The sequence below is a fragment of the Euleptes europaea genome, chromosome 4, assembly GCF_029931775.1.
Source record: "Euleptes europaea isolate rEulEur1 chromosome 4, rEulEur1.hap1, whole genome shotgun sequence".
Classification (NCBI taxonomy): Eukaryota; Metazoa; Chordata; class Lepidosauria; order Squamata; family Sphaerodactylidae; genus Euleptes; species Euleptes europaea.
Genome location: NC_079315.1, coordinates 9,569,542 through 9,641,630, shown reverse-complemented (window position 1 = coordinate 9,641,630; position 72,089 = coordinate 9,569,542). Strand labels below are relative to the sequence as shown.

Genomic DNA, 72,089 nt, shown 5'->3' with positions numbered 1-72,089 from the left:
CCTTCGCAATGCTTGGTTTAACTATGTCCTTATGGGGTGGGAAGGATTACCTAGGTGTGAAGGAGATTCCCGACTCCCCTGACGCTCCCCACTCCTTGTCTTTCAAAGAAAGTCAGACCGCTGGCTGCAGGTTTGGCGCGTCTCACGTTTTGCGAAGGCGTTCGCCGAGATAGTTGGAAGCTGGAAAAGGGCACCAGAATAACAAACTTTGGTTTGAAGGTTTTTGATATTGTTGATATTGTTCAAGTGCTGATTTAGAGAGGTCAGATTCGTGAGCTGGGAGCTGTCCTTCTCAGATCTCACCTTAGTCTTGAACTCACTAGATGCCTCCCTTGGGGCTAGGTTGCTGGTCTCGCTGTCAAACAAAAGGATTGCTGGCATCTCTATGGCTAGGGTTGCTAGGTCCCTCTTTGCCACTGGCAGGAGGTTTTTGGGCATGGTTTGGGGAGGGGAGGGACTCCAATGCCATACAGTACAATTTTCTCCAGGTGAACTGATCTCTATTGACTGGAGATCAGTTGTAATAGCAGGAGATCTCCAGCCTGGAGGTTGGCAACCCTATCTATGGCCAAAGCATATTTGGTGTACAAGTTAGCTCAGGCTAGCCTGATCTTGTCAGATCTTGGAAGCTAAGCAGGGTCAGTATTTGGATGGGAGACCACCAAAGAAGACCAGGGTGGCGACACAGAAGCCGGCAATGGCAAAGCATCTCTGAACGTTTCTCCCCTTGAAAACCCTATGGGGTCGCCGTAAGTCACCTGGGGATCTGATGTGAGGTAGCAGAGTTGCTGCCCCACAGGAGAGCTGCAGTGCCTCTGTCTGCGCACTGTCTGCACTTCTGTAAATAAAGTAAATACCGAAGTCGCGGGTGCTCTCTCTCCACCAAAGGGAACCACTCGGGATAAGAGCTATCCTTGGAACCTCTCCAAATGGGCTGTGCATAGCGGTATAGAGAGAGAGGAGTATGGTACCTGAAAGATGAGCTTGGTTTTGCTCACAGCCACTTGCAAAGCAGCACGTCCAGAGGCGGGGATTCAAATACTTCCTGCTCCCTGGGAGCTCTTTCTGAGCAGAAGGCTTTTTAAAACCAAAGGCTTGGATTTCTCCCCCCACCTCTTTTCAGATTGCTCTGGTTTTTTTTTTTATGTTGTTGTTCTTAAAATGCTCTTTTATGTGGCAATTGGGTTTGGGGGGGGTTCTCTCACAATAAGCTCTACAAAGTAGGCCAATTACAAAGCAGCATTTAAAAGGGTGGGACTTGATTTGAGCTTGGAGACTGCTGGTGCAGAGAGTCCCAACAGGAAGGTGTGGGTCCAGCGAGCAACAAACCTCAGGTGAAACTCCCAGTCATCAATGACCTAAGTTATCAATGAACTCTGTGTTTGTTTGTTTTTAAAAAAATCTTGCTCACATTATTTGCACACAGCCTTAAAGGAATTATATGTTTGCTGGCTGAAAACATTCCTGGAGAAGTTCAAAGCATCCCTAGTTCCCCCTCCCCCCCCAAAAAAAGTTACTTGGCAAACTGGGAAGCGGGCAAGAGTGCGAGGATGTTATAAAATCCAGCTCAAACCCACAGGCCTTTCTGTTCCTGACCAGCTCCCTACTTACCTCCAGGTATTCAAAAGGGACATCCCTGTTTCCTCTGGGAACCGATCTGACTTTCTTAATAATGGAACTAATGAAAATTGGATTATACTAGAGGTGGGTCCAGGTATTAATTGAGAGGAGACTTTGTACACTCATGTATTGAATTGAAGAGGGACTGAGGAAGAATCGGAAACGGCCGTCTCCCCTTCTTTTCTTGACATTTGGAACCAGCTTTTTCTCCTGTACCTGGCTGAAGGACTTCTGAAAATAAGAAGATTCATGATTACATATACTTTTACAGGCTGTTGTACCAATATTGGACTATTATAACACATGCAAGCCCATTTGGGGATAGTATTCCTGTGTTATTTACTTAGCTATGTATATCTATTAGGACAGATATATTGTTGCTCAACAGATATATTGTTGTCAACCCAGTATGCTGCTGCTGTAAAAAAGGCAAATTCCATGCTGGCCATAATTAGACGAGGAATTGAGAATAAAACTGCTGATATCATACTGCTCTTGTACAAATCTAAGGTGAGACCACACTTGGAATACTGTGTACAGTTTTGGTCACCACACCTAAAACAGGATATTGCAGAGCTTGAGAAGGTGCAGAAAAGAGCAACCAAAATGATTAGGGGACTAGAGCAACTGTCCTATGGGGAGCGGTTAAGATGCTTAGGGTTGTTTAGCTTGGAAAGAAGGCGGCTGAGGGGAGACATGATAGAGGTCTATAAAATTATGCATGGTTTGGAGAGAGTGGACAGGGAGAAGTTGTTCTCCCTCTCCCATAATACTAGAACACGGGGTCATCTGCTGAAGCTGGAGGGTGAGAGATTCAAAACAGATAAAAGGAAGTATTTTTTCACACAACTCATAGTTAAATAGTGGAACTCCCTGCCCCAAAATGTGGTGATGGCTGCCAACTTGGAAGGCTTGAAGAGGGGGGTGGACATATTCATGGAGGAAAGGGGTATTCATGGCTACTAGTTAAAATGGATACTGGTCATGATGCATACCTATTCTCTCCAGGATCAGAGGAGCATGCCTGTTGTACTAGGTGCTGTGGAACACAGGCAGGACAATGCTGCTGCATTCGTCTTGTTTGTGGGCTTCCTAGAGGCACCTGGTTGGCCACTGTGTGAACAGACTGCTGGACTTGATGGGCCTTGGTCTGATCCAGCAGGGCTTTTCTTATGTTCTTATGCTCTGTCATTGGTCCTGTTTTTCATGTTATGTAGCTTGTATCACATTATATTTTGCACTTTGTGATACACTTTCGCTCCTGTGTTTGCTTCCTTGCAACCTCCAGGCACTAGCTGGAGTTCCCCTGCTATTACAACTGATCTCCAGCCGATAGAGATCAGTTCGCCTGGAGAAAATGGCCGCTTTGGCCATTGGACTCTATGGCATTGAAGTCCCTCCCCTCCTGCCGGTGGCGAAGAGGGACCTGGCAACCCTATCCCTACTGCCTGTGACAGTGGTGGCAACGGCACCACAAGTTGGCTACCCTGGCTATAAAGAATCACGGGGAGAGAGAGGGCACATTCGTGAACGAAATCATTAAGATATTCAACAGCCACATGGTGATTACACATGTGTTTACTTAATGTATCACCATCCACATGTGGATTGCTGAATGGGGTACAATGCACTGAAAGACTCTGCTGTGATTTCTGATTTTGGACAAGCAAAAATGTGTGTGGTTTGGCAAAGAACCAGGCCTGGAAGCCAGGCCTTACTGAATACTTTTAGGCTACAATTGTATGTACACCTGCCTAACAGTTAAGTCCTGCCGGATTTTGCATAAATGTGCATAGGATCAGGATGAATTTATAGACCCCGGTTCATTATTATCTCTGAGGCAATGCTTAGGTGTCTGTTGTGGGGAGGGGAAGAGAAGGTGATTCTCTAAGCCGGTTTGATTCTCCCTTAAGTGGTAGAGAAAGTCGGCATATAAAAACCAACTCTCCTTCTTCTTCTTCTTCTTCTTCTTCTTCTTCTTCTCCTCCTCCTCCTCCTCCTCCTCCTCCTCCTCCTCATCATCATCATCATTTTGCTATAGACCCCAAAGACCAAGTATGGCATCTGGATTTTTACAAGGTCCACCAGCCAGGTAGTAGGGCCTAAATCCATCATTCCTACCTAGGACAGGAGGGAGAGATGGGATATGTTTCGTTCCTGTGCTTGGCTATTTTGTGGGACCTCTGGATCCAGTTCAGGAGGATGGGCTATTCACTCAGGTAGGGTTGGGAAATACCTGGAGATTTGGGGGGAGGAGCCTGGGGTTTGGAGAGGGGAGGGATGTCAATGCCATAGAGTCCAATTGCCAAAGCAGCTATTTTTTTCCAGAGGAACTGATCTCAGTTGCCTAGAGATCAGTTGTAATAGCGGAAGATCTCCAGCCACCACCTGGAGGCTGGCAACTCTACATACAGGGCATGTGTGAATAGATGCACAGACCAAACATAGAAACAATCCTGGTTTCACAAACTAATTATAGTTAAAGTAAAAATCATGTTATGTCTGATCCAAGCCAATATAATAGTTCTGAATATATAGAGAATAGTTGCATGGCTGCATTCTCTCCACCAATATATTTCTTTAGCAATCATATAATTGTGACTTGCTGATAATGTGTGATCTTATGAATGGGTCTAGCAGGTGCTGAGATCTTGTGGGCCTGAAGACACAGTGAGTCTGTGTCTTCAGGGCTACGAGAGGAGGGGCCGTGGCTCAGTGGTAGAGCATCTGTTTGGCATGCAGAAGATCCCAGGTTCAATCCCCCGGCATCTCCAGTTAAAGGGACTTTGATGGACCAAGGGTCTGATTCAGTACAAGGCAGCTTCATGTGTTCACTACTGATTTTTAGACAGCTATAATCTAGATTATTATTATTATTATTATTATTATTATTATTATTATTATTATTGCGTTTCATGTAGAAAACTAGCAAAGGTTCTTGTCACACCTTAATTGGTATGAGTTTTAACATTTGCCTGCTATGCAGACAAAGTATTACTAAGGACTAGATTGCAAAGATTGATGCTCACGTGCTATTCAGCAATTTCTGTTCTATATAATGCAATGAATCTTGTTTCCAAGGTGTAGGACACACGAGCACTCCTCTGATTGGCTGATTTAGACCAAAATCAGATGTTTGTTGTAAAGCACGGGAAGGTCAAAATGTGCAATTGTAAATCAACCTTCCCACATGGCTATCAATCAATACAGAAAACACTGGTGGGAGCGCATTCTGAACTGGACCTTTTATTTATCATATATCAGAAACCTTATGGGCATGGAGGCATCTGGAACGGGTAGCCAACCTCCAGGTGGTCAATTAAATGTCAGCAGCACAATGGCCAAGCAATCATTAGAAGCACAACGGTGTCATGCCAGAAATAGAATTATAAACGCACGCAAAAATAGAAATAGCAAGTCACAAACGTGGAAAGAAACAGGGTAAATTGCATCCAAGCCACGATACCATGACAGAAAATAGCATGCAGAAACCTGCACGCAAATGGCAATCTTATGGCAAATACAAAATGTAAGTACAAATGCCCAATGAGGCGCAGTGATACGATGCCAAGAGCAACCCTCGTAGTACAGCTGAATAATTGTATTCCTTGTGAAGATTTTCACTATTAAAGCCAATGTCCAATAGCAGTCGCAACAGCGAAAGTTCAGTTATAATGTGAAAAGGTAAGGCCGGCTTCTATGCCTTTTCAAGCCACGGGCTTCCTTCATCAGTCGTGAGAATTAGGTGAAATTGACACAGGCTCCTATGTAATTTCTTATGCAATAAAAATTGCTAACTAAGGGCACTCAATGCCAAACCATTAAATTGGAGATACTGTATAGTAATCTTCCTTACCAAATTCTTACTAGAATGTCTTCTAGAAGACATGTCTTCTGCATAGGGTTACCAGGTCCCTCTTCACAACCGGTGGGAGGTTTTTGGGGGCGGAGCCTGAGGAGGGCGGGGTTTGGGAGGGGAGGGACTTCAATGCCATAGAGTCCAATTGCCAAAGCGGCCATTTTCTCCAGGGGAACTGATCTCTATCAGCTGGAGATCAGTTGTAATAGCAGGAGATCTTCTGCCGCAACCTGGAGGTTGGCAACCCTACTTCTTCATGATATTTTCTGTCATGGTATTGTGGCTTGTATATAATTTACCCAGTTTCTTTTCATGTTTGTGACTTTCTATTTCTACTTATGCATGCATTTATAATTCTATTTCTGCATTACGCCATTGTGCTTCTAATTTTTGCTTGGCCACTGTGCTGCGTACATTTAATTGACAAGCTCATTTCAGCACAAGATCTTTCCTTTCATAACCTCTAGGTGGTGGCTGGAGATCTCCATCTATTACAACTGATCCCCGGGCAATAGAGATCAGTTCCCCTGGAGAAAAGGGCCTCTCTGGCAATTGGACTCTATGGCATTGAAGTCCATCCCCTCCCCAAACCCTGACCTTCTCAGACCCTACCTCCAAAATCTCCAGGTATTTCCCAACCCGGAGCTGGCAACCTAGTAATGGCCTGGCAGCAATGAAACCGCATCATCATGGCTCCAAGGGGGAGGGGACCCCCGTAGTTTTTTTTAAAGCTAGAGAAACCTTTCCACTTCAGGCCTGCTCATGTGCAGTCCCAATGTGCACCTGCACATAATAGAATCATAGAGTTGGAAGGGACCACCAGGGTCATCCAGTCAGACCCCCTGCACAATGCAGGAAATTCACAACTACCTCCCCCCCCCCTGCAAATCACACAAGGTTGGAAGAGACCACAAGGACCATTCAGTCCAACCCCCTGCCATGCAGGATCCCACAATCAAAGCACTCCCGACAGATGGCCATCCGGCCTCTGCTTAAAGACCTCCAAAGACGGGGACTCCATCACCCTCCGAGGCAGTGCATTCCACCAACGAACAGCCCTCACCGTCGGAAAGTTCTTCCTAATGTTTAGGTGGAATCGCTTTTCTATTAGTTTAAATCCATTACTCTGTGTCCCAGTCTCTGGAGCAACAGAGAACAAGCTAGTTCCCTTGTCAACATGACACCCCTTCAAATATTTAAACATGGCTATCATGTCACCCCTTAACCGTCTCTTCTCCAGACTAAACAAACCCAGCTCCTTAAGTCTCTCCTCATAGGGCATGGATTCCAGACCCTTGACCATTCTGGTCGCCCTCCTCTGGACACGCTCCAACTTGTCAACATCCTTCTTAAATTGTGGAGCCCAAAACTGGAAGACAACTCAATGAACAACAGTTGTGCCATCTCAAGGGTGCCTGGGTAATTTGGCCCTGACAATGATGATATGTCCACACTAGGGTTGCCAGATCCTCCCTCCCGATCAGTGGGAGGTTTTAAGGGACGGGGCGGGGGTGGCCACGGGTGTGTGTGGGCTCACACATGTGATGATGGCACTTTCGGTTTTACTTCCCCCCTGGCAACCTTCTGGTGGTGGCTGGAGATCTCCCGCTGTTACAACTGATCTCCAGGTGACAGAGATCAGTTCCCCTGGAGAAAATGGCCGCTTTGGCAATTGGACTCTATGGCTTTGAAGTCCCTCCCCTCTCCAAACCCCGCCCTCCTCAGGCTCTGCCCCCCCCCCAAAGCTCCAGGTATTTCCCAACCCAGAGCTGGCAACCCTTGTACACACCTACGTCCTGGGGGTATGTAGCAAGATGTCTTCTGAGATAGATCACGATGGGTAGCCGTGTTTGTCTATAGAAGTAGAAAAGAGCAAGAGTCCTGTAGCACCTTAAAGACTAACAAAATTTCTGGCAGGGTTATGAGCTTTTGTGCGTCACAGCTCACTTCAGAGGGGAGCTGTGACTCATGAAAGCTCATGCCCTGCCAGAAATTTTGTTAGTCTTTAAGGTGCTACTGGACTCTTGCTCTTTGCTACTATCTCCTGGGGGTGGATTAAGAACTCCCTCCCTGGTTTGCCTGCAAAGACAAACTCCTGAAAAGACTTGGGACTCGAGATCACTGAGTCGTGCGCGAGTCAAACACAAAGACAATGGCAGCTCTGAAAAAGGCCCAACATCTTTAATGCCCCCCCCCAAAAATCCATGTTTATTTTCTCCAGAGACAGAGAGGGGGACTGTGGGTCAGCAGGACTCACACGTTTTGACTGGTATTTATTGACTCAGAACTTCATGCTGACAGACAGATGGACAAGCAGATGACGGTTCCTGTTACAGTGACTTCATACCCTTAGCCTCCTTCAGCCCCAAGGCTCTGGCACCTCTGACTCTCCCTCCACACGCTGCCTCGGCTTCTCCGGCTCTCGCCAAGAAAGAATGGCAGCTGCCTCTCGCCCACGGTGGCTGGAACATCATCTGACGGTGTGGAATGCCCCCCGTCGCCTTTACAGCTGCATGCAGAGAAGAAAATAACCTTGTGTGTCTTCCCAGGTATCATAACACAGTGCGATGGGGCTCCTGGCGTTTCCCGTGAGCCTTGAGCCGAAATGGACGGACAGGTGAGCCCGCCTGTGTCCCTCAGTCTGTTGCACAGAGGTACTTCACCTGCGTTGACACGTTAATTTTTAAGCCAACAACAGGAGTTTCACGGACGAGTCGTGTGCTGCAGTGTTGGAGGCAAAGGAATTCCGCAAATGAGCAGCTGTGGGTCGCATTTTAACATGAACCAAGTGTCTGTCATTATGATGTATGTGTGTGTTTGTGGGGGCGGCATGTACATGGCAAGGAGCCCTGGTGGGATGTGCTGCAGCTCCACAAAAAGGGCCGATGGTCATTTATGCATGGGTAAGGCAAAGCGTGGGACACTCAAGTTTGGTCTCTCTCACAGCCAATTGCAAAGCAGTGTGTAAAGAGGCAGGGATTCAAATGCTTCCAGCTTCCTCTGAGCTCTCTTGATGGGAGACCGTCAAGGAAGTCTAGGGTTGCTATGCAGAGGCAGGCGATGGCAAACCAACTCTGAAGGTCTCTTGGCCTGAAAACCCTATAGGGTTGCCATACGTTGACTGTGACTTGGCAGCAATTAATAAATAATAAAGACGGAGACCATCAAACTCTCCCAAATAGATCAGCAGAGCGCCGCCATGCTTAGGGTTGCCAATCTCCAGGTTTTTTTTTTAACGTTGCTTTGGCAGCAGCTGCCAACACAACACAAGGATCTACACTGCGTTACTGTTATGGCAATCATTTTGCGGCTGGCTCCACCTCCTGGGGCAGCCATTTTGTGGCAGCCATTTTGTTGCTGCATATACCATGCCTTGTCAGAACTCCAAATGTGCCCACAGGCTCAAAAAAGTTGGGGACTCCAGTTTTAGGCTATATGAAGGGCAACATAGTCTGTGGTAATTCCCTGCCTAAGGTTCACAATGGCATACATCAAAAAATCCTTCATCTTTGGCTCCTCTTTGGAAGAACATCTTGAAAACATGAAAAAGGCACCTGTGTGACCATCTACAAAGTGGGGTTGTGGGAGAATCCCAAGAAGAATCAAGTTGACGATGAAGAAATTCTGTACATAGGTTATGGAATAGCACGCCATTAGCGTCTTCAAGCCAGTTGCCCAGCATGTAGATACCGTATTTTTCCGTGTATAAGGCGCCCCCATGTTTAAGACGATCCTTATATTTTTTAACCCAAAATTAAGAAATCAGGCGTCATCTTATACATGGGGTCGTATGGAAAAATAGGGGCTGGGAAGAGAGCGGGGACCCTGGGAAGGCCGGTCGCTGGTGGCCAGGGCGATCGGGCTCTTCTTGCCCACTCTCTTCCCTGCCCCTCAGCTGATGGGCGGGGAAGAGAGCAACCTTCCGTGTATAAGACCACCCCCAATTTTTTTCTAAATATTTTTAGAAAAAAAGGTTGTCTTATGTACAGAAAAATACGGTACCCCTGAAAAGCTAATCTCCCCTGAGACGGCTGCTGGGAATAACATGTTATTATAATGGATGCGTCCCACTTTTTGTGTCTCTGCCTAACCCCCTCTTTGAACCGTTGTGGTGATCCTAATCTGAAAAGGTCTGACTGTTAGGACAGCGTAAGCCAGCTTTCTGAGAAAAGTGCCTTATTCTGGCATCAATATGCCAAAACCCAAATTGCAACAGTCCATTCATATTGCAAACAGATGCTTCCATTTCGAGATTAGGAGCCATTACTTCCACAGGAAATTGGAAGTGAGGAACATCCCCTACTATACCTTAGCCAAAAGAAGCCTCAGCTGTCTCCAATCATTGGGGTTGCCAACCTCCTGGTGGTTGCCAGGTCCCTCTTCGCCACCGGTGGGAGGTTTTCGGGGCGGAGCCTGAGGAAGGCAGGGTTTGGGGAGGGGAAGGACTTCAATGCCATAGATTCCAATTACCAAAGCAGCCATATTATCCAGGAGAACTGATCTCTATCGCCTGAAGATCAGATGTAGAACCAGGAGATCTCCAGCTAGTACCCGTAGGATGGCAAACCTTGCTCCCAGGAACGCCCCAGGAATGCCTCCCAGGATGCCAGTGCAGGGACATATGCCTGGAGAACACTGGCAGGGAAGCTGCACCATCATCCAAGTGCCGCACTGCCATGTCTCTCTCTGGGGCAGGAGTAAGTTGCCCTACGGTGGCATCCCTGCCAGTTTGCACAGCGCAAGCAGCACGGACGCCAGCGTAGGGGTTATGCCGGCTCCTCTGCAGTTCCCCCTCCCCTTGTGGATTGCATGATATGGGACCAACAGGATTTCCAGTAGCACCTTCAAGACCAACAAGACCAACTGACAAGATATCAGATGAAAAAAGCCTTGACTTTCAAAAACTCATACCGCGAAAATCTTGTTTGTCTTTAAGGTGCTACTGGACGCTAATCGAGCTCATATTCATCTATTATTAGGGCTGCCTGGTCCATCTTCGCCACAGGCCGGAGGTTTTTGGAGCAGAGCCAGAGGAGGGCGGGGTTTGGGGAGGGGAGGGTCTTCAATACCATAGAGTCCAAAGGCCAAAGCAGCCATTTTCTCGAGGTGAACTGATCTCTATCGGCTGGAGATCAGTTGTAATAGCAGGAGATCTAGGGTCGCCAACCTCCAGGTTCCAGGTTGGATGCTAATCTGGTGAATCTGGTGCTAATCTTGGTTTCTCCTACACACAATGCCAGCTGGGTGACCTTGGGCTAGCCACAGTTCTCTTAGAGCTCTCTCAACCTCACCTAACTCACAGGGTGTCTGTTGTGGGGAGGGGAAGTAGGGCTGCCAACTTCCAGGTACTAGCTGGAGCTCTCCTGCTGTTACAACTGATCTCCAGCCGATAGAGATCAGTTCCCCTGGAGAAAATGGCCGCTTTGGCAATTAGACTCTATGGCATTGAAGTCCCTATCCTCCCCAAACCCCGCCCTCCTCAGGCTCCACCCCAAGAACCTCCCGCCGGTGCGAAGAGGGACCTGGCAACCCTAAGGAGATCTCCAGCTATTTCCTGGAGGTTTGGTAAACCAAAATTAGCGTGCTGTAGTTAGCTAGCAAACCAAGGAACAGCATACAATTGCAATTTCGGCTTGTGCAATTTACAGCTAGCGTTGGCCCCTGAGGAAGGCTGTTTGCACAAGCCGAAACAGAAAGGAAACCGGGCTTCTGTTGACTGTTCCATCACTCCTTATCTCTTGGAAAAGGAAAGAAAGTTATGCTCCTAGTCATGTTCTAGGACCTCTCCTTGTAGTGTGGCCAATTGTTCTATTGTGGACATTATCAATGTCTGTACCAAAGTTTGGTTGTATTCTTATATGCTTATGGTAGCATAAAGAAGTAATTTTTTGTTCTTTTGCAATTGTATGCTATTTCCTGGAGGTTGGCAACTCTATCTATTATAGTTGGGGCATCATAAAGACTAAGAAATATGCTGTGTGCAGAAGCTCGCCACCAAACCGCGCGAAAGTTCCTCACAAGCCTCTTTGTTTATTTCTTTTTTAGCATCAGCCGATCTCCTTTCATTAGCTTTTGGAGCACCAACGCTCAACCTTGCCAGACCTCGAGTTATGTTTTCTCCGACGGTTTTTGCCAGCTAAAGTTATCTAAATTTACAAGCTTTTGGGGTTTTTTTCCCCCCCATTTCCCTTTTCACCACATCTCCTGTTAGCCTGAACATAAGGGGTGTGTTACTGCACCCTAGCGGCTACCCAGCCGTTCAAATTCTGGTTGTTCCGGCACGGTCTGTGTTCATGAACTGGAAGGGAACAGCATTCTGCTGTCATTCAGGCAGCAGACCTGAGGATTTCAATGTTTGAGCTGCTGGATTTTTTCTTTGCAGTACTAGCGGTACCCCGGCCCTTGACGGGGAATGAGCACTCATTCCTCACAGAAGGAAGGTTTTCTCAAAAGCCATCTGCTGCACACATTTGATTTGTTTATTTTCCTCTGGTGGGACGGAGGTGTGAACCTCACGTATTTTCATAGTCTGTACCCCAACCAGGTAGGATTGACGGCTGGACCGAGTGGAGGCTAAATGGGTTATCTATGCTCTTGAAAAAGAAGTTCTGAGTGGGAGGCCTCTGAGATTGGCACTGTGCCTCCTGACTTAGGGTTGCCAACTGCCAGGTAGTGAAGAGTCAATACAAAGTTAGCCTGTTGTCACGTAGGTGGTGAACAATAAACAACAGAAAGGCAAAACCACAAATAGTATGCAAAAAGTGAACGTTGTTCTCAAAATATGAAGATATCAAAATATCAAAAGAGTGTATCAATTTCAAAGTGCAGAAATATATAACAATATACAGCTGAAATGCAAAATACAAAAATGTATTTTGTATTTTGCATTTTAACTGCCAGGTAGTAGCAGGAAATCTCCTGCTAATTCAGCTGATCTCCAGCCAATAGAGATCAGATCACCTGGAGAAAAATGGCTGCTTTTGCAATTGAACTCTATGGCACTGAAGTCCCTCCCCAAAACCCACCCTCCTCGGGCTCCGCCCCAAAAACCTCCCGCCAGTGGCGAAGAGGGACCTGGCAAGCCTATCCTGACTAGGGTTGCCAACCTCCAGGTACTGGAGCAAAACAGGAACAAAACAGCACTGATGGTTAAGCCAAAACACCCAATAATAATTCAAATATAGCCTTAGTGATTATTTACAAAGTTCTGCAACAGTGTACAATAAAATTTTAAGTTTGGCATAACTTAATGCATGGACATGATCAAAAATGATTATATGAATGCTACTATGCTTGGTCTTTGCAATATGAGTGGTATCTATTTCATGTGTTAAGGAAGTTATGCTTATTGTATACAAAGATAACAAGAGACTATTGTTGTGTGTAAAACATTTATTGTAACACTGTTGCAATACATTGTAAATAATCACTAAGGATATATTTGGCTTATTATTGGGTTTTTGCCTGAGCCACAGCCCCTCCCCATCCTAACGCTAAGTTGCTTGGTACAGCATATCAAAGGTTTATCTGTGATTGATTCGTGATAGACTATTCAACAGTGTGAGTCACCACATTGTGCGGCAGTGACAAAGATGGAGGCATGGACCATCCCTTCAGATCCTTGGATTGCTAGACCAGCAATCCCAACGTGATTCCTGTGGGCACAAAAGACAATTCAGCTCCTTTTCAACCTGAATTTCTAGGCGGTCTTTTCCTCCATCTGATCTAAATTGCTGTGCACACATCTTCTCCCCTTTAGACAGCTCTTTCATGATCTCAATTTAAAGAGAAATTGCAAAAAGACCCAGGGAAATGCCGGGAACGGCACACAAAGACGTGCGTTGTGAAGAATATTAACCATTTGGCCATCTCCAAGTTCTTAACGTTCAAAGAGAAAGTAACCTTAGCTCCGTCTCCTGCATCTGTTTACACTGGGTAACCTCATTATACCAACGCCTCTTGAGTGCTCAAGGTGCCTATCACAGATTCCTGAAAGCCCAGGAAAAATAATAGCTCAAACCTGGACCCCCTCCTTAACTCTTCTCCCATTATTGCTAGTGTTTTGTTGTTGTTGTTTTAAATTTCATCTCAGATTTCCAGCACGGGAGAGCACGGCCATATAGCCTGCAGGACTCTGTTTTGAATTTCACACATTCGCTAGGTGGCAGGAAATTTAATTCAGATTTAGGATCTGAAAAACATGCAGGCGGGAGCTACCGAGCGGTATTATTCTAGTATCATGTTTGAAAGGGGACTTTTGACAGCAGAAGGGCCCGCGCCAGTCTCGTGACCACCAATACCTGTCTGGAGAAGAATGTAGAGAATGGGAAAATGGATCGCCCAAAGTCCCTTTGGGGAAGCTTCACTTTTCAGTCAGTTCTGGCGCTTTTGACATCATGGTTTGCTCGCCGCTTGGAGGTGAATGCGCAAGCAAAGAAATCGCCCATGTGGCCATGAGCAGACCCATCAAATTGTTTGGGAGAGAAATCCATCCAAGTTTCCTCTAATGAAAACTGCATCTTTGGGTGTTGCATTTTCACCCTACTTTGCAGCCCAAAATGACAGCAGTGAAGAACCAATGCAAACATCAATTAAATTATAATATGGACGGGGGGTCTTAGTAAGGTCTTGTCATGCACATTGGAGCACTGCACGGCTCCTTCTGTTTCTAACAACCAGCAGGCAGTAACTAGGGTTGCCAGGTCCCTCTTTACTACCGGTGGGAGGTTTTTGGGGCAGAGCCTGAGGAGGGTGGGGTTTAGGGAGGGGAGGGACTTCAATGCCATACAGTCCAATTGCCCAAGCAGTTATTTTCTCCAGGTGAACTGATTTCTATCGGCTGGAGATCAGCTGTAATAGCAGGAGATCTCCAGCTAGTGGTCCCTTCCAACTCTACAATTCTATTCAATCAATCTTTATTTTAAGGTTATTTGACCAAAAATAGAACACATCTAATCAAGAGTAACATAAATTTGTAATAAAGCAGTATCAGTCAATCGAAAAGTCCACAAGATAAAATATATCAATAAAATCCCTTATCTAAAAAGGTAAGTAAGCTAGCTTCTAAAACGTTTATCTATCAAATTGTACCTATTTGTATATTACATCCTTTCGGGCCTTATATATAGCAGCACAAAATTTGGCCACACTCCTCCAAGTTTGTGTGTTACTATCTTCCAGTAGTCGTGGGATACAAATTTTATCAGGTAGCCCTGTATTATTTCTTCTATGATTCTATTCTATGATTCTAGTACCTGGAGGTTGGCAACCCTAGCAGTAACTCTGAACAGCTCTACTTTCTTCCCTGCTGGGGAAAACTTACAAGTACCCCTACTCCCCCTAGGGTTACCAGGTCCCTGTTCGCCACCGGCAGGAGGTTTTTGGGGCAGAGCCTGAGGAGGGCGGGGTTTGGGGAGGGGAGGGACTTAGAGTCCAATGCCATAGAGTCCAATGCCATAGGCAGTTGCTAATGGAAGGAACGAAGGAGCAGGCGAGTGTGGGGTGGGGGGGGTGGAATTTCTCCTTTTGCCTCGGGACCGTGAATAGGCATTTTAAAGGTTGCATTTAAAGAAAGAGCTTTGAGTGAGCATCAAAATTGACCCTACATAAATGGCCTATGTAACTCGCGGCTGTGAGGGGATTCTTCGCGGCAGGGGCAGAGCAAACACAAAAGGTCACGTTAAAGGGGCTCTTAAGAAATGCGAAGCAGGTATGCGCCGGCTTCGCAGTCACTTCCTGAATGATGGTTCAGCATGAAAAACTCAGAATAAATATGCGGGGCACTTCAGCCTGGAAAGCGCTGCTAATTACCAAGCATAAATGGCCACAGTAAAATCCAGCTGCAAAGTGCATTGAAAGTGGATTGAAAGTGCATTTTTCAGCATGTGCGAAAACACCCAATTCTCTCTCTCCTTCCCCCTCCATTTTTCTTTTGCCGCTCAATTTATCAAGTGTGGGCAATTGAGGGTGGGAGCAGGAATTCACCCACCACTGGTGAGCACATGGTAAACCTAGGCAAGAACCCAGCACTCATCAAAAAGTCTGATATAACTGCTTAAAAAAAAAAAAACACGCTGAAACAAACATTATTAGTCTTTATCATGCTGTTTGACTCCTGTTTAATTTTGCCACCACTGAGTAACATGGCTGCCCTTCGGGAACGAGAAAAAGAGAGTTCCCTGAACGTGGAACAGGGAACGTGGAGGGTGGAGCCTGAGGAGGGTGGGGTTTGGGGGAAGGGCTTCAATGGGTGAATAATGCCATAGAGTCCACCTTCCAAAGCAGCCATTTTCTCCAAGGGGATGGTTTTCTCTCGCCTGGAGATCAGTTGTAATATCAGGAGATCTCCAGCCACCACCTGGAGGTTGGCAACCCTAGCTACAGAAAGCGCCTCACATTGTATTCAGACACACCATCTTCTCTTCTGCCGAGAGAAAAACAGCCTGGATTGGGAACAAAAAGGAAGCTGGGGAATAAGATGGAAGCAGCTTCTTCTCCATGTCAATCCTCCACGCCAGCTCCCAGACTCCCACAGCTGGCTCTGGTTTGTTTGTTTCTGAATCAGTCAAAAGACGTGTGGGAACATGTGTCCTATTTCATTTGGTCCCAAATTGTTTACAGCTTGAGGGGGTTAAAATCTGCCTCCAGAATTAGACCTAGAAGATAATACACTGCAAATTGCAGAGCATGGAAGTAGGTTGCCTTTCTGGTCCCAAATGCACCATTAGAACAAGAGCAACAAAGCTACGGTTTTTAGGTGCGGCATTTACTGAGAAAACGCAGCGGCGATTGATCTGATGAAATGTTATTCAATGTTCATCCAAAAGAGTCTCGCGGAAAGGATGTTAGCAAAGTAAGGGCAGCGGACTTGGTGTTTTAGGGCACAGCTGAACTGTGACTGGATTAACCATTCGGGTATATAATTTGATGGTCAAAATCTCGCAGTATATCTGGTTCCGGTTTGACGACCAAAGGAACAATGCGGGTGCATTTGTGGATCCTCAAAACTGGAAGACTTTCCTCGTGTCCTTTTTTGCCCCCTGTAGGATGGTCCTAGGGCCAAACTTTTAACAGAAATATTATCTGTTATTATGGTTTACCTGCATGAGGATAAAATCAAATTTCTGCTGTCTGACACCAATGCTCACGTAACACGTAGGGTTTCTTTGTTTGCCCTAGCAGCAAAGAAAATAAGATCTAAGGTTTATGAAGGAGTTACACATTAACAGCGCATTCCTGAAAGGAATGCCTGCGCCGGTTTTAGGAGGCAACCCAGCAGCGTTGCCTCCTAAAGAGGTTTCGGCACCACCAAAACCTCTACCCGGCGCCAAAAACCATTGCAACCCTCATAGGCGTATCTTTGAAAAAACAAAAAGGAGCGTTCCCGAGCCAGCGCCAGACCGTGATGCCCCAGGAACGCTGTGATGCCCCGGGAACACCTCCCGGAGTGCAGGGACGCCTCCCGGCTCACTGCCACGGCCTGTGCCGGAGGCCAGCGGGAGGCTGCGGTGGCGTCCGGGCCTGCATGCTGGCGCTGGGGCCACTCATGCCAGCATGCGCCTTCTGGACGCCGGTGGTGTGGGCCCCTGCACCGGCGGACTCCGGCGTCGGCCTCCTAAGGCCTTTCAGCCCAAATTTCAGGAATGGGCTGTAAGTTTCAAACAGTGAGTGAGTACATTCTAGTATCTGTTGTAATATTTTAATCGCTGATTTGTTTTATTTATATTGCTGTATTACCATGTCTTAGCCAATTGAATGTATGTACGGACAACTGTTTGTTGTATTACTATGTTTTCATTATTTATGATGGCCAGCGGTCATATACAATAAATTTTCTTGGCATTCTTGGCATATCTGGTTCTGCAAACTGGGATAGGAAACTCTGTTCTACAACATCTTGAATACGGAGCTTGGATATCATTTGCGCTTTGCCTGAGATGCTTACAAAGTATTGTTCTTAAAGCACCAGTAGCAATATTCCTGGTGTTCTTCTTTAGCTCCTTTGGGATACAAATTTTGTCACTGTGTTATAAACCAAGCACCATTCTCTGGCTTGAAATGTAAAACGAGCTTCTTCTTTTTAAAATAAATTTTATTATTTTTAAACATAGAACAACAAAAACACACAGACCTATACATACTGAAATTTCACACTTCCAATGTGTGCCTACACCTATCATATCATCAATTGCTAACCTCTTGAATACTGATAATAAAATCCGTTCAACAGATACTATATTTAAGAACCACTAAGGCTATACTAATACTGATTATTACTGCTTTTAATTTCTGTTTTTCTACTTAATGTTGTTCATCTTGATACTGATGCAAAAACATTCTATCTAAAAATAGCATTCTATATTCAAAACTGCTCATTAATATAATTACTATCTTAAAGTATCTACTCCAGCATTACAGAAAAATACTGTTAAAGAAGGAAAGTATAACATATCTAAAAAGGTAAAGGTAAAGGTCCCCTGTGCAAGCACCGGGGCATTCCTGACCCATGGGGTGACATCACATCCCGATGTTTACTAGGCAGACTATGTTTATGGGGTGGTTTGCCCTTGCCTTCCCCAGTCGTCCACACTTTATCCCCAGCAAGCTGGGTACTCATTTTACTGTCCTCAGAAGGATGGAAGGCTGAGTCAACCTGGAGCCGGCTACCTGAAGCCGACTTCCGTTGGGATCGAACTCAGGTCGTGAGCAGAGCTTGGACTGCAGTACTGCAGCTTACCACTCTGCACCACGGGGCTTCTATAACATATCTAGCTTTACGTAAATTTGTGAGAAAATTATCATGATAACTGTTTTATATAGTTTATAGGGAAGATGACTGGGGAAGGCACTGGCAAACCACCCCATAAAACAAAGTCTGCCTAGTAAACATAGGGATGTGACGTCACCCCATGGGTCAGGAATGACCCGGTGCTTGCACAGGGGACCTTTACCCTTACCTTTTTAATGGTATTTCAAAGAATACTACAAGAAAAGAAAAATATCAATGTTGGTTTTATATATTATCATGGTAACTGTTTTACATAATCATGATAGCCCTCCCCCCCATTTTCTTTTAAATGTAAAATGAGCTTCTGAGCATGTGCGGTTCATGAAAGAACACGGGGAGATATTGTTTCCTAAGACACATAACTACACAAATGGGATGCCGGAGACCTTAGAAACGACACATCGCAGGGCTTGTGATGCACCTGTGAGGCTGTTGCGAGGAGGCTTAGCTGTGTGCCAGATTCAAGGAGCTGTGGGACACGTTGTTTCCAGGACATCCTTGCCAAGGACTCAGGTGCAATGAAAATATTCCTTTCCCAGGGTCCAGACACCTCAGTTTCTGCACTGCTCATAATGCTATTTAATAACACATAAAGCCAGCTGGGTGACCTTGGGCTAGTCACAGCTCTCTCAGAGCTCTCTCAACCCCACCTACCTCACAGGTTGTCTGTTGTAAGGAGGGGAAGGGAAGGTGATTGTAAGCCAATTGGAGTCTTCCTTAAGTGGTGGAAAAAGTTGGCATGTAAAAATCAACTCTTCTTCTTCTTCTTCTTCTTCTTCTTCTTCTTCTTCTTCTTCGTCATTTCCTTAAATATAATATAGAAAGAGTTGATCCTAGGAAAAAATTTCTGTTGTGTTTTCTCATGGTTGCACAAACCTGCTCTTTCCTGGCTATCAGTTATCAGTACTGATACTTCCAATTAAGTAGCTTTTAAACTAAACTTGGCATGGATGCTTTCCTGTCTAGGTGATTTGGGTAAAATGAAGTGCACCTTTTAAAAAAAATCTCCTCAATTCTCCAATTTCCCCCTCATAATTAAAAGGGGTAGGCATGACTCTAGCTGAAATTCAAAACAGATAAAAGGAAGTATTTTTTCACACAACGCATAGTTAAATTGTGGAACTCCCTGCCCCAGGATGTGGTGATGGCTGCCAACTTGGAAGGCTTGAAGAGGGGAATGGACCTGTTCATGGAGAAAAGGGGTATTCATGGCTATTCGTTAAAATGGATACTAGTCATGCTGCATACCTATTCTCTTTAGTATCAGAGGAGCAGGCCTATTATTTTGGGTGTGGTGGAACACAGGCAGGATGGTGCTGCTGCATTCGTCTTGTTTGGGGGCTTCTTAGAGGCCCCTGGTTGGCCACTGTGTGAACAGACTGCTGGACTTGATGGGCCTGGGTCTGATCCAGCAGGGCTTTTCTTATGTTCTTATGAAATTAAGCACTTTTAAGACCCATTAATGTCAATGGGCTTCCACTGGAGACGCCCCTGGTGACCTGTCTCCTCATGAGGTCCTGTTTTCTGCACTTCCCCTGCCAAACCTGAGACAGTCTGTCCAGAAAATAATGCTGACTCTATAGGGGATGAACAACCAAGGTTGAAAACGCTGGCCTGTGCTACCCAACACCGTCCGTGAAATAAACGTATCCAATTGGCCACCTAGCAGTAAAGCCTGCGAGGTCAGCCTCCAGATTAGGGGGAAAAAACCCTAATCAAGTGATGGACAGTGAAGGCAAGACACCATTGCCTTGGAAACCAAATAAATAGAAGCGCAAGATCATCCATCAATGCCATCTGGAAGAGATTGCGCTGGATGTCTCCTTGTCAGGTTCTGCGGCAGTATTTATTTGTGTAGCTGGGCTTTGGCTGCAGGGATTTCAGCAAAATATTTTGCCGGTGATGATTTGGCGAGAACGTCGTCCGAGTTGATTGTCAAGCCACAATTAAATAGCCGGTTTCTGCCGAATCACAATTACAAGCAAAGTCCGCGTTCCCTTTTAGACATACCTGGGGGACAACATATGTGGGAATGATCTCACTTTGGACTCTGTATACATCCTTTCTTTAAAAAAAGAAAGAAAAGTAAAAAACACTGATGATCCTTAGCTGGTGACAGGCACACATGTATAAAACTCATGATGGATGGTCATTATGAATGATGTATATGTAAGTCTGAGGGAAAGTTGTTGCTTCTGCTTAAGATAAATAATCCTGCAAGTCCTCCCAGCGCCGTCAATATGGTGGAAAGCTGAATCATTTCTGAACAGAACTGGACAAATAAGGAAAGAATGAGCTTATTAAAAAAGCATCTGTGTGCACAAGCAAGAAAGCTTGAGGAACAAACAGGAGTTAGGAAGGAGGTCAGGCTAAATGATGCGCTCCATGAGGTCAGAGGCGCAAAGGGTACGTGAGGAGGCAATGCCCATCAGTGGCATGGGCAAGGGGTAAAAAATACCAGGCTGGCCCACAGAAAGGGAAGGGAGCAGGAAATGCGACTCTGCATTTCCGCAGTCAAGGGACTGTGGCAAAAATCCCATAGACAGAACAGAATTTGCCCCTTGCTTGCTGATTAGGATGAGAAAAGAAAAGACTCGGGAATGACTCCTAGGAGAGATAGGTCATTTATGCATGGTCGCTTTAACCTCCTTTATTCCCCGTTTCAGCCAGGATCAAAGTAACCCGGGTTGGGGGAAACTGTACACATTGGCTGGGATGATCAGGGATGAAACTGTGTGCTAATGGAGGCATGGATACAGAAAAGCAGTCTCCCGAGTTCAAATCACGTCCCACCCCTTTAAATGCTGCTCTGTAATTGGCTTACCTCGCGAGAGAAGATTTCCTCCCCCCCCCCAAACCCAGCTGCTGCATAAAAAAAGGATTTTAAGAACAAAAAACAAAAAACAGAGCAATGTGAAAGAAGGGGGGCGGAATCCAAGCCTCATTTTTAAAAAGCCTTTCTTTTGCTCAGAAAGAGCTCCAAGGGAGCAGGAAGCACTTGGATCCCCGCCTCTTTACCCACTGCTTCATGATTGGCTGTGAGAGAAGCCAATCTTCTGTGCTTCCCCGGTTTGGCTATCGGCATGCTGCCTTGAACAGGGGTTTTGGAAAAGGGAGGAGCGAAGCTCAACCCGAAAAAGTTGTACGCTCGCTCAGTGGTTCTGCAATGAGCCAGAAGGAACGGTTTAATTCGGGCCAGAAGAGGATTGGGAAAAGCCAGTTTCATTTTGTGTTGAAACAGGGTTGAGCCGACAAGGAATGAGGTAACGGCACACAGAAAAAATTGATCCTGGCTGAAACAGGGAATAAAGGAGGTTAAAGCGACCATGCGTAAATGACCATAGACACAGTAATGAAGTCACTGCCTGGCCTGGATAGCCCAGATTAAGCTGGATTTGAGGATCCTTCTTGATCTTCTTTCCCTTTTCCGTGTTGGGTATTGCCCTTTTCCTTTTTGTTGCTGCTCCTTACCTTCGGGGATGTCTTTCTTTGGGCTGGATGCACGCTACCTTGCTCTTCCTCTTTTGGATGTGGTTTCCCGTTGTTTTTTGAAGACTGCAACTCTTTAATCCCCAAATCTGCTTGGTCCTGATTGGCGATGGTTCTTCTGCCAGATGATAAAAACACCTCCACGGATGCAATAATAACTAAAGCAGATATAATGGCAACGGTTATAGGATAGTCTATTGAACACATGAACACATGAAGCTGCCTTCTAGCTGATAGTTGTAGTTATACTGTTTTTCTTCTTCTTTGTAATATTGGATATGCCATTAAAGGTTTATTGAACTCAAGTACTGAATCAGATCCTTGGTCCATCGAAGTCAGTATTGTCTACTCAGACCGGCAGCGGCTCTCCAGGGTCTCAGGCAGGGGTCTTTCACACCACCTCCTTGCCTAGTCCCTTTAACTGGAGGCGCCGGAGATTGAACCTGGGACCTTCTGCATGCCAAGCAGAGGCTCTACCACTGAGCCACGGCCCCTTCCCCTAAGAAGATCAACTTCTTTTTAAGATCTAAAATGAGAGTTTTGAAAAAGGCAATTGTTCACCGAAACCCCTAGAAGGGTGAAAAAGACTGTGAATGTGTATGTCTGTTATTGTCTGGTCTGTTTTTTGAAACTTTTAATAAAATATGTTAAGGAAGGAAGGAAGGAAGGAAGGAAGGAAGGAAGGAAGGAAGGAAGGAAGGAAGGAAGGAAGGAAGGAAGGAAGGAAGGAAGGAAGGAAGGAAGGAAGGAAGGAAGGAAGGTGTAGTTTGGCCCTCTTTGTGGGTCATTTTTTAAAAAAATATTAATATATTTATTACATCTTGACAATACATTGATCTGTGCCATTACAGGCATGGCAGAAGTGTGTTACGGTGAAAGATCAGACCAGTTCATGGTTGCTCCCAACATTTCCAAGACATGGATGAAGACATCTCCATTTCGCTCTCCATACTTTTGGGGTTACTTGGCCAACAGGAGAAAAATTCCACTCAATCCCAGTTTGTGTCACAACGTAAGTCCAAATGGAGGCACAAAACACAACTCCACCAAGCAGAATAATGTTGCCATATTTGTCATGAAGATCAGATTCATGTTTATGGTGAGCTTGTCTTGCTACTGTATGTTGAATGCTACGGGCAGTGAGGCCTGAAGCGCTCTTCACGATGGGCAGGAGTATCTCTCCAGTGCAGAACCCATTACCCTTGGAGAGTCGAGGAAAAAAACTGTGTGGGCCATTCTTATCTAGCACATCGTAAGATTAAACATTTTCAGCTGTGCCTCCGATTTTAATTCAAATAAAAGCTTGACTCAGCTATCAGAAGCATGGGAACTACTGGTATATGGCTTCTGTCGATCACAGACAGGTAGTGTATAGTTCAGGAGTGTGTGAGGTGGGGGGGGTGTCTTCATTCATTACTTACACTCACATCCCACCCTCCCCCTGCATAGCAGGGTGCCTAACAAGAATGTATACAATAAATACGTATAAAAACTGACCTGTTAAAATGCCATCGTTCAAAACTGTAGAAAAGAACAAGAGTCGAGTAGCACCTTCAAGACTAACAGAATTTCTGGCAGGGTATGAGCTTTTGTGAGTCATGGCTTGCTTCTTCAGATGGAGTGAGCCGTGACTCACGAAAGCTCATACCCTGCCAGAAATTTTGTTAGTCTTGAAGGTGCTACTGGACTCTTGCTCTTTTCTACTGCTACAGACAGACTAGCATGGCTACCCATCGTGATCATTCCAAACGCTACCTCTGAAAACAAAGATAGTGATGGCGCTGAAGATCATACGCCGTTTGATGAGGCCTTCGGTTCACTTGGATCTGTAGTCTGCAATGCTTACATGTACACTGATAAAACAGCTTTTCTGCAGTCTTGACACAACTCTATATATGTAGAAGCATTTTGCACTTTCACTCATTCGACTCAAAACTTCGTGGGCCAACTTCCTCTACCACTTAAGGCAGAATCAAACAGGCTTAGAATCACCTTCCCCTCCCCACAGCCAACACTCTGTGAGGTAGGTGGGGCTATGAGAGCTCTAAGAGGTCACTTGCCCAAGGTCACCCAGCTGGGTTCATGTGGAGGAGTGGGGAAACAAATCCAGTTCACCAGATTAGCCTCCACCGTTCATGGGGAGGAGTGGGGAATCAAACCCAGATCTCCAGATCTGAGTCCACCACTCCAAACCACAACTCTTAACCACTACACCATGTTGGCTCTTTGAGCTTGTCAGCTCCACCCACTCTCTCCCTGTTGAATCCCAGTAACCTCCTTTTGAGAACTGGCTGGGGCACAATCCAGTTTCTACTTTCTGGTGTGGGTGGCCCACCTCCAGATTGCTGGTGTTTATATCAAGCTGATTTGGTGGCTCCAGAGGGCAACTGTCATCTCCGCTCCAGTGTGGACCATGACAAATGATGAGCTTGCCCCTTTCAAACATCAACAGATAATTACCCATTACCTAGGAGTGATATTGGGACGTATCATTATTTGGGGAATCTTGAGGAAGAGTAATTCTGCTATTTGGGCTTAATCAAAAGCTGGATCAATCACTATTTTTGCTCATCTTTACTGAAAAAGTGAAGTTAGAACACAGAGAGTTGATAGTGCATAGTTATATGGGTTTATGGTGGTAACGGTTCTTTAAGTAAAATATTGGAGACCTCTGGTCATGCCCACTGTGGAAGAAAGGGAATGTCTGAATTTGCTAAAATAGCCCATAATGGATGGAAGACACAGAACAAATTTACTTGTGGGCATCTCTTGTGTGCTGGTATAACAAATACAAGGCTGTAGCAGATATCTTTAACATATTTAAAGTAGTATAATAAATCTGGGAGGGAAGGTGGCATGGTATAACCCAATCTTCTCAGATCTCAGAAGCTAAGCAGTGTGGATACTTGGAAAGGAGACAACCAAGGAAGACTCTGCAGAAGAAGGCAATGACCTCTGCTTCTCACTTGCATTGAACCAGCATGGTGTAGTGGTTAAGAGCGGTGGACTCTAATCTGGAGAACTGGGTTTGATTCTCCACTCCTCCACATGAGCGGCAGACTCTGATCTGGAGAACTGGGTTTGATTCCCCCACTCCTCCACATGAAACCAGCTGGGTGACCTTGAGCTAGTCACAGTTCTCTCTGAATTCTCTCAATCCCACCTACCTCATAAGGTGTCTGTTGTGGGAAGAGGAAGGGAAGGAGATTGTAAGCTAGTTTGATTCTCCTTACAAGGTAGAGGAAGCCAGCATATAAAAACCAACTCCTCCAACTCCTCCAACTCCTCCTCCTCCTCCTCCTCCTCCTCCTCCCCTCCTCCTCCTCCTCCTCCTCCTCCTCCTCCTCCTCCTCCTCCTCCTCCTCCTCCTCCTCCTCCTCCTCCTCCTTCTTCTTCTTCTTCTTCTTCTTCTTCTTCTTCTTCTTCTTCTTCTTCTTCTTCTTCTTCTAAGCCCCTTGCAGGAATCGCCATAAGTTGGCTGCGACTTGACAGCACTTTACACACATGCACACATAAAAAATCTAATTGAAAGTATGATCTGGGTCTTTCACAGCAATGACTGGTCATCCAGCGTGATTTCTTTGTGCTTTCCTCATGGGAGAGAATTCAGGTGACATCACAATATTGCATGAAGACTCGTGCATTTTTTGAAGAGCATGGCGGAGGGAGCCCAATCTTTCTCCAACGGAGGGTCACTCTTGGTAATTTACAAACTTGGCAGATAAAAGGTTCTTCTAACAGGATGGGTCTGTGCCCACGAGGGAATGGGGCAGGGATCATCCAGAGGTAACTTGGGGAAGTGGCAGCCAGTGGTGATTTGAACAACCCTCTGAGTTAGAGCTGATGGCCAACAACCAGGAGAAGAGCCGGCCAGACACCAAGGTTGCAGCACCATGGACAGCTCCTTGGCAGACAGTCTGTTCCAGCAATCTTTAAGCAGGACTGAACCCTACAGTGACACAAGACCTGAAGGAAGACCATGGCTTCAAGTCCTGCCCCCTTAGTAAGGAGTGGCGGTCTTAAAGCCTTCTGGAACATCCTGGCAGGCCTGTTTGGTGTCTCAGCTGAGGGGCAATAGCTGCTCTCGGGGGTTTGGGGCAATTTGTGAAACTGCTCCTCAGCTGACTCTTTTGGCCTAAGGAGGCAGCTTATAAGGAGGATCCTTCAGCATGGATAGGGCTTCAACAGATCCCCTGAGTAGGCAGTGGAGTAGTGGTTACAGTGTTGAAATAGGATACAGGAGACCTAGTTTCAAATCCCCACTCTTCCCTGGAAGCTGGCTGGGCGAATTTGAGACAGTTACTCAGGCCTCAGCCTAACCTACCTCACAAAGTCATTGTGAGGAGAACATGGAGGAGAGGAGAATGATGTAACCTGATTTGGGTCTCCATTGGGGAGAACGGTGGGGTATAAATGAAGTAAACAAATGAAAAAATAGCTTTTGATTCCAAGGTTCACATCCGGATGACTGTGGTTGTTTACGCATGGGAGTTTGACCTGAGGTCCGTTGCTCGCTGGACCCACACTTTCCTGTTGGGAATCTATGCACCAGCAGTCTCTGAGCTCAAATCAAGTCCCCGCCCCTTGAAATGCTGCTTCATAATTGGCTTACTTGTAGTGCTTACTGTGAGAGAACCCCCCCAAAAAAACCAACTGCCACATAAAAAAGTATTTTAAGAACTCAAACAAAAAGGAGCAATATTGAAAGGGTGGGGAGAGAAATCCAAGCCTTGGTTTTAAAAATATTTCCTTCTGCTCAGAAAGATCTCCCAGGAAGCAGGAAGTACTTGAATCCCCGCCTCTGTCCATAACGCTTTGTAATTGGCTGTGAGAGAAACCAAGCTTCGGTGTCCCACGCTTTGCCTTATGCATGGGGATTTCACCCGGGATGAGCTTAGGGGAGAGGGAAGAATCGGGTTAACAGAGGAATGGGAAGACCCGGACATTGTGAGGGCTGGGCACAAGGTCATCTCCAATGGACGGAAAACTCATGCATAACTCCAAGGAACATCTGAGACAGACCGGGGGCAAATGTGAGTGAAAGTACCCATGCATAAATGACCCGTGAGAGGCTATGAATGCACAGAGCTGTGGATGCAATATGAAGCCAGCTGTGTGACCTTGGGCTAGTCACAGCTCTCTTAGAGCTCATACAGCCCCACCTACCTCATAGGGTGTCTGTTGTGAGGAGGGGGAAGGGAAGGCGATTGTAAGCCGGCTTGATTCTCCATTAAGTGGTAGAGAAAGTCGGCATATAAAAACCAACTTTTCTTTTTCTACTCCTTCTTTTGCAGGCTCTGAGAATTCATGAAGACTGAGCAGATGGTGAGGGAAGTGGGTTTTCACACTCCTTCCAGTGTTGATCAGATCTATTTTATGGGAATTTCCATGCTGACTTCCCTGGGCAACCTAAGCAGGTAACCTGGAGATCTAAGCATATAATGTTCAGTGTGTGACACAATTCTGTTTCCATTCCACATCCATTGAGTATACAAAGATTTCAGCATCATAGAATCATAGAGTTGGAAGGGACCACCAGGGTCATCTAGTCCAACCCCCTGCACAATGCAGGAAATTCACAACTATCTCCCTCCACACACCCCCAGTGACCCCTATCCATGCCCAGAAGATGGCCAAGATGCCCTCCCTCTTGTGAACTGCCTAAGGTCATAGAATCAGCATTGCTGACAGATGGCCATCTAACCTCGGCTTAAAAACCTCCAGGGAAGGAGAGCTTACCACCTCCTGAGGAAGCCTCTTCCACTGAGGAACTGCTCTGTTAGAAAATTCTTCCTAATGTCTACACGGAAACTCTTTTGATTTAATTTCAACCCATTGGTTCTGGTCCAACCTTCTGTGGCAACAGAAAACAACTCGGCACCCTCCTCTATATGACAGCCCTTCAAGTACTTGAAGATGGTTCTCATATCCCCTCTCAGTCTTCTCTCCTCTTCAGGCTAAACACATCCAGCTCCTTCAACCTTTCCTCATAGGACTTGGTCTTCAGACCCCTCCCCATCTTGGTTGCCCTCCTGAATACTTGTGTTGGTGGCCAGGTAATTGTCATGTATAAGTAAGACCGTCTACAGCATTAGATAAGGAGAACGCCTGTGTGTACAGTCACCACACACAACATACATTCCATGATACATTTTGTTGTTTCAATGCAAATACTTTTGTTCACAATTAATATGCTCTAATGTGCATAATCATAATACACCATTGAAGTGTTCCATGATTTCAGTGTGGTAAACTTTAACACAATATCCAAATGTGCTTCTGTCAGTGTGATGTAGTGGTTAAGAGCAGTGGTTTGGAGCGGTGGGCTCTAATCTGGAGAACCGGGTTTGATTCCCCACTCCTCCACATGAGTGGGAGAGGCTAATGTGGTGAACCGGGTTGGTTTCCCCACTCCTACACATGAAGTCAGCTGGGTGACCTTGGGCCAGTCACAGCTCTCTTAGAGCTCTCTCAGACCCACCTACCTCACAGGGTGTCTGTTGTGGGGAGGGGAAGGGAAGGTGATTGTAAGCTGGTTTGATTCTTCCTTAAATGGCAGAGAAAGTCGGCATATAAAACCCAATTATTCTCCTCCTCCTCTTCCTCCTCCTCCTCTTGTGACTATCTTAAATCTTTTCTGCCCTAATAACTCATTTTGTTTTGTTTAATATAAAACTTCTGTTGTCTATTTTCAACTTTTTTTTCTTACCCCTCAGATGGAAAAAACTAAGATACATGTATGAGGTAGCAACAAAGTTGGGGGTGCCTACTCTACTTTGACTGGCAGAAGCTCTGCAGGAACTCAGGTAGGCGTGTCCCATGTCACCTTTTACCTAAACCCTGTGACTGGAGATGACAGGGATTGAACCCGTGTCCTTCTCCAAGCAAATTAGATGCTTTGCCAATAAACAGTTGCCCCCTCCCTTGTGATTGCTTTTGCTTTTAAAAATTCCATGAGAAATATCCACTCCACCGCATGTCCTACCCTGTAGGACAACAGAAGATGCCACCCATTTGTCTTTTTTTTTTAATTTACACAACACAAGCCTTTATTGGCATATACTTTTGTGAGTTGGCGCTTACTCTATCAGGCAATTGGATTCTATGGCATTGAAGTCCCTCCCCAAACCCCACCCTCCTCAGGCTCTGCCCCCAAAACCTCCCACCAGTGGCAAAGAGGGACCTGGCAACCCTAGCTGGCAACCCTAGCTATTACAGATCACCACGTTGCAGTATAGTAATGAAGTAATTCTTGCTATCTAAGTCTTCAGAGAAAGTGAGGATCAATAAGACACAATGTATTCCGTTCTCATATCGTTATAAAAATTAAATAGGGAAGAAGAAAAAATGAACATCAAGCAAAGCCAGCATTTGGGATTCTGAAGAGGAGACGCACACGTGCACATAAAATATTGTACCTGGAAATTAAATGTGAATTAAAGGTTCATTTGAAGCGCTCCGGCTATAGCTGTGGGCTTACCACAAGCATGTTAAGGCCGCATTTATCCTCTCTGTGAAACATTTTCTGGTCCACCGGAAGAGTTTGTTGCATTAAGTAATTTATAGAGTGCTAAGAAGTTCCTTAAGCCATTATTAAAAACATACAAAATCGTCTCTGGTTAGGCTTCTAGTAACTCAGACGTCTAACTAAGCAGAACTGATAGGGCCGCCTTTTGATGTTTAATGAGTTCTGGGGCAGATGTGAGACGTGATAGACAGGGGGAGTGGCGGTGATTTAGGGCTCATGAAACGGAACGATGAGGACCCCCCCCCCTTCCTCGAGAAAGAAAACGTGGCTAAAAAGGACAGGGTGGGTTCCTTCCCCCCGCCCCCATCCTTTTTCTTCTTCTTCTTCTTTTTGCAGTCCATGTGGTTTTGATTTCCTCGTCCACTGCCTCTCGGTGCTGGCTCGTTTCCATCCCAGCACACACCGAACACTGAAAACTAATTAGCCTTGGATGCCGCCACAGGAAGCGAGGCTGCCAAGACCCCTTTCCCCCACAATTCCTCAACTTTCCGAGCTCCCCTCAGGCCAAGGGGCTCGCGTTGGGCCTCTCTGTGAAGGTTGCCAGGTCTAATTTTACAATTTCCCTTCACCTTATCAAGCCCGCCCCAGGCCCGGCCAGGGAGAAAGGATCAGAGCCGGGCTGCGTCGGGGGGCTTTTTCGGCCCTACACCCCGTTCCCCCTTCTCTTTCCGCCTCAGAAGGAGAGATCCTGCTCATCTCCAGTTTCAGCGCTGACTTGTTAATCTGACCTTTGCTAATACTTTTTTAGGAGAACCAAAGGGAACCTGGCCATCTTGTAAAACTTGAAAGTCTTCCCCGTCTCCCAGACTTCTTGCGAAGGTTAACAGGTTTTCCCAAGAGCCGAAGCACCGTAGGTGTCAATGACTCGCGGGCGTCTGATTTCAAAGCTGGGCCCGTCGCAATGCTAACTAGCAGGAACCCAGCCTTGATTACAAAAGACAAAACCGGGGTGGGGGGGTACGAAAGGACGAAGAAGATGGCGGCGCTTCGGTCAGCGAGCAACGACGAAGAAGGGTTTCCACTACGTGAGCCAACAAGATGAGTGAACCTTCACATCCACAGGGACTCAAGCCCTGGATCCTAGCGCTAAGAGCTTGATTCGAACAGCACTACTTTTCGAGCTCGCCGCGTTGGTTCATCTCTGCTTTTTGGAATGCCACCACCACGCGGTTTGCCCGCTTATACTTATTATTTGACAACTCCTCGTCTTTCTAAAGCCTTCTGTTTAGCTACACTGAATGCTCACCCCTCTATGGCTATGCAGGGCAGAATTTTGAACATACCATACCCAGACAGGACCTGTCCTTGCTCTTCTGGCTCTATCGATTCATGAGCTCGTGCCCTCTTGGAAGGCCGCTTTTATGAGGAACTCCGATCACCGTTATATCTCTCCCCTTTTAACCTATAAATCGAATGCCTCTGTGTCTGACATAATGCCTTTTTTATTAAGTGCCAGGGATCCCAAGGCTGCATTGTCAGTGGCAAGATTTATTTCAGTCCTTATATCCCTCAAACATTAGATTTACGCTGCTCAAGATCAATGGATCAAGGAGCTTCTAAGGGATAAAGGAAAGAAATCTTAGCGCTCGGCGACCATAAATGGGGAAGTCCTTGGCCACTGTGCCCTGTTTGTTGGCATTCTAGAGCAACTAGTTGGCCACTGTGTGAAACAGGATACTGGCCTAGCGGATAGGGTTGCCAGCTCCGGGTTGGGAAATACCTTTAGATTTTTTGGGCAGAGCCTGCAGAAGGCGGGGTTTGGAGAGGGGAGGGACTTCAGTGCCATAGAGCCCAATTGCCAAAGCATCCATTTTCTCCTAGGGAACCACTTTCTGTCACCTGGAGATCAGTTGTAATAGCAGGAGATCTCCAGCCACCCCCTGGAGGTTGGCAATCTGATAGATGGACCACTGGTCTGATGCCCCCCAGGGCTTTTCTTACGCCCTTCTTCAGAACGCTTGGCTGGCATTTGCTGAGAGAGAGAGATGCATGCCAAGAATGTCCAAAATACTCTTGGTTCACACTGTGTTCTCCAGACCCTGGGCATTTATGCATGGCTGTTTCCTTGCGGTCACCCTGGAGGGCCGCGGCATGAGACTAGGGAGCCACAGAGGGAAGTGAGAAGTGAAGAAAACAGAAACACATGAAAACCTAACACATGACTTTCTTCATTGGACTTCTATGCATCGTTTGCAACTGTGGATTTTTGTATCCCCGTAATCTTCTGCAATGGCGGTAGAGGCTTTGTTCTCCCTTGTATGTGAACATTGTTGTTTATTAGCATGTTGCATTCCCTTTTTGTGGGGTATTTTTTTGTATATTTCAGTTTCCCAATAAGAACTGCAGGTATGCATTTTGTGCGGATGTTTATCCTTCTTTGTTCCTTGGCTAGTTACAAACAAAACATTTAAATAGCTACCTTTCTACCGGTAGGACAGGGGGGCCACAGGAAGGAAACAAGGTCGGAAGGGGGCCACAGTCGGAAAAAGATTGAGAACCACTGATCTAGACTAGTTCTAGACAGAACAAGAACTAGAAATATGTGCAATAATTCAGGCACATGATCTTATCCGTTGCAGGCCCTCATTCAGCGTTAAGCTCCCTGGCCAAGACATGAGTCAAACAAACATGTCCCAAAAAATCTGAGGCATTCTGGAGCCTGTCATAGTCCTATTAACAGTGTGTGCGATCTTTTGGTTAAAATGTTCTTTAAACGCTAAAATGTGATGCTCTAAATATTTTTAAGATATATTTATTTTACATATTAATACTGAAAAAGTTACAATAAAACTGACAAAAAAGGATGGTATAGGTCGTTTATGCATGGGTACTTTCACTCACGTTTGCCCCCGGTCTGTCTCGGTTGTTCCTTGGAGTTATGCATGAGTTTTCCCTCCATTAGAGATGACCTCGCTGCCAGCTCTTTCAAATCCTGGACCTGTGAAGTCCCCGTGCAGAAGGCAAACGGTGGGACATGCAAGCTTAGTTTCACTCACAGCCAATTACAAATCAGCATGTAAAGAGGCAGGGATTCAAATGCTTCCTGCTTCCTGGGAGCTCTTTCTGAGCAGAAGAAAGGCTTTTTAAAAACAGAGGCTTGGATTTCTCCCCCTCCCCTCTTTCAGATTGCTCGGTTTTTTGTTGTTTGTTCTTAAAATGCTTTTTTATGCTGCCATTGGGTTTCGGGGGAGGATTTTCTCTCACAGTAAGCTCTACAAAGTAAGCCAATTACAAAGGAGCATTTAAAGGGGTGGGACTTGATTTGAGCTTGGAGGCTGCTGGTGCATAGACACCCAACAGGAAAGTGTGGGTCCAACCAGCAACGAACCTCAGGTAAAACTCCCATGCATAAATGACCATAGATAAGACTGGGATTACAACTGCTCATGAGAACACTTAATAAATTCAGACCAAAGCCATAATTAAAACCTAACGCTTTAAGCTTGTTTTTCATAACATTAACATAGCATAAAAGAAGAGATATCACACTATAAAAGTCATACCATGTTTGAAAACATCTTCGCTGGTTATCTGATAAATCATATAAGAAATAATTAAACCAATAAATGCGGTATATGGCCTAATTCAATTATTGATGCTCTAAATATTGTCACTGTTTTCTGTTGACCTAAGTAAAATATGAAATACTGAGAATCTAACACAAGATGAAATGAGACACAGAGATAATAATAACTAGCCAGGCTTGGCCTGCCCTGATTTCCCTACACCTGTTGCAACCTAACTTCCTCACAGACTACCGAGGGCTATAGCACCCCGATGTGGAGCACTAGGGTCATGCAAAAAAACTACAATTCAGTAAATTTTGGGTTTGCGTTTATTGGGCCCGATTTTGGTAAACTCAGAATAAGCCAAATACCCATATCGTTAAAGGGGTATTTTGGCTTTATTTCCCGGTTTACCGAAAAAAATTCAAGACCATTATAGTCAATGGGGATTTTTTTCAAAGCTCCTGTGGGGGGCATTTTTGGAGGTAGTCTCACCAAATTTGCAGCGTGGCTGCAAGGGACTCTCCTTAGAGAGTCTTTATTATTTATTTATATTTATTAAATGATTTATGGGCTGGCTTTTGAACCAATATGCCTTATGAAAGCCATCAAATAGTAAAAAATTAAAAAGACATTGCAATCTCAAGCAACAGCAATAAATACAAAATAGTCAATGCACGTTTATAGCAACGTAAAAGACGTTTAATGAACAGTCTAATTTTCTTCTCAAAAAAATCCTTTCTTCTTCTCCAACATTTTTTGAACTTACAAATATGATTAATACAGATTGTAACACAGGAAACAGCATTTTAAATCTGAATTATAGACCCTAGCAATGTGGTTATTTGATTCAAATCATCTGGTGGAGATGTATTTTTGTGTTCCAGTGAACAAAAAGAGTCTTGAAGATACATCCTGGCCCCAATCCAGAGAAAGCCTATCTCCTACAAGCCCTGTTAAAATCGGTAGTACAATATGGGCGGGCATGGGGTAACTGAAGCCACATGGTTTCCAATAGCCATGACGAGGTTTGAACCATTTTCTGTTATAGTTATTTATTACCAAGTTTTTGCCATAAAGAAACAGAAGGCCTGGCCAGCTTTTCTGGGCATGTGACCTCTCCTATAATGAAAATAGTAGGCATAATTTAGCCCAGAGAAAAACATATTAATCTATGAAGCTGCAGAGTAACAATGGATGCAACACCATCATGAAAATGCAAGAGATTTCCCCCCCTCCCAAAAAATGCTACATCCCCTCAAATCTAAAATTCAGCCCAGATAATGCAAGCATCATGGGGATATTTCTCTTCTCACAGGACATCTTAATTCATTTTAAAAACATAACACGTGCATTTGCAACCTCAGGAATCCACCTCAACAATTCTGTGGTGGTTTCCTGTGATTTGTTTGGCCCTTGTTAAGTAGAACATTGACATTATACTCCCAGGAAAAGAAGCTTTCAAGATCTGTCAACTCATTCCAAACTGATCCTGATTCTAAGTCATCTAAAAGAATGGAGACTATCTAGCTGTCTGTGTGTATAGTTCTCCTTTTAAAGTACTGGCCTCCCCAACTTCCTTTAGTAGGCTTGCAATGACCCATGGGATTGTTCCAAAGTTCTTGGGATTTTTAAAAAAACAACCCTTTACACAGTGCAGAGCAGACTGATATTGTAACGATCAACACATATTGATAGTTACACCTACACCAGATATTACATCACAACCATTGCCTCATTTAGCTTCATTGTAATGCATATGCACACATTACAATGGCTCAGTTCAGACATACTGCAAAACCCTGCTTTGTTTTGACTATGGTTAGTTTGTGAAACCAGGATTTGTGTCATGGATGCCTACTCATATCCTGGTTTGCCTTGACATGTGCAGATTTCATGGTCTTCTCTTTGCAGCATAAAATGACGTCAACAGAGATCAAATCAGGAGTAAGCAAGGGTGTGTGTGTTTACAAAACCATCGCTAAGACTAACTGTGAATGATAAAGAACATATCTTAGCTCAACATAACCAGTAGACTGACCAGCATCCAGACAACCACACTAACCATTGTTTGCTTAATTAAACCATGGTTTGACACAATGCCTAAACTCAGATAGTATGTTCAAAACATGGTGAATATTGACGTTCACATTTGAAGGCTGTCAATCCTAAACGAGTCTTGTGTATGCCCCAATATATATGTATGTTACTGTAAATACCCTAAATTTGGTGAACAGGCAATCTTAGGTTAGTGTTATAACTGTCCCAAAGACTCCATGTTGAGAGTCACCTAAGTGACATTTTCAGCATTCACTTGGGGATCTCCAACAATCAGGAACATACACATTCACAAAGTTCATCCAGGAAAATCAACCTTCAATGTGAATGAACATGAAACACAACTTGGGGCATTTGTGACAGCATATATTTCCCCACTGTTTGGCCATATGAAGATATATGCTGGCAATCCCATTTAAATAACTTCCCCCTGGGAATCTCTATGAGTTTTCAGACATTCATAATGTTTAACCGAAACTGTCACCATTTGCACATCTATTTACCAACTGGTGAACGGGATTTGTTTCCCTGCTCCTCCACATGAAGTTAGCTGGGTGACCTTGGGCTAGTCACAGCTCTCTCTGAACTCTCTCTGCCCCACCTACCTCACAAGCTGTCTGCTGTGCGAAGAGGAAGGGAAGGAGATTGTAAGCCAGTTTGATTCCCCTTAAAAGGTAGAGGAAGCCAGCATATAAAAACCAACTCCAACTCCTCCTCCTCCTCCTTGACAGCACTTTACACACATGCACACATAATAAATCTATTTGAAAGTATGATCTGGGTATTTCACAGCTGTGACTGGTCATCCAGCGTGATTTCTTTGTGCTTTCCTCATGGGAGAGAAATCAGGTGGTTTGATTCTTCCTTAAGTGGGAGAGAAAGTCAGCACATAAAAACCAACTCCTCCTCCTCCTCCTCCTCCTCCTCCTCCTCTTCTTCTTCTTCTTCTTCTTCTTCTTCTTCTTCTTCTTCTTCTTCTTCTTCTTTTTCTTCTTCTTAATAAACAGGAAGCAAAATAAAATCATCTGAATTGTTCAGGAGGCTTGGGTCCATCTTCCATATCCAAACATTTGTGCGGCTGCTGGGTCTGACTTACTTACCTGGATATCAGCCAGTATGGGCAGAGCCCGAGTGTGTATTTCCATGGAGGCTCCTGTTGGAAGAGGGCCCTGAATGACAGAAAATGTAAACATTACATCAGATGTGTGGAACTTGGATGTAATAGCTGACACAAACCTCTTTGGCCAAGTTTCCAGAAAGTCTTGCAGTCTGAGCAAGAAGCATGTTGTTTGCGATCACCTATGAATCAAATGTGAAGAGCCCCGTGGCACAGTGTGGTAAGCTGCAGGACTGCAGTCCAAACTCTGCTCACAACCTGAGTTTGATCCTGACGGAAGTGGGTTTCAGGTAGCCGGCTCCAGGTTGACTCAGCCTTCCATCCTTCCGAGGTCGGTAAAGTGAGTACCCAGCTTGCTTGGGGGTCAAGGGAAGATGACTGGGGAAGGCAATGGCAAACCACTCCGTAAAACAAAGTCTGCCTAGGATACGTCGGGATGTGACATCACCCCATGGGTCAGGAATGACCCGGTGCTTGCACAGGGGACCTTTACCTTTTTAAGAACATAAGAAAGGCCCTGCTGGATCAGACCAAGGCCCATCAAGTCCAGCAGTCTGATCACACAGTGGCCAACCAGGTGCCTCCAGGAAGACCATTTGCAAACAATCACTAAAATGGATTGAAACTGGATTGAAAGTGCATTATTCAGTGTGTATGGGAGCAGTGGAATCTGAGCTGGAGAACCAGGTGTGATTTCCCCACTCCTCCACATGAGCGGAGGATGCTAATCTGGTGAAATTGATTTGTTCCTACACTCCTATACACGAAGCCTGCTGGGTGACCTTGGGCCAGTCACAGTTCTCTCCGAACTCTCTCAGCCCCACCTACCTCACAGGGTGTCTGTTGTGGAGAGGGGAAGGGAAGGTGATTGTAGGCCAGTTTGATTCTTCCTTAAGTGGTAAAGAAAGTTGGCATATAAAAACCAACTCTTCTTCTTTTCTTCTTCTAAGAATAGTTCCCCGGACGTCTGTCCCACTAAAGAGATCTGAGTATGATTTTGAGCCGACTTGCTTAGGATGTTCTACAATTAGTACTGCTTAATCAATGGGACATCATTAGTTTCCAACACTAGGACACACCTCAGGAATTCCCAGGGAGGAGGAGGAGGAGGAGGAGGAAGAGGAAGAGGAAGAGGAAGAGGAAGAGGAAGAGGAAGAGGAAGAGGAAGAAGAAGAAGAAGAAGAAGAAGAAGAAGAAGAAGAGGAAGAAGAGAACTGTTCTGAGAGAACTGTTACCAGCTCAAGATCACCCAGCAGGCTTCATTTAGAGGAGTGGGGAAACCAACCTCGTCCACCACTCTTAACCACTACACCACACAGACGCACGGCTCCTCCCCAAATCTTGTGCCAATGGTTCCTAGCTCACTATGAACAAAACAGAAGGTGAAAACATTCCACCCAGTAAAGCTGCCATCCTCCAGGTGGGGCCCTGGGATTTCCCCAGAATTATAAGGGATCTCCAGTCTACGGAGATCAGTCTCTCTGGAGGAAATGGCCGTTTTGGAGGATAGACTGTATGGCATCACATCCCTGCTGGGCTTCCTCCTTTCCCCCAACTCCGCCCTCCCCAGGCTCTACCCCTAAACCTCCAGACAGTTCCCAAGTCGGAGTTGGCAACCCTATCACCCAGGTTCCTCGCTGGAACTTTAGAATTAAGCATTCCATGCAAGAGCCATGTGAGAGACTCGGGTCTTTGTTTGCCAAGTCAGATTTCCTTCACAAACTGCTGATGCTTGTTTCAGAGGTTAGCTATGCTGGTCTGCAGTAGAACAGCTAGAGTCAAGTCCAGAGAGCCAGCGTGGTGTAGTGGTTAAGAGCAGTGGTTTGGAGCGGTGGACTTTAATCTAGAGAGCTGGGTTGGATTCCCCACTCCTCCACATGAGTGGCAGATGCTAATCTGGTGAACAGGGTTGGTTTCCCCACTCCTACACATGAAGCCTGCTGGGTGACCCCGGGCTAGTCACAGTTCTCTCAGAACTCTCTCAGCCCCACCTACCTCACAGGGTGTCTGTTGTGGAGAGCGGAAGGGAAGGTGATTGTAAGCCAGTCTGATTCTTCCTTAAGTGGGAGAGAAAATCGGCATGTAGAAACCAACTCTTCTTTTTCTTCCAGAAACACCTTAGAGGCCAACAAGATTTTTTTGGGGGGGGATAAGCTTTTGGGAGTAACAACTCTCTTTGTCAGGTAGAAGTTGGAGATTCTTGAATCCTTATATCCCAGTGAGAAGGTGGTAAGGGTGCTAAAATTTGTGGCTTGTTCAGCAGAATCGAGGCAGCTCTACGAGTCAAGTCTCTTTATATGTTCTGAAGAGTGAGGACATTTTGCTGGGAAGCTAGCAGCTCCGCTTCACGCTTTGGTTAAGGAGATTTTGGGTTTGTTTTTTGTTTTTTTGCATGCAACATGCGGTAATGCTACTGGAGGGGGAGGCATGGTGTGTCGGGAAACATATGGTGCGGTTAGGCAGGCCTAATTATTTGCTGATTGCCGAGCGGGCTGGGTTTGTGTGCATTTCTGGTGGCTCATTGCACAAGTCAACAGGTTCCATCCCGTGTCCCCCAGAAAGTAACACACACACCCCGCACAAATTAAAACATCATGATTACTGTTTAAGACAAAAGGATCTTTGCTTATTCCATGACAATTACAGGCCACAGAGTAACTAACTTCAGAACGTTGCCGTGCTTGTATTCCACAATTACTATCCTAAAATGCTGTATGCATAATTTATATGGTTAACATCTATATATCTTTTAGTAATCTAGCACAGACATTCATATTCTACACATTTTTGTTCTTCCACAACCCAAAACAAGTCATTAACCATTCCTGGCTTGTCATCCCTGGCTTGGGCACAACTATGGATTGTAAGATGTGAAGATAACAATAGGAATGTGAGTAACTATAATTTGTTGCATCCACTGAAATGCACAAAAACAATACTTCAAACTCAGAGTTCATTTATAGCTAACTACTGCTGCTTCCGTAACTGCATATCTTCTTAGAGGGATGGTTTTCTTTCTTTGCAGTTTCAGTTTTTTTATTTATTACATACATTACATAATAACTGGATACAAAGAAAGAGGGGAGAAATAAAAAAAGAAAGATGAAAGTTTATATCACTTCATACAAAGCAAAAGGATACGTCCGATCTATAACTTTTCCGTTCAAATAGATTTTAAAAATTGACCATAAAACTTATTTGTACCTTGTAAACTATTTCTTTACATCCTTTGCTAGTATGTTAATTTACTTAGTAACACTAGATTGCAGACACAATGGGGGCTACCACACTTTGTATTCCCAGCAATGTATTAAGAGTTTGAAAATGTTGTAAAAAACATCCCTTTAAAAGGGTTTTTGGATACCACGGCTTATAAATGGTTGGAAGACGTCTTCACAGCTAAAGGGGCCAAACAAAGTGCGAACAGTATTTTTTATAACGTTTTCAAACTCTTAATACATCGGTGGGAATACAAGTGTGGTAACAGCCAATGAAACCAATCTTTTTCCCGTATACTGTGTGGAGAAGTGTCTACACATTATGTCGACATTACAAAAATCGGGTCTGCACTCTACCCATGCCCCAGAAGCCTTGCTGCAAGTGTAGCCAGCAAAAGGAAAAATACTGAGAAAGAGTCCTTTCTTCCCAACCACAGAGCACTTCAGTGCTTAGAGATGCAAATGGCTTTGGCAGGAGTGAGACAAAAGGTTTAGCAGCTAACACCTCAACTAGACTGACATCCCTAAAGGATAGAGGCTGAGGAAGCCAAAATGCTGGATTATATTTCTTCTCTTTGGGCCAGGAATATTGGGGATGACCCCAGAGGGGGATAGAATTCTAAACAGGAGATTAGAAATTTTGGGACATGAGGGAGAAGGGGTTTTTTGTCTATTGTCTTTCACCCCCTTCCTCCTCTCCTCCTTAATCTCTTCAACTGTGCTCAAGACATGAAGGACTAAGCCTTTGCAACAGGACTCCATCTTGACCTTATGTCAAGAGACAATGGGAGAAAGCCCTAAAATTGAGAACTAAGGTGGTGAAGGATTTGAAATTGGCACCTTTAAAAATTACTTGCCTATCCCAATTCAGCATCCATTGAGGTATGTATAGAATTAGAGTTTAGATGCCTGTTGACACCATTTCTTTTTAACCTTGCTCAGCCTGATGCTTGTATGGACTATGTGTATGCTTTTTATTCATTGAACTTTGTTTGAATTGAATGCCTGAAGGTGGATCTCTGTACCCAGACCACAGCTAATTCAGCCACACTTCCCAAGGCATGGCAAAGGGGCAATGGTTGAGCTCACCACCCCCAATATACAAGGGTGTCATAGGTTATCTCTACGTTAGCTAGTATGAGCAAAATGGAAGGCATGGTAAATTGGTATTTAACCCTTCAGACTCCGGTTGGTTGCAGTACCTGAAGCCAAGCTCACTGCTCTGTTATTAGCAGTTTTAAAAAGAAGAGAAACATGCATTTTCTCCTTTAAAACACTAGCAACAAAGCAGAGGGCTAGGTTTCAAACATTAAAGTGGAGGTTGAAGGGTTGAAACCCTCTATCTTGAGGCAAAAACAGAGGGGGTTTAACCTTTCAGCCTCCACTGAGTGAATTTGCACTTTATCAGTGGAACAAGATACCTTATCATCCTCTTATCTATTTATGCCCTTAGCTGCCTCCTTACATCACACCTCCAAATTTTTACCTTCTACCTGCTGAGATAAAATTACCCCCAATCTACTCTCCCCTTCCAGGAGAAGCCCTAGCTCAGTGTTAGAGCGCCTGCTTTGCATGCAGAAGGTCCCAAGTTCAATCCCTGCCTCTCTAGTTAAAAGGATCAGGTAGCAGATGATGTTGGAGACCGTCGCCTGAGACCCCAGAGAACCTTTGCCAGTCAGAAGATACAATCCTAACTTTGATAGACCGTGGGTCTGACTCAATAAAAGGTAGCCTCGTGCATTCATAGGGTTGCCAGGTCCCTCTTCGCCACCAGTGGGAGATTTTTGGGGTGGAGCCTGAGGAGGGCGGGGTTTGGGGAGGGGAGAGACTTCAGTACCATAGAGTCCAATTGCCAAAGCGGCCATTTTCTCCAGGTGAACCAGCTAGAGATGTTATAATGACTTGATACCCGAAGATTAGAAGGAATTGTGAAAATTCGTGTTGTAAGTAGAAACTGGAACACAATGTTTGAATCAAGATTTGATACTTATTTATATGCTAGTTAGACATATTTATGTATATATAGGATCAGAAGTGGGACTGTTGAAGAATTCGAAACGGCCGTATCCCCTTCTGGATGATGTCTCTTCTGCTATGATACCTCTTGGAAGGATCTTTGTGAATGAAAAATAAGAAGAACAAATAGTTACATCAGCATTGAACTTTACCAGTGTGGATACTATTAACTCTATTGTATAGACTTCATTGTTATATAAACAAATTTGTTTACACTTTAGTTTAGGATAGATATAGCATTAGCATTAGGTTGTTATAGTATAGTTCATTGCCTAACTGTGCAGCATCTTAAAACACATTTTTGCACTTTGTTACTGCATTTGAACCGGTGCTGATTTCCAAATCCCTGTGATACATGCACAGTGGTGTCTATTTTTCCAGCAAGTATCTGGAGGTTGGCAACCCTACGCTTTCATGTCTCTACACCCAAGAAGTTTCTGAACAAGAGTGGAACTAAAAAGGAGGGGAGAGACGAAAATGAAAACACTTTATACAAAATAAACTGAAATGAAATATTCTGTAAAAAGGCCAGGCGTTCTTCAGCACACAGTACAAAGAAGTGGCAATAAAGCTGCTTACACAAGTCTAGTTAGAGGATACGGCTATGAGAAGTGAGGGTGTGCCAAACCATTTACCGTATTGCCAACGCTTCAATTCATAAATCAGTCCAGCCCCTTGTCCTCATTTGTGGATTTTAAAAATATATACACGTGCAAAAAAATAGTTCTTTTACCGCGCTTCTAGTTTTTCATCCTTTAGGGGAAAGCAGTCTGGCTCGAGTAGAGTGAGTCAATATTTTTATGGAGAAATTCTCAAAAAAGAAAATAAAAAAAGGATCACACAAATAGCTGTAACACTTGTGAAAACATCTTCTGCTAATATGCCCAGAAGCATTGCTTATGTATTGGTACCATGTTGCCATCTGTCATCACAACTTTCTGCATGAAAACATGATAGAGGTTACACTCCAGAATGGTTTGTCATTAGGGTTGCCAGGTCCCTCTTTGCCCCTGGTGGGAGATTTTTGGGGCAGAGCCTGAGGAGGGAGGGGTTTGGGGAGAAGTTTGGGGAGGGGAGGGACTTCAATGCCATAGAGTCCAATGGCCAAAGAGGCCATTTTCTCCAGGGGAACTGATCTCTATTGGCTGGAAATCAGTTGTAATAGCAGGAGATCTCCAGCCACCACCTGGAGGCTGGCAACCCTATTTGTCCTCCATAGAAGGCTGGTTGAGGTATGGGTAGGGTTTCCAACCACCAGGTAGTAGCTGGAGATCTCCTGCTGTTACAACTGATCTCCAGCCGATAGAGATCAGTTCCCCTGGAGAAAATGGCCGCTTTGGCCATTGGACTCTATGGCATAGAAGTCCCTCCCCTCCTCAAACCCCGCCCTCATCAGGCTCCACCCCAGAAACCTCCCACCAGTGGTGATGAAGGACCTGGCAACCCTAGGTATGGGCCTGTTTCCTTCACCGTCACCCCTCCCACGATTTTGGGTCTTTGTTTGGATTATGCATGCCATTTCTAACTACCAGAGGTTACTTCGCTCTCCCCCGGCGTTTCCTCACATTTTGCCCGCATTTTCAGGGACCCGTTTTATCACAAATTTGAAAACGCGGGCAAAATGTGGGGAAAGGCAGGGGGAGAGCGAGGCGACCTCTGATGGCTAGAAACAGCACGTGTAATCAAAACAAAGATCCAAAGTCACTGGAGGGGTGACGGCGAGGGAAACAGCCATGCATAAAAGACCATGGTGTCACCTGAAGCTAGAATTGCCTCTTGGGCCCGTGGTGTTGCCAGGTAGAGCCACAAGGGAAGAAGATGACGAAGACGACGACGAAGAAGAGTTGGTTTTTATATGCCGATTTTCTCTCCCACTTAAGGAAGAATCAGACCAGCTTACAATCACCTTCCCTTCCTCTTCCCACAACGGACACCTTGTGAGGTAGGTGGGGCTGAGAGAGTGTGACTAGCCCAAGGTCACCCAGCAGCTGGCTTCATATATAGGAATGGGGAAACAAATCCAGTTCACCAGATTAGCATCTACCGTTCATGTGGAAGAGTGAGGGAATCAAACCCGGTTCTCCAGATCAGACTCCACCGCTCCAAACCACCACTCTTAACCACTACACCACGCTGGCTTTCTGTGGCATAGGAGGTGACTGGGGATGCTGATCACCTCCTATGCCACAGAAAGCTTGGAGGGAGCTGAATTCCTGTGGCGCATCTGCACCCCTCACATTGTGCTGCTGCCTCAGGCTGTAGCTTGGACCAGAGAAACATATCCGCCACTGTCATATTTATAATTGTCACGCAGCATTGCATGCTTTTCATGTGTGTCATCCTTCTGTGCCCCACCAACGGACACCTCTGTGTTCAGGAGCCAAGTTAATTCACGGAAAGGGCTTCACCGTCTGGAAAACTCCTCTGCCAAAGCTGAGCTCTCTCTGGCAAACTTTGCTCGCGTCTAAGGTTGCCAGCCTCCAGGCGGTCTAGCTGTCAGGCTGCTATCTCGGTTTCGTTATTGCCTCTGTCTCTGTGCTGTATTGTCTGCCCCCCAAGGTCGCATGCCTAAGCCTGGGAACTCAGCTCCTGGGAAACTGTATTCCTGCGTGTAATCTCCCGCCTTTCCTGCCTTATAATATCTCCCAGCTAGTGAACCTTTCATAGCTGTCATTTTATTCGTTTGCACTGTATGCCTATTTGATCAGTAAAAGCCATCTGTTTGGACTCTATAAGACTTTGTGGTGATTTCTGGTTCTGTGGGCCAAGGGCTGACATTATGACAGCTATCCCATCTTCACCGTTCTCCTAGCCAGGCTGGAGCCCAGGGGGGTTCGCCTGCCACTTGGATGGGAGCTGTGCAGCTCTCCAGGTGATCTACTACCCTGGAGTCCTTCTCAGAGGACCCTACTGTGAGGGTCTCTGTCTTTGTGTCTCTGCTTTCCATCACCTGCTGTGTTATCAGTGAACTCGTAAAAGCAGTTCACACCTTCTGGTCTCAGGCGCCAGGCCTGATGGCCCATGTATCTTCCCCCCCCCCGCTGTTCTTCCTGCCAGTACTCCCTCAGGCCGATGCGGCCTTGGAAGTGTGATAGCCGCCCAGACTTCCTGGGATCTGTCTGATGTTTTGTATTATGCCAAGCTTGTAACTTCCCATAACAATAAGTGTGAACCCCAGTGCCCCAGTGCCCTGGAGTCAATATATTCTGTAAACCCGTATAGCCCCTCACTTGCAACTTTCTACCTGTGCCTGTCTCATCTCCTGAAGGCTTCAATAAATCGATTGTTTCTGTATCAACGTCTGAGCAACTGATTTGGAGAAGCAAACTCAGAGAGGGGGATCTCTCACATTAAGTTGCAAGTCCTTGCCTCTCGGACTGCAGCTGTACCGCTTTGGACAGAATGTCAGCCGACGAGGACACCACCCCTAACCCCGATGCCCCCAAGGAACCGGACGAGCCGGAGAAGCCGGACCCTAAAGAGGAGGGAGCCAAGCCAAAGAAACCGAAGGGTCGCGCCCCCGACCAAGATCGGGACGGACGTCCCCGGGGGCTCACTTATTGGCTGGACTCTCCCAAGGGCTGGTCGCTCTCGCGGACTGCGGCGAAGGATCGCCGGTTGGCCTTCCCCAGCACGGGACTCGAAGGGGACCCGGCCCGCAAAGAGGCCCTCATGGAGGAAGAACGAAAACAGTGGCAGGAAGACCGCCGGGCTATGCAGGAGCAGATGGAGATCATGCAACGCGTAATGGGTGAGATGGCCACGACCCTAGATGCGCTGAAATTGCAACCTCCAGCCGGTGCTCCCCCAGACGGGGCGCCAGTAGTTCCGCCCGCAACCCCTGCCCCCCCGGCCCGTCGGGACCTGAAAGTCACGTATGACGGGTCGGGAGACCAGTTGACCTTTTTTATGGTCCAAGTAGACATTTTTATGCGGGAACAAGGCCGAACCTTCGTTTCTGAGGAGTCCCGGGTGCAGTACGTGGCTTCCTTACTGCAAGGGGAGGCGGCTGCCTGGATGGTGTTGCAGTATGAACTCCGCTCGCCGGTGCTGCGAACCCTGGACGAGTTCATGGTAGCACTCCGAAACCGTTTTGAGGACCCGACTCTAGGTGAGCGGGCTAAAGCCTCCCTGATGCAACTGCGCCAAGGGACTAAGTCGGTGGCGCAGTATGCAAGTGAGTTCCAGTCACTGGCTAGCCGAATTCTGGACTGGAGTGAGGCTACCTTGGTACAATGTTTCAGGGAGGGTCTCAACCCAGACCTCCAACATTGGGCCTTCATGCAAGGGAACCCCCCGGATGTGGAAGGTTGGGTTCGCCATGCTGCTGACATCGAGAATCGCAAACAACTCCTGAACTTGTCCAAGCAACGGATTGGGCGAGACCCCAGGCCCCGGGGTGACCGTGGCCGGGAACTCCGGCAAGGGGGTGGCGGGGTCCTCTCGGCCGCGGAACGCCGCAAGCGGTTCGAGGCCGGCGTCTGCCTGATCTGCGGGGGAAAGGGTCACTTTGCATCGCAATGCCCCTCTCGCTCAGGCCGTCCGACCCCTCCCCGCCAAACCCAGGCCGAGCCGACGAAACCGGCCGCCGACAGCCAGCCTCGCCGCAGAAGTGGACCACTGAGCCGGCGCTCCGGCGCACCCTCCGCTCTCCACGCACGTCCCCAGGATGGGGCATCCGACTCTACGGTCCCATCGGGGTCCCGGATTACAAATACCGTCTTTGATTCGGACGGCTCCCCGGAGGCCACTACCCCGTCCCCCTCTTCCAGCGAGGAGGAAGAGTGGGAACAGCCGGCAAAAAACGCCGTCGGTCTGCTGTAGAGGGGGCTCCGCAGCAGACCGTCCCTATCGTTGTGCAAGGAGCTCCACCGATGGTAAGCGCCCAAGAGGACAATGTATTTGTGCGTGTCCATCTGTCCCTACCCAAAGGGGGTCCCCCGTTAGAGGTCCCCGCGTTGGTCGACTCGGGGTGTGCCCGCACCATGATAAATGAGGAAACTGCCAAGAAGTTGGGTGTCCGGCGCAAGCGGCTTCCGGGACCCCTCCGTTTTTCCCAAATGGACGGGAGTGACTTTAAACGGGGCCCGGTGACCCACAGAACTGCAGCCGTGATTATGTCCGTGGGGGAACATTGGGAACGGTTGTATTTCACTATCGCCCCTATTGTAACCCCTGTGGTGTTAGGGATGAACTGGTTAAGGGGGCACAATCCCTCCATTGATTGGGTTAAACGGGTGCTTTCCTTCCCCGAAAACCCCTGTGGGTTGCATGACAAGGAACGGGTACTCAGGACTCCAGCCGCCGCACTGGTAGGGTCCCCCGCCCCAGTCTCTCCTCAATTACCCTCTGAGTACTCGCAATTTACTGATGTTTTTGATGTTAGAGAGTGCGACGAACTGCCTCCCCACAGAGAAACGGACTGTGCCATCGAGATTGTAGGGGAAGGCAAACTGTCTAAGGGAAAGGTTTACCCCATGAGCCCTAGTGAAAAGACAGTGTTGCGAGACTATCTGGATGTCAATCTGGCGAGGGGTTTCATACGCCCCTCCAAGGCTCCTTATTCAGCCCCAGCTTTCTTTGTAAAGAAAAAGACGGGAGATTTAAGACTGTGTATTGACTTTCGCAGACTGAACGCAGTCACCCAGTCTAATGCTTACCCCCTCCCTCTTATTCCTGACCTTCTAGCACAATTAAAGGAGGGCCGAATCTTCACCAAACTGGACTTGGTAGAAGCCTACCACCGCATTCGCATCAAAGAAGGAGATGAACCCAAAACGGCCTTTTCCAGTTGTTTTGGGATGTTTGAGTACCTAGTCATGCCGTTCGGACTTTCGGGGGCTCCGAGTGTCTTTATGCAATTAATTAATGAGGTTTTGCATGATTTACTGTTTCGGGGGGTGGTGGTATTTCTCGATGACATCCTTATTTACTCTGAAACCATGGAAGACCATGTGCGCCTAGTGCGAGAGGTGCTCCAGCGGCTGCGGGAGCACAAACTGTATGCTAAGGTGTCCAAATGTGAATTCCACCAACCCTCCATTACATTTCTGGGGTATGTGATCTCCCACCAAGGGTTGGAAATGGACCCCGCCAAGGTCCAGGCAGTGCGGGACTGGGAACCCCCCACTACCCGCCGCCAACTTCAGCAGTTTTTGGGGTTTGCCAATTTTTACCGGAACTTCATTCCTAACTTTGCCCAAGTTGCGCTTCCCCTCACTGCCCTGTTGCGTACCAAGGACAAGGGGGCTAGCGCCGCGCTTCCCTCAGCCCGTTTGCAATGGTCCCCCCAGTGCCAGCTAGCTTTTGAACGTTTGAAGCTACTTTTTTCATCCGAACCCGTTTTGGCTCACCCAGATTGCACCAAGCCTTTTGTGGTGCAAGTGGATGCCTCGGATGTAGCCATGGGCGGGGCCCTATTGCAGAGGGATGAGGGGGGACGGTTGAGACCATGCGCCTACTTCTCCAAGAAGTTTTCCCAGTCTGAAATCAACTGGGCCATTTGGGAGAAGGAGGCAGCAGCGGTCAAACATGCCCTTACCATATGGCGACACTTCTTGGAAGGGGCCGAACTGCCATTCGAAGTGTGTACCGATCACAAGAATCTTGAGGCCCTCAAGGGGGCTAGAAAACTCAATGCCAAACAGGTTCGGTGGGCCCAATTTTTCGCTAAGTTCCGGTTCACTCTCAGACATGTCCCTGGCAAAGAAAATGCCCTAGCCGACGCTTTGTCACGACTTCCCCAGTATCGCAACGATTTCGATCGCCCAGTCGACTCCCTGTTCACTCCCGAGCAGCGAGGGGAAGTTCCTAGCTTAGCCGTCACCACCCGGTCCCAAGCCCGACCACCGGAGACCCCCCCTACACTCAAAGGCATCCCGGAAGCCTTCCAACAGCGACTCCGGGACGCCTCCTTGCAGGAGGAGGAGCATCATCTCCTCCCCACTGGTCTGGAACGTACCAACACTTGGTGGGTGCAAGGGGGGAAACTGTACGTCCCCTCCTCTCTTCGCAAGGAAGTATTGGGACTTGTACATGGTGCCAGGCTAGCGGGTCATTTTGGTTTCATAAAAACGCTTCACCTGGTTCGAAGACAATTCTGGTGGCCCGGTATGAGATCTGATGTAGAGTTGTATGTGCGCAGCTGCCCCACCTGCGCCACAGCCAAGAAACGGATGGGAAAACCCCCAGGGCTTCTCAAACCGCTTGAGAGCCCCTCCCGTCCCTGGGAAGTCATCGCCATGGATTTTATCACCGACCTACCTCCGAGTCGGGGAAAAACGGTTCTTTGGGTTATCACAGACCTCTTTTCCAAACAGGTTCACTTCGTTCCATGTGCAGGCCTTCCTTCAGCCCAGGGCTTAGCTAAACTGTTCATCACACACGTCCTCAGGCTACACTCGATCCCGAGGAAGGTCCTCTCCGACAGGGGGGTCCAGTTTGTTGCCAAATTCTGGCGGGCCTTCCTAAAGTTAATGGGAGTGGAAGAGCAGGGCCTTTCTTCCGCCTATCACCCCCAAACGGATGGTCAAACAGAACGAGTAAATGCGGTGGTAGAATGTTATTTGCGTTGCTATGTAAATTTCCACCAGGACGACTGGGTCGACCTGCTGCCATTTGCCGAATATGCGTATAACAATGCGCCTCATTCCTCTACCGGCTTTAGTCCCTTCCAAGTTATATACGGGACGGATTTCGGCCCTTTCGGTTCTGCCCCCGTCTCGCCAGAGCTCCAGTCTACCCCTGACCTTCAGGAGTGGATTCAGGTGGTTAAATCCACCTGGCCATGGTTGCTCAAAAATCTGGAAAGGGCAAAAAGCAAGTACAAGGAACAAGCAGACAAACACCGGTCTCCGGGATGGGAACTCAAGGTGGGGGAGCAAGTCTATCTGTCCACCAAAAACCTCCGCTCTCTTCGCCCCTGCAAAAAACTGAGCGACCGTTATGTGGGACCTTTCCCCATTACCAGAGTAATCAACGAGGTTACTGTGGAACTGGACCTCCCAAAAACTCTGAAAGGAGTCCATCCAGTCTTTCATATAAGCCTCCTCAAACCCTATGTGGCAGCCCCCCAGTTCCACCCCCCTCCCGCACACGAGATTCCTACCGTAGTAGGAGGGGACACCCATTTGGAAATATCCAAGGTTTTAGACTCCAAATGGAAGAAAGGGAAACTGTTTTACTTTGTTCGCTGGAAAAACCTTGGCTCCGCTCATGACGAATGGGTGGCCGCACCCCACATGGCGGCTCCTCGCTTAGTCCGGGAATTCCACCTTGCTTATCCCGATAAGCCTCGTCCTCTCGGGGACCCCGGGGGGGGGCCTTAAGGGGGGCAGAATGTGAGGGTCTCTGTCTTTGTGTCTCTGCTTTCCATCACCTGCTGTGTTATCAGTGAACTCGTAAAAGCAGTTCACACCTTCTGGTCTCAGGCGCCAGGCCTGATGGCCCATGTATCTTCCCCCCCCCCGCTGTTCTTCCTGCCAGTACTCCCTCAGGCCGATGCGGCCTTGGAAGTGTGATAGCCGCCCAGACTTCCTGGGATCTGTCTGATGTTTTGTATTATGCCAAGCTTGTAACTTCCCATAACAATAAGTGTGAACCCCAGTGCCCCAGTGCCCTGGAGTCAATATATTCTGTAAACCCGTATAGCCCCTCACTTGCAACTTTCTACCTGTGCCTGTCTCATCTCCTGAAGGCTTCAATAAATCGATTGTTTCTGTATCAACGTCTGAGCAACTGATTTGGAGAAGCAAACTCAGAGAGGGGGATCTCTCACACCTACTCTGTTACAGGACTTAATCGCTGAACTTTTCCGGACGAACCGAGAGGTTTGCCACTTGAGGGGACTGGTACACGCGCAGTGGCAATCTCTTACAGGACGTCTCTGGATGTTAACATCGGAGGATACTGATGCTCGTTTAGATCTTCAGGACTTGGATCAATTACTGGACGATGCCCGATTGGCGACTGAGGATTTACAAATATTAACTGGACTTTTGGATAATCTTATTTCTCGACAAACTCTTTCTACCATGGCGGGAGCCCCGCCGGAGGGTTTTTCCCTGATCCCGGATGCGGCCAGCTGCCAGGCTGAGGCCAAGTGAGTCGCTATTAGCACCGCTCTTCTCCTTGTGGAATGTACAAAGGACACCCCGGTAGCCACCTTGGCTCAAGTTTTGACCCCGACGTTTGGAGCCGAGGCATCCGCACTGGCGGTTCGAGTACAACCTCTGCTGGGCGGGGAACCTGACCCCATACTCTTGCTCCTCGAGACAGAACTTTTGCCGCGCATTACGGCAGAGGCTGCCCTAAGACTTGAGAACGCCAAAGTTCTTGCGGATCAGCAAGCCGCCGAAGCGGCTAGGGTCGCAAGAGAGAGAGAGGCGGCGGAAGCAGCCAGGGCGGCTGCAGCAAGGAATCAGGCGAACGTGGACACGCGCCCCAAGGACTATGTACTGGGACTATCAGGTCTAACTTTTTCCCCGGCGTTTGTCCCGTCGCGTGCGACCCAACGCGCACGCCGTTTGGCTGACCGACGTCGAGACTCAGATGAGTCTGAAGACGAGGATTTATATGGGGATAGCTCTCAATGGGCCACGAGCTTCCGAACCAGTAAGCCTCATCTTACTGGTGGCCCAAGTGAGGAGGTTCATCTTTTACGAGCCCAGAATCGGGAGCTCTCCGACCGTGTTGATCAACTCCAAGAAGTAATGGAACTTATGCTTCACGAGAACAGGCAATTACAACAAACCCTGATAGCTCAGAGACAGCCCGTTCCGATACCGGGTCAGGGGGTACCCGTACAACCACCCGCTAATGTGCCTGCTCCACCCTTACCTCCTGGAGCTCCTGTTGCTCCTCCGCCCGGACCACCCGTGCAACCACCTGCTAATGTGCCTGCTCCACCCGTGCCTCCCGGAGCTCCTGTTGCTCCTCCGCCCGGACCACCCGTGCAACCGGGTCAGCCCGCGCCCGGCCCTTGGAAGCAACTCAAATTGAGGACTACGTATGACGGATCTCTTGAGACTTTGCCTTGTTTCTTGCATCAAGTGGACAGTTATATGCGAGAACAAGGTCAACTTTTCCCCACGGAAGATAGCCGGGTGCGGTACGTAGCTTCCCTCCTGACAGGCAAAGCGGCTGACTGGATGGTCCTCCAGTTTGACACCCGCTCTCGTGCGATTCGTTCCCTCAACAACTTCATGACTGCCCTGAGAAGGAGGTTTGAGGACCCCTTCCTGGGAGAAAGAGCCAAAACGGAACTCTTACAATTAAAACAAGGCTCTGCTACAGTTCGGGAATTTGCCGATGAATTTCAGCGACTAGCAAGTAAAATTGTAGGTTGGCCCGAGACCACCCTAATCCATCATTTCAGGGAAGCCTTGCATCCTGACATTCTGAACTGGTCTTACATGCGGGGCGATCCCGATACCCTCGAAGGCTGGATCCTATTAGCCGAGGAAGTGGAAAGCCGCCGCCGCTTTATTTCTCTCGTCCGTCAAAAGCACAAGGAGAAGGGCACCCAAAAGCCTCAACCCAAGGCACCACTGCTCGTCCCACGAAATCCCCCACGTCCGCTCCAGGAACGTGAAGCCCGATTTCAGAGGGGTGCCTGTCTTACATGCGGAGAAATGGGCCACTTTGCAGCCGTTTGCCCACGCCGCCAGGAATTATTTCGTCCCAGCACGACAACCCGCACCCGAGGTCGTCCACCACGCAGAGGCACCGCGGCCACCCGCAGCGCAGCTCCGGGAAGGCCCACACCCTCTGCACTCCATGCCGGGGACCCAGCCTCCCTGCCTGCTTCCAACGACCCCGCCGGGTCTCGGATTACAAGTGCCCCATTGGGGGACAGCTTTCCCTCTTCGGATGAGGAAAACCCTTGGATTTCTCCAGCCTTAAACCTGGAATCTCCCCTCGACTTGTCAAAAAACGGCTCCGGTCTGTGGTGAATGGAGCATCTCCACAGACCTCTCAGGATCTTCCTATCAAACCGAATGCTCCTACCAAAATCAAAGAAGTGGACTCCACCGTCTACGTAGATGCAGTTTTACAACAACTTAACGGAGGTCCACAAATCCCCGTCAAAGCACTAATTGACTCCGGTTGCTGTCGCACTCTCATAAGCGAAGCCACGTTTGCTGCACTCAGAGCCGACTCAGAGGCTTTACCCGCCCCCGTCCAATTTGCTCAAATGGACGGGAGCCAATTCCAGGGGGGTCCAGTTGATCATCGCACCATAGGGGTGGCAATGGGAATTGGTTCCCACTGGGAACAAATAGACTTCACTATAGCCCCTATCCGATTTGAAGTGGTCTTGGGAATTAACTGGATTAAAGGACATAATCCCAATATTGATTGGGAAACAAACACTATCTCTTTCGCTAGTCCCACTTGCGACCAGCATCGGCAAAACTTTGCTCTGCCATTTCCGCCCGTTCCAGCGTTAACCTCTACTGCCCCAGTACCACTGGCTCTACCCGCTGTATACCGGGACTTTGAAGATGTCTTCGACCTTAGGGAATGTGATGCCTTACCCCCCCACCGGGCCTCAGACTGTGCGATTGAAGTAGTAAAGGACTGCACATTAACCAAAAGTAAGATTTACCCTATGAGCGCTTCCGAGCGCACTGTCCTCCGGGACTTTTTGGACAAAAACCTCGCCAGAGGGTTCATTCGCCCTTCGAATGCCCCAAACTCGGCCCCCGCGTTTTTCGTCCGGAAAAAAGAGGGCGACCTTCGCCTGTGCATTGACTTCAGAAAGCTCAATGCGGTTACCCAGACCAACGCCTATCCTATCCCATTAATATCGGATATTTTGGGACAATTACAGGAAGGCCGTGTGTTCTCTAAATTAGACTTGGTGGAAGCCTACTACCGAGTCCGTATCCGCGAAGGAGATGAACACCTCACTGCCTTCTCTAGCTGTTTCGGAATGTATGAATTCCTTGTAATGCCATTCGGATTAAAAGGGGCCCCAGGGGTCTTCATGCAACTCATCAATGAAATCCTACATGACCTTCTATATCGTGGGGTGGTGGTCTACTTAGATGACATTCTCATTTATTCGAAAACTATGGACGAGCATGTGACTCTGGTCAGGGAAGTTCTACAACGCCTGCGTAACCATCAACTGTTCGCTAAACTAGCTAAGTGTGAATTTCACCAAAGCAAACTCACGTTTTTGGGATACATCATCTCCCACCAAGGTCTTCGCATGGACCCCGCCAAAGTCCAAGCCGTCCTCGATTGGACTCCCCCCACCAACCGTAAGCAAGTACAGCAATTTCTGGGATTTGCAAACTTCTATCGGGGATTCATCCCTAACTTCGCCCAAGTGGCTCTACCCATTACGGACCTACTGAAAACTAAGGGAAAAGTAAGCTCGGCTGCCTTGCCCTCCGCAAAAATCCTATGGACTGAGCAATGCCAAGCCGCCTTTCTGGCCCTCAAACGCCTCTTCACTTCGGAGCCGGTGCTACGGCACCCAGACCCAAATCAAATGTTCATTGTGCAAGTCGATGCTTCCGATGTAGCCATGGGAGGGGCTCTCCTCCAGCAAGGACCGGACGGTCTTCTTCACCCTTGCGCTTACTTTTCAAAAAAATTTGCGCACGCTCAATTAAACTGGCCCATCTGGGAGAAAGAGGCCTCTGCAGTTCATCATGCACTGACTTTATGGCGGCAATTCTTGGAAGGGTCTAAAGTACCCTTTGAAGTTTGGACCGATCACAAAAATCTAGCTGCCCTCACGGGGTCCCATAAGCTATCAGCGAAACAACAACGGTGGGCGGAGTTCTTTGCTCAGTTCCGTTTCACCCTGAAGCACGTCCCTGGGAAGCAGAACGTTCTCGCGGATGCCCTCTCCCGTTTACCACAATATCCGGTAAAACTCGAAAGACCTACCAACTCTCTGTTCACCCCTATGCAACGTGGGGCCCTACCTATGCTGGCTGTGCAAACCCGATCCCAGCATCAACACGCCTTCCCTAACTCGCAAGCTCCGCCAGCCCAACCGGCTGCCCAGCCGCCGCCGCAACAGACCGGAGTTCCCGCCCCTCCTACCCCTCCGACCGCTCAGCCGCCTGCAGTCTGCGCGCCGCCGCACGTAAGCACTAACCCTATAACTATTTCTCAGATCTCCAGGACCGACGGGGGGGCTCCCTCCAAAATCCCCATCTCCGAATCCTTTTTAACTGTCCTTCGGGACCAGTGCCTTTTAGAACGTTCCGCTCATACCCTACCTCCTGGTGTTTTGGAACAAGGGGGGTCCTGGTACAAAGACTCAAAATTGTATGTACCCAAAGCTCTCCGGAAGGACGTTTTACATTTAGCTCATGGAGCCAAAACAGCTGGGCACTTTGGGTTTCTGAAGACCCTTCACTTATTGCGCAGACAGTTCTGGTGGGGGGGAATGCGTTCCGACATTGACTCCTTCATCCGCAGCTGTCCCGTTTGTGCCGCTGCGAAACGATCGCAGGGCAAACCCCCGGGACTGCTACAACCTCTTGAAACGCCCAGCAGACCTTGGGAAGTGATTGCTATGGACTTCATGACTGATCTCCCTCTCAGTGGGGGTAAAACTGTGTTGTGGGTTGTTACTGATTTGTTTTCTAAGCAAATACATTTGATTCCATGTGCAGGGATCCCCTCTGCTCAGAAACTGGCCCGCCTCTTCGTGACGCATATATTTCGTTTACATTCGTTTCCGCGTAAAATAATTTGTGACCGCGGAAGTGGTTTCGTTTCTAAGTTTTGGAAAGCTTTCCTCAAGTTGGTGGGGGTGGAACAGGGATTATCTAGTGCATACCATCCTCAAACTGATGGTCAAACTGAACGTGTCAATGCTGTACTTGAATGTTATTTGCGTTGTTATGTTAACTACCACCAGGATAACTGGGTGGAACTGTTACCTTTAGCAGAATATGCCTACAATAATGCCATGCATCAATCCACAGGTTTTAGCCCGTTTTTTGCTGTGTATGGACAAGATTTCAGTCCCATCGTTCCTACAGATGATGTAGAGGGGGAGGGGAACCCCGACATTGCCTCCTGGGCACACGCCCTCCGTACCACTTGGCCCTGGCTCGTTAGCAACCTCGACCGGGCCAAACGTAAATACAAAGCGCAAGCTGACAAACATCGCTCCCCCGGGGGTGATCTGCAAGTGGGTGCTTTGGTTTACCTTTCCACCAAAAACCTCCGTTCCACCCAACCGTGCCATAAACTCAGCGCCAAATTCATTGGCCCTTTCCCCATTACGCGGGTCATAAACCCTGTCACAGTGGAACTGGCTCTCCCCAAATCCTTGAGGCGTGTGCATCCTGTTTTCCACATAAGCCTCCTCAAACCCCATGTTGCTTCTCCACGGTGGCATCCGGACCCACCGCCTGCGCAGCCCATCATGGTGGGGGGGGAAGAACACTTCGAAGTCTCCAAGATCCTTGACTCCCGTATTCACCATGGCACTCTCCAATATCTAGTTCGTTGGAAACATTTTCCCCCTGCCTATGACGAATGGGTGCGCGCACGGGATGTCTCCGCCCCCGACCTCGTCGACGCCTTTCACATTGCTTACCCGGACAGGCCAGCCCCCTTGCGAACTGGGAGGGGGCCTTGAGGGGAGCAGAATGTCAGGCTGCTATCTCGGTTTCGTTATTGCCTCTGTCTCTGTGCTGTATTGTCTGCCCCCCAAGGTCGCATGCCTAAGCCTGGGAACTCAGCTCCTGGGAAACTGTATTCCTGCGTGTAATCTCCCGCCTTTCCTGCCTTATAATATCTCCCAGCTAGTGAGCCTTTCATAGCTGTCATTTTATTCGTTTGCACTGTATGCCTATTTGATCAGTAAAAGCCATCTGTTTGGACTCTATAAGACTTTGTGGTGATTTCTGGTTCTGTGGGCCAAGGGCTGACACTAGCAAAAAGGAAGCAGCACGATGGCCTAGAAATAGAAATGTAATGGCACTGTACTATAAAGTCATGAACATATACACATACAATATTAACAAATATGCACAAACCTACAATATCCAGCTGTGCCAATACAGAAGTCCTAAACAAAACCAATTGTCCTAAATCACTGGTTCCCAACCAGGGGTCCGTGGACCCCTAGGGGTCCACGAGAACCAAACCAGGGGTCCGCGAAACAAAGTTATAAACCCATAATAAATTAATATTTTCAATTAAAAGTTCTCTATTATAAAAATATATATTCAAATATTATTCTAAGTTTAATGTTTACCTAACAAGATAATTCACAGTGGGTAGCCGTGTTAGTCTGTCTGCAGTAGTAGAAAAGGGCAAGAGTCCAGTAGCACCTTCAAGACTAACAACAATATTTTTGGTATGGTATGAGTTTCGGGAGCCACAGCTCACTTCTTCAGATACCTGAAGATATCTGAAGTAGTGAGCTGTGGCTCACGAAAGCTCATACCCTACCAGAAAATATTGTTGTTTACCTAACAGTTAGGATTAAAGTTTATTTTCAAATTCTCAGAATTTTTATTTTGAACCTTGGGGTCCCTGCACTGATCAAAAAGGTCCTAGTGGTCCCTGGTCAAAAAAAGGTTGGGAACCACTGTCCTAAATGAACATGCTATCTAGCATACCAAAAGGACAATGCAATGGATGGTAATATACAAGTCTTCAAACAATAATAGCAAAGCACAAGACTTCAAATAGCAATCGTTCGATAGATCGAAGGAACGGATGTCCGAATGTAGACGCAAAAGGGTAAGGCCGGCTTGTTGGTCCCTTTCGTGCCAGGAAGCATCCTTCATCAGTTGCTTTGAAGAATGAAATTGACATGCGTCGTGTCGGCATGTTCTTGTGCATAAGGTGAATTCTCATTAAGATTATGCTAGCACTTAATGCCACAAGCCATTTCAACAGAAGTACTTCTAGTAACCTTCCTGCCAGTTGCTTACTGGAACGTGGTGGCTGGAGATCTCCGGGAACTACAACTGATTGGCAGACGACAGAGATCAGTTCCCCTGGAGAAAACGGCTGCTTTGGAAGGTGGACTCTATGGCATTATACCCCGCTGAGATCCCTCTCCTCCCTAAGCCCGGCCTCCTCAGGCTCCACCCCCAAAATTTCCAGGTATTTTCCAACCGGGAGGTAGTAACCCTACTCATGCCTGGCTTGCCTGAGTTCAGATAGTAGAACTGAACACTCAGGACTGAATTTTTACGAGAAGACTTTGATGAGGAGGCTTGCCTCTTCCAAAGTTTCCTCAAGGGTCCTCAACTTGTATATTACGAAGTGTAGCATACAAAGCAACCTTTGGAATATGGTTATGAGTAGGCTTGCACCGACATCACTTCTGGGTTTAGCTGGAAGCGACGCAGACATTCTAGCAATCGCCTCCAAAACGACAGAGTTTCGGAGGCGATTGCTAGATCGTCCGCTTCACTTCCGGGTAAACCCAGAAGTGACGTCAGTGCGGCGCACGGGTTAAGTGCGCCTCAATCGTAGCCGCCAGCCATGCCCCCACAAAGCTTTCACCGGTGGCGAGGAGCAACCTGGCAACCCTAGTCAATGAGCGGACATTCATTGGAGAAATCAGGCTAAATTGCCATGAATAAATAACATGTTTTTATCCCCTATTATCTATACAGTCTTGATAGTCCTAGCCATCGCAGAGTTTTTTCTCTTGCGCGAGTAAATGCCTTCCCATCAAAGTTGTTATATGGAAGGTTTCAAAATATTCCTAAACAGGAACGGAAATGTGAATGTGGCTCCAACCCTTTGGACTCAATCGAGCACATATTGCTGGATTGCTCATTATACGCATCCGCTAGGAAGAAATGGTTAAATACTTGGATACATTCTAAATATTATCTTCCTAATAAAATAAAATGTCAAATTTTATTGGATGATACAACAGTAGAGATCACTGTGGCGGTGGCCAATTTCTTAGTCGATGTGTTAACAATGAAAAATTTGGGAAACTCTGTGTTATGATTTTATGTTTGTTTTAGCTTTTTTAGCTGATAGTTGTATTTATACTGTTTTTTCCTCTTTGTAATATTGGATATGCCATTAAAGGTTTATTGAAGGAAATAACATGTTTTAAAACACAGGTCCACTCCCCTCTTTTCCCTTCCGACATTCAAGCAGAATTTGCTTTCCTGTGTCAGACACACCATTTTCCAGGAGAGGAAAGCCTCCTTGTAGGAAAGAAATGTGTGTGCTCTCATGTACGGCCAGTGGGAGTCTTCATCTGGCTTTCCAGTCAGCGCAAAACAAAATAAACATTTGTGGGGGCTCACGGCAGCTGATGTACCTGTTTTGTTTCAGTACAGATATTCCTCTATGAAAAGGCCCCTACAATCTGAAACCAGATGATAACTTTGTGGGCTACCGCCCATCATGTTCTACGTATGCTGAAAGAACGTGTGAGGAGGAGGAGGAGGAGGAGGAGGAGGAGGAACTTCAACGGCACAGAGTCCAATTTGGCAATTTTCTCCAAGGGAACTGATCTCTATCAGCTGAGTTAGGGTTGCCAACCTCCAGGTACTAAGACTGTGCTACTGTGTCTAATATAATAGGCACTCATAAATACACAAGGTGAACAACACATACAATCATATCAAGCACAAACATACAAAACCATCTCAGGGATGGTGGTAACAAGGAACAGTTCAATTCAAAAGTGCAATGTCTCTCAAAGTATACACATCAATCTTCTGTATTTTGTATACATCTCATGCAGGTAAGTGAGCAGATATAATAGATATTTAATATTCAGGGAGGAATAACTTCATGGAGGATACGGCCGTTTCAAATTCTTTGCAATTGAATTCTTCATCAGTCCGAGCATGTTCCTCTTATATTGCACATTCCTCTTATATTGCACACACCTGCATGAGATGTATACAAAATACAGAAGATTGTTCTGTATACTTTGAGACATTGCACTTTTGAATTGAACTGTTCCTTGTTACCACCACCCCTGAGATGGTTTTGTATGTTTGTGCTTGATATGATTGTATGTGTTGTTCACCTTGTGTATTTATGAGTGCCTATTATATTAGACACAGTAGCATATAAACAGTCTTTGAACCTATATGTGTTTTTCGCTCCTGTACTGACTTCCTAATCTCCCGATACTAGTACAGTGGTGTCTATTTTCTCCCCCCCAAAAAACCTCCAGGTACTAGCTGGAGATCTCCTGCTATGACCTCCAGCCGATAGAGATTAGTTCACCTGGAGAAAAATGGCTGCTTTGGCTCTACCTGCAACTCACTCCAGTCAACATCCCGACGACAGCTTTCTGCAACTGTGGACGCTTCTCGAAAAAATTTGGAGTGATCTGATCTCGATGGAAGCCTCGTTGGGTCCCCATCGGGGAGAAGGTCAGCTGTAAATGAAGTAAACAAACAAATAATGTGTAGGAAAGTGCCAGTTTTTCATGGAGGGAGGTAAATGCCATCACCTGGTAAACAGAAACTATTAAAGGGAGAAGATTTTTTCCTCTCTCTCCAGGCAGCTGGCAACCCTGACCCTCAATGGAGTGCCCTGTTTTTCCTGGGGAGAAAGTTCCTCTTGGCAGGTTTGCAAGGAAGCCGAGAAGAGAAGGTTCCTCCCCAGGAACACCCCCCTCCCCCCATCTCCACTTTCTTTCATGGGGATCAAGGGTTGGAAGATGACAAACCCAACTGATTAATAGACACGAAATGTCTCCTGTAATTTATTTCCTTTCTGCACCTGACGGGAATCACTAGGCCTATTTGGAAAGGAAAATATATTGTCCTTCCTGACTCCGAGTGGCAGCCGAGAGGACTGAGCATGTGATCTCAAGCTGCGTCTGGAAAGCAAACAAAACGCAGTTTCTGTATATTGTAAGCATCTCAGGTCGTAAAAGTGTCAGCACGCCATATTTCTCGCCAGGATCCTCCCCCCGTTTTATTATTTGAGCTCTTTCCCATTGGGTTCGGTGTTCCAGGAGAGCTTCTAAAGTGCTCCACATCTGTTTCGCCGTCGTGGTTTTGATTATCTGCGCCAGATTGCTTTCTTGCCATTCCCTTGGTCAGATGATCCGATCATCTCCTGGCGGGGTTGTAGCAGCCAGGGCGGACTCTCTCTTTCTCACCTAGGCGAGCATCAATCCATCACTTTCACATGCCGACCTGTAGGGTTGCCAAACTCCAGGTACCCCCAGATACATAGAATCATAGAACCATAGAATTGGAAGGGACCACCAGGGTTATCAAGTCCAGCCCCCTGCACAATGCAGGAAAATACCACATAAAGTACCACTGATGCACTGATGCACTGAATAGAATGGTTTATGTGGTTTCAAAAATGCGATTTCCAACAAATGATTCAAGTTATGCAAGAAAACTATGTATACAAGTTGCAACAATCTATGCAAGTTTATAAGGTTTCGTGAATCTTGTACGTGTTTCGCTAATTGCATTAGCTTCATCAGAAGTCTGTTGTTGCTGTACAGGAAAATCTTGACCTTCTGATTTTGCTCCTGTTGCTCTCAAACAGAATTTAAAACAAAAATTACACACATGAATACATTAATCCCTTAAAACTTAACATCAATCCATATAGTTTTACTGTAACACAATTTTAACTTATGCAGTGCATCAGTGGTACGTTATGTATATGTGTGTCCCAGGTATCACTTCCCTTTTGGTATTGATTTGTATAACCTTAAGGTACTAGCTGGAGATCTCCTGCTATTACAACTGATCTCAAGCCGATAGAGGTCAGTTCCCCTGGAGAAAATGGCCGCTTTGGCAATTGGACCCTATGGCATTGAAGCCCCTCCCCTCCACAAACCCCACCCTCCTCAGGCTCTGCTGCAAAAATCTCCCGCCAGTGGCAAAGAGGGACCTGGCAACCCTGCCGACTTGCGATATTCTGAAAAGATACGCTGGACGTCGTCGCTACTTCAAGCAAAAGGGTCATAAACGAGCAACTTAGCAAAGGGGGTTCTTTCAATTCAGCTGTGTGTTGGCATGGCACTAATTCAAGGTGTTGGTTTTGACTTTTCAGCCCTACATGGCTTGGGACTGGGGTATTTTAAGGACCATCTTCTTCCTGCCGGGAAACTAAGCTCACAGGGAGAGGCCCTCTTGACTGTCCCATCGAACAAAAAACATAAGAACATAAGAAAGGCCCTGCTGGATCAGACCCAGGCCCATCAAGTCCAGCAGTCTGTTCACACAGTGGCCAACCAGGGGCCTCTAGGAAGCCCACCAACAAGATGAGTGCAGCAGCACCATCTTGCCTGTGCTCCACCGCACCCAAAACAACAGGCGTGCTCCTCTGATACTAGAGAGAACAGGCATGCAGCATGACCAGCATCCATTCTAACTAACAGCCATGAATACCCCTCTCCTCCATGAACACGTCCACTCCCCTCTTAAAGCCCTCCAAGCTGGCAGCCATCACCACATCCTGGGGCAGGGAGTTCCACAACTTAACTATGCGTTGTGTGAAAAAATACTTCCTTTTATCTGTTTTGAATCTCTCACCCTCCAGCTTTAGCAGATGACCCCGTGTTCTAGTATTATGGGAGAGGGAGAGAAAAACATCTCCCTGTCCACTCTCTCCAAACCATGCATAATTTTATAGACCTCTATCATGTCTCCCCTCAGCCCCCTTCTTTCCAAGCTAAACAGCCCTAAAAAGCTCGTTGGGTAGATACATGAAAGTGGCCTTTTCAGTGGCAGCCCCACAATTATGGAACAACCTCCCCAAGGAGGTGCACCAGGCCCTAGGGAGATTTTGGGGGTGGAGCCTGAGAAGGGCAGGGTTTGGAGAGGGTAGGGGCTTCAATGCCATAGAGTCCAATGGCCAAAGCAGCCATTTTCTCCAGAGGAACTGATCTCTATCAGCTGGAGATCAGTTGTGATAGAGGGAGATCTCCAGCTAGTACCTGGAGGTTGGCAACCCTTCCTGGCCCCCTCACTTTCGATCTTTGGAAGGCAGGGGAAGATGGTTTCATTTAGGACTGCATTTCATTAAAGCAGTCCTGAATTGTGGCTTTATGCATTTTGTGTACTCTGTTTTATGTATTTTACTGTAGGCCGCCTTGAGTTCCATAAGGAAGAAAGGCAGCCAATAAATGGTTTAATTGATTGATAGATTGAGCTCCAAACGAGCGCAACATGAAAGACAGAGCAAGGAAAAGACCAGCACGTGGGGCAGAGGTGGGGAGGGAGGGGCTTGGGGAGGGACAGGACCTCAGTGGGGTACAATACCGTAGAGTCCACCCTCCAAAGCAGCCTTTTTCTCCAGGGGAACTGATCTCTGTAGCCTGGAAATTAGCTTTAATTCCAGAGGATCCCCAGGTTGGTGTCACTAGAAATACCCCCAAATTTAGCTGCTGTCACTGAGGCTGCACTCTGATTGGCTAAGCCCTTCAATGGCCCTTGCCTAGGGCTGCCAGCCTCCAGGTACTAGCAGGAGATCTCCTGCTATTACACCTGATCTCCAGCCGACAGAGATTAGTTCACCTGGAGAAAATGTCCGCTATGGCAACTGGACTCTATGGCATTGAAATCCCTCCCCAAACCCTGCCCTCCTCAGGCTCCACCCCAAAAACCTCCCGCCAGTGGTGAAGAGGGACCTGGCAACCCTATCCTTGCCCAATGGAGCAGCATCTCTTTCTTCTTACTGGGCTTCTTTTCAGCTGACCTGCCTGGGTTTCTGAGACTGACTTCCAACTAGCAACGTTGGCTCCAGTCCACCAATGATCGAAGGGAAGAAGTAGCAGAGATCAAGTCCTCTGCACAATCCATGGTAGGTCTCTTCCCCCACAAATACCCACACACACACACACACACACACACACATTGAACAAATGTTTCCTGAGCCCAGCCTTTCTGAGACTGCCAGCACCTTTGGAATTCTGACACTGAGCGTTGCATGCAACCAGGAAGTGGCTGCCACATAGTGATAAGCTTGTCGTATCATATCAATATTCAATCACAATAAAACAGTTGGAAGTTGAAGATTCAAAGCAGTTTGTTTTTATTGGCCAATACACAAAAAGCTGGTGGAAATTGCCTAAAGCGCAGAGCAATTTCCACACACATCAAAGGGTTGCAAGCATGGATATAGACTTTGATAATGGGTGGTTACAGAGGCGTAATACACACGTAAGACTCAACTGCCCAATAAACCCTTATAGACGTATAAGCAACTATTTGCATATCCAATAGAAAATGCTCTTCAAGGCGTTCCCTAATGGTTAATGAGGAAACACAAATTTACATTCCAGGATGACACTTCTTGTCTTAAATCAAAGCTCCAGGCTTAATTAGGGAACCTGCCTGTACCAAGTGAGATCAGCTGGCTTGCAAACTGCTTGCTGGGTCAACCTGACCCAGGCTTCACAATAGTGAATCTCTTTGACCAAAGATTGCTACTTTACCCATCATGCATAGTGATTCTAGATCTGTACATAAGAATATATGTGTGTGTGTGTGTGTGTGTCATGCTATATGAATATGCATATATGTGAAAGAATATATGTTTTCCCCATAAACTAAGTTAATAAGGCACTACAATAGGGCATGGCCAGGCAACCAGTGTGAAACTGGTGTCTGTGAGGGGCATTTGGACAGCCCTTGCCACGTCGTGATGTCACGTCGGTGGAAAAACTGGAAGTGATATTATGTCACTCTAGGAATTGCTGGAAACTCTATGGCTTTCCAGCCGGATGGCCTTTTTAAATTTTTCTTCTGTCACCGCTCTGAGCAGGGGCAGGAAATGGGAGCTGAGGGTGGGGGATTCCCCGCCCCCACTAAGGGGGTGTAAACCCTACTGCCATAGGAGTCCGAGTCAGTTATAAAATGTCAGGGGTTTAGATTATGCATAGGGTTGCCAGCTCCAGGTTGGGAATTACCTGAATATTTTGGGGCTGAGCTTGAGGAGGGCAGGGTTTGGAGAGGGGAGGGACTTCAATGCCATAGAGTCCAATGGCCAAAGCGGCCATTTTCTACAGGGGAGCTGATTTCTGTCGCCTGGAGATCAGTTGTAATAGCGGGAGATCTCCACCCACCACCTGGAGTTTGGCAACCCTAGTTATGCATTACTGTAATAATAACTCAAGCAGTTATTTCAAGCAGAAGCTTTGCCTAACAGGTTGTAATTTAGACAGTGGAGGAAGAAGAAGAGTTGGTTTTTATAATGCCAACTTTCTCTACCACTTAAGGAAGAATCAAACTGGCTTACAATCCCCTTCCCTTCCTCTCCCCACAACAGACACCCTGTGAGGTAGGTGGGGCTGAGAGAGCTCTTAATAGAACTGTGACTAGCCCAAGGGTCACCCAGCTGGCTTCATGTGGAGGAGTGGGGAAACCAACCCAGTTCACCAACCAACCAATCTTCTCCGATAAAAAAGAACATTTAGATGAATCAAAAGACATGTTTTGTACGATTAGATCAACGGCTTGCTTAAAAAGGAAACCCTTAAGTGGCATTGGTATTTGGAAACAAAAGGTTCAACAAATGGAAAATTAACAGATGTTATACTGGAGTTGGCTTTTGAACAACTTGGATCTTATATTTACAATGTGGAGTTTGTTTTTCTTTGTTTCCAAGTAATAAAAATGGGGGGAAAACATAATTAAATAATAAATACAACAATAAAATAATTGGTAAAAAATAATACATCGTTGTTTAAAAAAGGAAATCCACACCTATGCCTATCAGCCAAACCCCAATCAACCGGGCCTCATAGGGAGTGTCTTTTTGGGCTGGAAACAGCACTTCAAACATTTGGGATTTTTAATACCGATGAGTAAAGGAGAAATTGCATCCCTGAACTTAATGTTAATCTTGAAAACCAGTAAGAGGGTTTAAGTAACTGGAAGTTGCCTATTATTGCCATCATTGAGTTCAACATTTTAAAATGAATGTTTATCCCACAGCTTTCGTCTATTACGGAAGGGCTTCTAGTAGTCCAAATGCCACAGAAATTCTTTCACCAAATGGACATTATGTTCCACCCATGCATTCCTGTGGGGTAGATTGGAGGCCCCAAACAGCATTCATGAACTTCTAGTTCTTGCTGAAAGGGGGAGGCTTTAGCTAAACTAACCATTGGAAAACCATAATGTCTTTTTTAGTGGCACAAGAAAAGAAATTTGGAAAGATGTCCCACCAGGAAGTGAACATCTGGAAGAGGTTTCTGTCACAACTTTATCCTTTACAGAACTCTGAAACCTACAGAGTAAGACAACATGAACGGACTTGGGAAAAGCCTTAACGTTTGACCCATATTCCCACAAGAATTTAATTCTTGGGGGCGAATTCTTTTTTAAAAGGTCAGGATTCAGTCATGTTAGGATTTCCAACCTCCAGGTGGTGGCTGGAGATCTCCCGCTACTACAACTGATCTCCAAGCAACAGAGGTCAGTTCCCCTGGAGAAAATGGCCACTTTGGCAATTAGACTTTGTGGCATTGAAGTCCCTCCCCTCTTCAGCAACTCTTGGACAACAACTCTTCAGGAGATGCAAGGTGCTGGGTGGGATCCAGGGTTGTCAACCTCAGGTGGGGTCTGGAGATCTCCTGGATTTCCAAAATGGCTGCTTTGGAAGGAGGACTCTATAGGGTTGTCAGCTCTGGGTTGGGAAATACCTGGAGATTTGGGGGGTGGAGCCTGGGGTGGGTGGGGTTTGGCGAGAGGAGGGACCTCAGTAGGGTATTATGCCATACAGCCCACTGACCTAAGCAGCCATTTTCTCCAGGGGGAGATCTGTTGGTCATCTAGAGATCAATTGTAATAGCAGGAGATCTCCAGGTGCCACCTGGAGGTTGACAACCCTACATTTATTCCCTGCTGAGTTCCCTCCCCTGCCCAACCCCCTCTCCCTAGACTCCCCCCTCCCAAAATCCAGGAATTTTCCAACTCAAAGTTGAGAACCCTAGTTGGATCTAGGACTGCCAACCTCCAGGTGTTGCCTGGCATTCTCACAGAATCACACCTGATCTCCAGACTACAGAGTTATCTTCTCCTGGAGAAATGGCTCCCTCCCCTCCTCAAACTCCACCCCCATCCCAGGCGCCACCTCCAAATCTCCCAGAATTTCCCAACCCAGAGGATGGCAACCCTAGCTGGATCCCATGGCTCTGTTCTGATAGTGGAGGCATTTTCCTCAGGAGGAAGGAACCTTCCTTTGATGGAAGCAAAGGTGACTTCCACTAGCAGAAAGTGCTTGCCATAGCAGAACAAACGAGCAGAAACCCATCTGCCCAGTGGAACAGTCTTGCATACACTCTGGTTCTGCCCTCAGGGTATTTTTGAAAGATGCATACATTTACTGTGTGCTGCAGTTGAACTTGCAACTTTTTCTATGCTAATCTTATTATGGACCTGCTTCCTAGAACATGAGAATTACTTTGGGACACAGCAGGTTTTGGGCAACAGCCAAAGTTGGAAGACGATGACTGCTCTACATAGACGGAGCAAATGTGGAACCCGACAATGAAAGAAATCTTTACTTGTAGTATATGAAAAACAGAGGGAGGAACATTAACAATTTGAGATATGCCGATAATACTACATTACTGGCAGAAAATAGCGAAGACTTAAAACATCTATTGCTGAAAGTTAAAAGAGAAAGTGCCAAAGCAGGACATCAAGACTAAAGTAATGACTACAGGAGAATTACACAACTTTAAGGCTGACAATGAGGAAATTGAAATTGTTGAAGACTTTCTATTCCTTGGCTCCATCATCAACCCAAAGGAAGCCTGCAGCCAAGGAATCAGAAGGAGATTGAGACTGGGAAGGGCAGCCATGAAGGAGCTAGAAAAGATTCTGAAGTGTAAGGATGTGTCCCTCCCTGGCCACCAAGATCAAGTTAATTCATGCCATCATATTCCCTATTACTATGTATGGGTGTGAAAGCTGGACATTGAAGAAAGCTGATAGGAAGGAAGTAGATTCCTTTGAAATGTGGTGTTGGAGAAGAACATTAAGGATACCATGGACTGCCAAAAAACAACAACAAATCAGTGGGTTCTAGATCAAATCAAGCCTGAACTGACCCTAGAAGCTAAAATGACTAAACTGAGGCTATCGTGTTTTGGTCACATTATGAGAAGACAAGAGTCACTGGAAAAGACAGTCATGCTAGGAAAGGTTGAGGGCAGCAGGAAAAGAGGAAGACCCAACAAGAGATGGATTGACTCAATAAAGGAAGCCGCAGCCCTCAGTTTGCAAGATCTGAGCAAGGCTGTCAAAGATAGGATATTTTGGAGGACATTGATTCATAGGGTTGTTATGAGTTGGAAGTGACTTGATGGCACTTAACACACACACAGTATATGGGGATAAAATCTGAATATATCTGCATTTCATTTCTGGAGGTATATGGGTCTTAATGTATTGCACATATATACTGCTAGTGTGAGTCTCTTTCTCTTTTCTCCTAACCTTTTATTTCTCTCTCCTTCTCTTTCTCCCCCCTCTGATTATCTGGGGCTATCAGGGGAAAGGAGTGTTTTGTGTGTGTCTTGTTGTTCTTTTGCAACAACTAAAAAATCTGAATAAAATGTTAATAGAGAATTTGGGCATTTATGGTATGCATTTATCAATTTTATGTATGTTCAGAGTAATGCAGATAGAGATTCTTGCAGATTTTTTAATAGTCACATAACTTTTGTAATGGAAGTAATGGACATTGAACAGATTGAACTGCACACATTTTTTTAAAAAAAATTGGATAATACAATTTTTTAAAGGTTAGTTTTTTTAAATTGCCAAACTCACGCAAGCCAAAGGTTTGAACATATTTGAGTGACTCTGCCAATAGGCAAGAAATATTACTTTGTAAACTAAACAGCAGAAGAAAAACACACAAGAAATCCTGATGAGAATCCTGATGAGGGTTCTGATGAGGTCATCACCCTTTCATGAGGCAGGGAATATTGAGGCAAGTGAGTTCAACAGCTTAGAGCAGGGGTGCTCACTCCATGGCTTGTGGAGAGCGACATTCATGGTTATCATCAACCAAATGAACTACATTTACTTCCATCGCTTCCTGCCCCTCAGGGAAGCTTGCAGCTTAACCATTCTTCTGGCAGCATCTCTTTCAAGGTGGGAACTCCATGCTAAACACAAGCCCTACCAGGCGATGGCCTTGCCCATTTTCCTGGAACATGGAGTGTGTGCCATGTTGGAGAAGAGTGCTCAGAAATGCCACAGGTGGCATGTCCAAGAGTCCCATGTGGTTTTTAAGCCACTGAGTGACTATCACTGGCTTAGTGCACCTTAGGCCATTTATGCATGGCTGTTTCCTTGTGGTCACCCCACTGTGAGACTACTTCGGGGCTTTGCCTTGATTGTGCATGCATTTTCCGACTGTCTGAGGACTTTCTCAGTTTGGATCTGGCAACCCTACCTGTTGCTGCTATGCCCGAAGACCAAGCCAATAGGCCACTACTGGGCCCAGAACAGTAGAGATATTTTTTTCAAACCCCGTTCACTGTAAGAGTCTTTCTTTTGATCACCATTTTCTTATCCTGTCAGCCAAGTGACTGAAGCCTCCCTGGGGACTGGGGCTATAATACAATAAGCAGAGGTAGAGCTAAGTCAATTAATTTCGAGGCTCGAACCGGGCTGAAGTGGAATGGTCTTTCATCTAGTAGGAAGATCTAATTCCAACCCGCCTGAGTTGCTCATGTTACCCCCGCTCCATTTCCCCAGGATATTTATCTCAAAAAAAGTGGATCTTGAACTACCCACTGGCTTCAACTTAAGCAAATTTCATCCTGCCTGTTTGAAGGGCAAGATCTTTGCTGGCAAAGGATAATAATCACTTACGGTGACGAAAAGTCTTCTGATCCGATTCCGGACTCTCGCAGTTATATTCATGGTTAGTTAAAATGCAAATACGATGTTGTTTTAAAACATCTCCCTCTCTCTTTTTGCTTTGCATGTGTGTTTATGTTTTTGTCTTTTTATTCTGTGCCTTTAATAAACACTTTATTCGATTGATTGATTGATTGATTGATTGATTAACTGCAGATTTTTTTAGGGTGTAGACAAGGAGTTCTGACCTACTACTTACAAAAGGCTTAACTACTTCTGGTGTGTCTACACTGCTTGTGGCAATGTATATTTGAGGGATTAATTGCAGAAAATTGGAAAGCCCCATGCAGAAAGAGAGAGAGAGCAACTGAGCTAAACAGAGGGGTGAAACAAGGATCTTCCCTATCTGTGTTCTTGTTCAATATGCCACTAGAACCGTTATCATCTTTAGTAAAAGATTCATCCACTATAAAAGGCATCGACAAAGGGCAACACTACTATAAAATCAATCTTTTTGCAGATGACATTGTATTGTTTTGATCAGAACCAGAAAAGTCAGTTGAAAATGTGGGAGGAAACTTATTAAATGAATTCAGCATAATTGGTTGTTATCGACTGAATCTCAGGAGAACTGAGGCAATGCTCTTTAATATTTAAATATTTATGTATTTAATATTTAACATTTTTGTGGCTGCAGAAAACTGAGAGGAAAAAGGTTTATGAAAACGATAAATGGATTATAAAGGGTCTATTAAGAAGATGGGACAAATTCAGGAATAAACCCTATGCACCATTTAGAAATTGTGATTTTAAATTGTTAGGGCTGTTTTATTTATTGTTTTGTGTGGTTTTATGGTTCCATGGTATTTTTTACAGCTGTGTGAACCGCTGTGAGCCCAGCTTGCCGGGGTAGAGCGGGTTATAAGTGTGACAAACAAATAAATAATATTATAAATTATCTCCAAACATTTCTCCATCAGCCTCAGTGGCAAGGGGCTTAAACAGAATACATAACTGTGAATTGATATCAGTGACCAAGTGGGAACTATATGGAATTGATACTTATAAGCAATTGACTGGGCTTGAAGCCATAGAACAAACTAGTAACCGTAGGATAAATTGGTTTGAGTAGATACAGCTTCAAAATTTCTTGGGTGCAGGTATACTTGGAAACTAACAAAATGTGAAGAAATTGTAACACATGTTTGCAAAAACGTTTATGGAAGTATTCAATGTTTCAGTGCTAATTCTAGAGCAAAATACTCTTTCAAACTCAGAGAGGGAAATGATTTGAAATACACAATCCCAGAAGATGTATGGAAGGTCATACTTACTCATGGTTTTACATTTTCAGTTTCACTATCATTTTGAGAAAATCTGTCGAAAATGCTACACCAACACCGATGGCATTTAACTCCACACAAAATGGCAAAAAGATACAGAAATCCTTGTGATGGTTGCTGGTTTTGTGGGCCTGATAACACGGACCACATGCATACGTGGTGATCTTGCTTAAGGGCAAAAAAAAAAATACTGCTCGTCAGTGGTGGAGTGTGTGAAAAAGGGTGCAGAGCTAGAATTCCCTTATACCCCAGAGGCAATTTTGTTAAATTATGTGCCTATGTTTTGAAAAAAGCAACATATTAAATGCAGTAATTCTGCATTTAATAAAAGCGGCTGGAATAGTATAAGTACAGTATGGGGGGGGGGGGGTAATGTGACTCCTTCCATGGCAGAATGGATCGTGAAACGCAAGCAAACCTTTATGGTTGTTAGACTGACTGCTTTAAAAGAAGGTACTCACATGAACACATGAAACGGCCTTTTACTGAATCAGACCCTTGGTCCATCAAAGTCAGTATTGTCTACTCAGACTGGCAGCGGCTCCCCAGGGTCTCAGGCAGAGGTCTTCCACATCGCCTACTTGCCTAGTCCCTTTAACTGGAGACGCCGGGGATTGAACTTGGAACCTTCTGCATGCCAAGCAGATGCTCTACTACTGAGCCACGGCCCCTCCCCAAAGTAAAGTCATGTTGTCAATTGAACAAGACCTGGCAACCTTTCCCCCACCCCAACCCAAAAATCTGTTGGATACGTATAGTCTTTCTCCGCTCTTGCGTCTGCTTAATAATCTGTAATATGCTTCTTTTTTAATTTTGTTTTCCTAGTGAAAACAAACTGAGAAAGTCCTCAGATAGTCGGAAAATGCATGCACAATCAAAGCAAAGCCCCGAAGTAGTCTCACAGTGGGATGACCACAAGGAAACAGCCATGCATAAATGGCCTAAGGTGCACTAAGCCAGTGATAGTCACTCAGTGGCTTAAAAACCACATGGGACTCTTGGACATGCCACCTGTGGCATTTCTGAGCACTCTTCTCCAACATGGCACACACTCCATGTTCCAGGAAAATGGGCAAGGCCATCGCCTGGTAGGGCTTGTGTTTAGCATGGAGTTTTTCTTCCTAATAAATTTTTAAAAATTGAGAGAGAGAGAGAGAGAGAGAGAGAGAGAGAGAGAAAGAGAGAGAGAACTCCTTAACAAGAAATTAAATAATCACAGCCATTCAGGAACGTTAAAATTCACTCGCCTTGTGCATAGTCGTGCAAACTACTTCTGAGTAAACACACATAGGATCCGCCAGTGTAAAACCTGGGGAACAAAAGGCACCGCAGCCGAGTACATGGGTAAGGAATTGTCAGAAATGTGTTGCCTAGGTAAAAAAAAAGAAGAAGCCAAATGGGACGTTTCAGACTCCATCACCCATCAACTCTGGAAAACAGAGTCAAACAGGAGAGAAGAAGAAAGCCATTACAGGAAGGCACTTAGGAGAAAGAGATACATACACACACCAAAGAAAAATGCTTTGATATTTAAAATATTTATGACTTTAAAAGGCATGAAAAATGATACCGGCTATTAACTAATAGACATTCTGCCTTTGTGATGCAGCTTAAAACTTTAACTGGAAACACATCTTTGCTTGACGCTGTCTCGAGCCAGATGTAAACATGATTAATTTGGAGGTGGACCAGAGGGTCCTTGCTGCCTCCTTTTCCCCCTGTATGCCTTCCATGCACAAGAGGCCAGGGACTGCTTGTGG

General features: G+C 46.4%; 1 protein-coding gene across 1 annotated transcript; it reads right to left on the bottom strand.

The window, feature by feature from the left end:
* Positions 1-22,597: 22,597 nt before the first annotated feature.
* LOC130476455 (cytochrome c oxidase subunit 7B, mitochondrial-like) lies at positions 22,598-59,547 on the bottom strand. The gene is made up of 2 exons (XM_056848398.1): positions 59,449-59,547; positions 22,598-22,956 (listed from the first exon to the last, which is right to left on the bottom strand). The coding sequence occupies exons 1-2, from the start codon at positions 59,545-59,547 to the stop codon at positions 22,636-22,638; spliced, it is 420 nt and encodes a 139-aa protein (XP_056704376.1). The 3' UTR covers positions 22,598-22,635.
* Positions 59,548-72,089: the final 12,542 nt, after the last annotated feature.

Coding starts and splice junctions, on each gene's coding strand:
- LOC130476455 (XM_056848398.1), bottom strand. CDS start 59,547: ATGGGGACCCAACGAGGCTTCCATCGAGATCAGATCACTCCAAATTTT. Junction 22,957..59,448: donor TCGTCGGGATGTTGACTGGA/GTGAGTTGCAGG, acceptor CGACTCTCCAAG/GGTAATGGGTTCTGCACTGG.